At 41.8% G+C, this 71,674-nt stretch overlaps 1 protein-coding gene, 1 non-coding gene and 2 pseudogenes across 3 annotated transcripts; 2 read left to right on the top strand and 2 right to left on the bottom strand.

Moving 5' to 3' along the window:
* Positions 1-13,450: 13,450 nt before the first annotated feature.
* On the bottom strand, positions 13,451-15,474 carry LOC100978991 (nuclear factor NF-kappa-B p100 subunit-like; annotated as a pseudogene).
* On the top strand, positions 14,797-61,825 carry ANKRD62 (ankyrin repeat domain 62). Of its 2 annotated transcripts, XM_034943591.3 has the most exons (18): positions 14,797-16,040; positions 17,134-17,248; positions 17,400-17,573; positions 18,158-18,264; positions 19,606-19,743; positions 21,582-21,649; positions 25,127-25,197; positions 29,262-29,434; positions 37,732-37,765; positions 38,037-38,178; positions 44,941-45,154; positions 46,775-46,958; positions 48,101-49,024; positions 50,390-50,542; positions 52,575-52,645; positions 52,987-53,065; positions 53,883-53,933; positions 54,551-61,825. In XM_034943591.3, exons 1-17 carry the CDS (start codon positions 15,823-15,825, stop codon positions 53,913-53,915), a joined length of 2,898 nt encoding a protein of 965 aa, XP_034799482.1. In that variant the 5' UTR covers positions 14,797-15,822; the 3' UTR covers positions 53,916-53,933; positions 54,551-61,825. The 2 variants fall into 2 exon arrangements, with proteins under 2 accessions (XP_034799482.1, XP_063453362.1); XM_063597292.1 differs by lacking the exons at positions 52,575-52,645; positions 52,987-53,065; positions 53,883-53,933; positions 54,551-61,825 and having other exon boundaries at positions 50,390-52,568.
* LOC112437850 (U6 spliceosomal RNA) lies at positions 20,393-20,498 on the top strand. Its single transcript, XR_003026350.2, has one exon. It is a non-coding gene; the product is annotated as a U6 spliceosomal RNA (small nuclear RNA).
* On the bottom strand, positions 23,959-24,440 carry LOC100976980 (succinate dehydrogenase [ubiquinone] cytochrome b small subunit, mitochondrial-like; annotated as a pseudogene).
* Positions 61,826-71,674: the final 9,849 nt, after the last annotated feature.

Below are 71,674 nucleotides of genomic sequence, written 5' to 3'. Positions count from 1 at the left end.
GTCTGGACTCTGCCATCTTCCACTCTGCATTTCAATTCTGTTGACTGGATACTGGATCTACAAAGGACAGTTTCTGAAAGTGAAGAATCACAGTTCATTATTTCTAACTATTTCATCTAAGATTTGAAAGGAAAAAATCCCTTCTATGAATTACAGTTGGCCCTCCGTATCCATGGGTTCTGCACCCACAAATTCAACTGACCTCAGATCAAAATTATTTGAAAAAGCATATTTGAAAAAAATACAACAATAAAAACACTACAAATGTAAAAAAAGTACAATATAACAACTATTTACATAACATTTATATATATTACTATGTATTATAATTAATCTACGGATGATTTGAAGTATGCAGGGGATGCTAGGTTATATACAAATTCTACACTGTTTTAGATCAGGGATGTGAACACCTGCAGATTTTGGGGTCCACAGGGGTCCTGGAATTAATTCCCTGTGGATACTGAGAGATGACTGGACATCCATTCTCCATGCTATATATTTTCCTTTTAATTATTATTGCTGTTTCGGTTTCCCTGAAAAATACAACATGTTTTAAACTTCTCTATATTATAAATCTCATTTAAAAAGTGTTGAATCAATGAAGTCTGCCAGCTACTTCTTTCCCCTTGTTGGACTGCTTTGGCGAAAGTGAATAATATTACCTTACCATGTAAAGCATGGTTAATGGCTTTAAAAGAATTCCCCGGCAACTGAATAATGGGCTGCCAGAAATATTCGTGGTGCCAAAGGATCTGGACATGTCTGTTCCATTTATTGTGTGTTTCTTGTTTCATCATGACTAAGTGCTCACAAAAGACATAAAAATCCAAACCTCTAGGGTATGTGGAGTTTGAGGGCAGAAACCATATTTTAATATATCTAGTCTCATACCTAGCATATTAAGATGGTTAGGAAAGTATCAATGGCAAAAAATGATGAGCCTGTGGTATGTCAGATACTGAAATCATTAAGTTGATTTCTGGTGAATAGAAAGAAGTCGTTCTGCCACTGCTGTTGTGCCTGGTTGAGTGGCCTAATGTTTATTCTCAGGAGAACTGAGTGTCTTGCATCGAAACCTTTTGACTTGTCCTGCCTGTTTAAATAAGTTTACATTTCACAGAAATAGGAAGGTGGGGCTTATTTTTAAATTAAAACTCCCTGTTAAAAAAGCCTGACAATGTAGTATAGCAAAATCATTTAAATTAAAAAATTTACCAGAATAATAAATTGAACCTATTAAGAAAAATAATTGAACCTATTAAAATAAAAAATAGGAATAATACTGAAAATATCTGAGAAAACAGTGGAAATGCAGAAAAATGTAAAAGGTGCTTTGTTTCTTCCACGAAGCAAGAGAAGTCAAGACGAGCAGCATCTCAACCTCCTCACCGTCCAATCATTCCCTCCGGGGACCCTCCACGCTTGGCCTGTGCTTGGCCATCTGGTTCTCATTTTGGTAGGAGACTCTCATCTCTCCCACCTCGTAGTCTAGGCAGGCAGTTGCCACCGTTCTTGAACACACTGTGGCTTCCACAGATTATGTATTCTTTGCCGGTCTCTTAATTGCTAGGATTTCAGGGGCAGAATAATTGTCTGGGAATTACACATCGTACACATGTATCAAAATATCACACTGTTCCCATAAATATGTGCAATTATTATGTGTCAATTAAAAATAACAATATTTTTAAAAAGAATTCCTGAGAAAGGGATTCTTAATTGTTTTGCATGTGACTCACAGGACAGAAGACATTCACATGGGACCCACTCCCCTGGGCCAGGGGCCAAGAGAAATTCCTGGGCTGGTTAGCTCAAAGTCTGTGTTTTTTTTTTTACTCCTACTCAGCAAAACACATTGGAATTCAGCCGGAGAAGAGTGACTTCATGTGAGAATATAAGCCTGAATCTGCTTTAAATGTGTTTGTGTGTCTAATCCACATCCGAAATTTAGTCCTTTATTATTTATCAAAATTATTTAAAACACTCCATCATGACCAACTAGTATGAACCCAGGTCCCCTGGCAAAACCCCATGATCATGATCTCCTGGGACTAGTTCAGTCCTTAGAGAAGGCCAGAGAGTTGGCCCTGGGGCCTCCTACTCCTCTTGAGGAAGCCTAATGTCTAGGAGACACTGAGTGGCCATCTGAAGATGAAGCCTTTGAGGCAGAGTTCTCAAGAAATAAACCTAAGCACCGTACGAGTTTAATTTGACTTTAGGAAAAGAAGCCAGGTAGCTTTTCAGCTGCCTTTTAGCTGGGTACTCAGTGCTGAACCCACCGTTTCCTATTGACAGAAGTAACTCTATCAGAAAGGCAGTAATTATCAATAACTACCTGCTGTGATTATCAAGAAACTAGTGCACAACACAATTTATGAATTTAGGGCTAGGTGGGTATTTACCTGCAATAGTTACTGAAATCAAAATATGTTTACCATTGACTAAGCATCAGGAAAATGTAAACAAATGCCACGGGTTAGCACAAATCCTTACTTTTGGTAAATGCAGAATTTTTATTAAAAAGGTTTTCCTAAAATTTAGCACTTTTCCTTATATCAGGTACTCAGAAAATTATTATATGCCTGTGACATAGGGAAGAAATATTACATAGAAAAATTGTATAACATCTTTTTTATACCCAGCTGTCCTTCTCTTATGGATTTGGATATACTGTTCTTGATATCAGTTGGAACAGCATTTTTGTGTTCTTCTGATTTAACATGTTTAGCTTAAAAAAAAGGAAATGTGAATTCTGTGGTCAACACTGGTAAGATAAAGGCATGGTGGGTGATGTGTTGGAACTTCAGTGTCACCTGGCTTTCCAGATTGCTCCACAAAATTACAAGTTGAATTTTAGAACGTACAGCTGTTTGATTATGTTTAACAGGAGAGTTCCACCATATTTTTCTGAGCAGGACACACTTAGATTTTTAGAGAATTATTGGCGTGGCCTAATGCTTTACCAGAGGGGTTGGCATGGAGAGTTCTGTCACATGCAGATTTTGTTGTTGTTGTTGTTGTTTTGTTTTGTTTTGTTTTTTCAAGATGGAGTTTTGCTCTTGTCGCCCAGGCTGGAGTGCAATGGCGCGATCTTGACTCACTGCAACCTCTGCCTCCATGTTCAAGTGATTCTCCTGCCTCAGTCTTCTGAGTAGCTGGGATTACAGGTGCCCACCACCATGCCCGGCTAATTTTTGTATTTTTAGTTGAGAAAGGGTTTCGCCATGTTGGCCAGGCTGGTCTCGAACTCCTGACCTCAGGTGATCTGCCTGCCTTGGCCTCCTGGAGTGCTGGGATTACAGACGTTAGCCATTGCGGCTGGCCACATTGCAGGTTATATGCACTTAAATCCCTATGTGGACTCGACTTCTGTATATGCGGACTTTTTATTAAATTTTCTGTACTCTACAAAGGCCATCTGGGACTGGAGGTGGGGAGTAATGCATTTGAAGAAAAACCAGTCATCCTACCTAAACATAAAACCAAATATCTAGCGTGTGTGGAAAAGCTGGACAAAAGTATTTGAGTCCTTGATGTGCACTGATTATGTCTCTCCCTTCCATTACAGGCTCAACATGGGAAAAGACATTCCGGCAGATGGGCTTTGAAAGGTAAGCAAGGGTTAGCATGTCTCCATTTTAGTTACTCTTGTCTTTTAAGTAATTTCTTCTAAGTAATTTATTGATTATAAATCAATAGTCCTGTCACCATCCTTTTGGTAACTGTATGACCTTGATCAAGTCGTCATTTTGCCCCTCCGAGCCTCTGTTTCTTTGTAGAGCATTACTTCATAAAGCCTTGCCTGCACACAGAGTGGAAATAAAGATGGAATGGGGCAATTGATGTGAAAACACCTCTTGAACTGTAAAACAGTACACAAAGTAAGTTACAGAATTAGAGAATCCCAGGAAATGGTTGACTCTCCCCTAGCTTCATCACCTCATATGTCATGATCAATTCTACAGTTTTAGTACAGAAAAGTTTATATTTGTATTGATGTCTTCCCAATTATTAAAATTGTTAGATCTTTTTAGCTTTAAGTGAAAATCTAAGATGATGTTTTTCTTAGCTAAAAGCATCTCCACACCAGCATCTCCCCAAAAGAAACAAAAATAGACTCATTATAACATCAGAAAATGTGCTGGTAGGTCCATGCAGTTTCTTTTCTTTTTTCTCTCTCTTTCCTTTCCTTTCCTTGTCTTTCTTTCTGTTTTCTCCTTCCTTCTTTCTTTTCTTTTCTTTTTTTGAGACAGGGACTTGCTCTGTCACCCAGGCTGGAGTGCACTGGCATGATCTCGGCTCACTGCAACCTCTGCCTCCTGGGTTCAAGTGATTCTCTTGCCTCTGCCTCCCAAGTAGCTGGGATCTCAGGCACCCGTCACCACACCCCGCTAATTTTTGTATTTGTAGTAGAGATGGGGTTTCACTATGTTGGCCAGACTGGTCTTGTACTCCTGACCTCAGGTGATCTGCCCACCTCTGCCTCACAAAGTGTTGGGATTACGGGCGTGAGCCACTGCACCTGGCCGGTCAATGCAGTTTCTAAACCACCTACCCTTGGAATTGAAGGGCAGCATTTTGCACAGCTTTCTACCAGTGACATTTAGCATCTTATCTCAAACTTTCAATGGAAATAAGGCTATTGAAAGAAAAAAAGTTGTTTTAGTTTTATTTTACTCTCACAGTAGGTTTTGACTAGTTCTTTTTATCATAGTGAAAATGTGTTTTTCTCTGTATTGATCAAGCTGACAGAGCACTTAAAGGATATAAAGGAAATAATAAAATACTTGAAAATGCATTATTTCTATTGTAGCAATAGAGAATAGCACATCACCAGACCCACTGTGGTAGCACTTTTTTTGCCATTTGTTACATGATTCAAGGATGATTTATTCCTCTACCTACACTTCCAGTCACATCAGCACCATCGCTGTTTGCTGTCTCAGTAAGTGCTCATCATTCTTAAGGTATTGCGGGAAGTTGATTTGGGATGGTCAAATCCCACAGGCCAACTTAAAGAATGGAAAGTCATGCACAGCTTCAGTTCTGTGTGAAATCTTTTTCTAAAGCATCTTTCCCTTGATCCTTCTTTCATATTATCAAACATCTCAAACATACACAAAAATAGAGATAATAGCAGAAAAAGGTCACTCATCCACTCCCCAGCTCCAATAAATCTTGGCCACACTTACTTTATGTATTTATTTTGGCTGAAACATTTTAAAGAAGATCTCAGATACTATGTCATTTCATCCCTACATAGGTCAGCTTCATCACCTCATATGTCATAATCAATTCTACAGTTTTAGTTCAGCCATTTCTGGGGTTAAACAGATTTCAGCTAAATTTCAACAGAAGATCATCTTAATATTGGCAAAGTAAAATGTCACTATTGGTTAATTGGGGGCCCTATCCGGGGCTGCACTTCCCTCGGCGGGGAGCGGTTTGGGGGCACTATCCCAGATTGTATTGCCAGCAGCAGTGAGGAGGGTTAAGGGTACTATCCAGGGCTGCACTGCCCACGGGGGCAGGTGGGATGTTTCGGGTTGAGGGCGCTATGGGGTGCGGGGAGGGGGACGGTTTGGTGTGTGCTTTAGCTAGGATTTTGCTTCAGCTAGGATTTCCAGTACTATGTTAAGTAACAGTGGTGACAGTGGGCATCCTTATCATGTTCCAGATCTTAGAGGAAAGGCTTTCCATATATCCCCATCCCATGTGATTCTAGCTGTGGGTCTCTCTCGTGTGGTTTTTATTATGGTGAGGTATGTTTCTTCTGTACCCAGATTTTTGATGATTTATAGCATGAAGGGATGCTGAATTTCATCAGATGCTTTTTCAGTTTCAATTGACACGACTGTACTGTTTTTGTCCTTTATTCGGTTGATATGGTGTATCCCTCTGATTTTGTGTTGAATGGCCCTTGCATCTCAGGGATACATCCCACTTGATCATGATGAATTATCTTTTTAATGTATTGTTGAATTTGATTTGCTGGCATTTTGTTGAGGATTTTTGTGTCAATATTAGAGATACTGGCCTGTAGTTTCCTTGTTTGATGTCTTTGTCTGATTTTGGTATTATGGTAATAATGGCCTCATAGAATAAGTTTGGAAGTATTCCCTCCTGTTTTTCAAAATAGTTTTGAGTAGTATTGGTACTAGGTCTGCCCTCCTGTTTTTCAAAATAGCTTTGAGTAGGATCGGTACTAGGTCTGTGAATGTGTGGGGTGAAGCCATCAGCAGTGAAGCCATCGGTTCCTGGGCTTTTCTTTACTGGGAGACTTTTTCTGATGGCTTCAATCTCATTATTTGTCACCGATCTGTTCAGGTCTTGGATGTTTTCATAGTTCAACCTAGGTAGATTGTATGCGTCTAGGAATTTGTCAGTTTCTACTAGGCTTTTTAATTTATTGGCCTATTAAATAGCCAGTTACGATCCTTTGCGTTTCTGAAGCATCAGTTGTAATGTCTCCTTTTTTTTATCTCTTGATTTTATTTATTTGAATCTTCTCTTTTTCTTAGTTAGCCTGACTAAAAGTTTGTCAATTTTGTTTAACTTTCCAGAAAGCCAACTTTTTGTTTAATCTTGTGTTTTTTTATTTCAATTTTACTTCTGCTACAATCTTTATTATTTATGTTGGGTTTAGTTTGTTCTTTACTAGTTGTTTAAGGTGTATTGTTTATTCGAAGTTTTTCTTCTGTTTGAATGGTAGGCACTTATAGCTATACATTTCTTCCTTTCTACTGCTTTTTGTGTGTCATAAGTTTTGGTATATTGTGTTTTCATTACCATTTGTTTCAAGAAATTTTTCAATTGCCATCTTAGTATCTTCATTGACCCACTAGTCATTCATTCACGAATGGATTGTTTAACTTCCATGTGATTGTATGGTTTCCAAAATCACTCTCTTACTTATATCTAGTTTTATTCCTTTGTAGTCAAAGAAGATGGCCATGGAGACAGCAGCGTGGTTGAAGTGGTAGGAGGCGGCCATCAGCAAGAGCTGCTCTGTGCCTGGCAGCTGGAGGCTAGAGCCTGTGGCGCAGCAGCTCGCCTCACTGTGGTTGGTGGTGGCGGCGACAGAGACTGCAGCACTACCAGAGTGGTAGGACAGGGGCTATCTGGGGCTGGACTTCTCACAGTGGGGGGTGCGTTGGGGGCACTCTCAGAGGTGTCACTGCCTGCGTTGGGGGTACCTGTTGGTAGCACTATATGGGGCTGTGCTGCCCATGGCGGGGAGTGGGTTATGGGTGCTCTCTGGGGCTGCAGTGCCCGTGGAGGAGGACAGGTTAGGGGCACTAATCAGGTACTACGCTGCTGGCGGCTTTGTTGGGGGTGGAAGTGGGGGGCGCTATTGAGGCAGGACTAGCCATGGAGGGGGGCTAGTTGGGTGCTGTTGGGGGCTGCACTGCTGGCGGTGGTTGGTAGAGGTGGCAGCGACAGTGGTGGCATCCAAGGAAGGAGCAGTTCTCCTCTCCCTGGACTCCACACTCCAGAGGGCGACCTCTTGTTGCTCATACTGGAGTGTGGCAGGTGCACAGTGTTTCCGTGGGAATCCTAAGCATGGCAGAGCCCACACCTGCCATGGTTACTGGGCCTGTGCATTCTGGGTCTGTGCCACAGAGACTGCCTGGCACCTCTGGGTATGGAGTAGTGGACACCACAGGGAACAGGGCCCTGTGCATGGAGGCGTCCAGAATGGGAATTGGCACCTGGATGCAGAGGGTTGGCTTGATCTCTGAGTTTCTGCTGCTCCTGCTCAACAAGGAGTGCAGCCCCGGTGGGCCCAGCGGCTCCTGTGGAGTGGGGAGCTGGGCTCTGTGGTATCTCCAGCACCCACCTTAGGCCCCAGTTCCTGGCTAGCTTGGGCCAAAAGGAGAGGCTGGACTTTGGAGGCTGGGTGTGAGTGCCTTTGCTGAAACTGGCCTCTGCCACCCAGTGGCTCACATGACAAGGTGAGGCTCTGACGCTACCACCCTTTGCATCTTCCTCTAGGCTCTTCTGGCTTTGTCTGCCCAGCTGCTCCGTGCCAGGAGGAGGAGGAGACACCTGCCATACACTGAAGGTTGCAACACTGCAGCTCGCCTCACTGAAGCGTGCCAGAGAGGTAGGAGGGTGGCAACACTAGGAAGGCAGGTGGCAGCAGCCAGGGTGGGGGCAGGCCTATGGCAGTGGCGGAGCTGCGGCAGTGGCCAGGTGGCAGGAGCCTTGTAGGGAGGGCCGGTGCATTGGCATTCAGCCTGGCCCCGCCCTGTCCTGGACTGCCCTACTGTTACCTGGCTGTCTTGGCCCTGCCCTACCCTGCCCTGGCCCCACCCTGGCCCTGTCTTAGCCCTGTGTTATTGTGTCCCTGCCCTGGCCCTACCCTTGCACTGGCCCTTCCCTGGCTCAGGCCGTGGCCCTGCCTCTGCCCTGGACCTTCCCTGAATCTGTGCTGGCCCGGCCTTGGCTCTGATCTGCTCCTTGTGCTGACCCTGGGCCTGCCATGGCCCTGGCCCTGCCAAAGGTCATGGTCCTGGTCCTGTTCTGGCCCTGACCTGGACTTGGACATGTCCTGGCCCTGATTTGTCCCAGCCCTGCCTTGTCCCGTCCCTGCCCTGGCCCCACCATGTCCCTGCCTGTTCTGCCCTCTGCCGGCAATGACCTCGCCCTGCCATGGCCCAGTTGTGCCATTGCCCTGCCTTACCCTGCCCTGGTTGTCCCCTGGCCCCTCCTGGCACTGGCCGCTCCATGGGCCTGCCCTGACTCTGCCGTGGCTTTTGCCCGGCCCTCACTATGGCCTGGTTCTGGCCCTGTCCTGGCCCTGTCCAGGCCCTGGCCCTGACCCTGGTCCTTCCATATCCCTGGCCCTGACCATTATCCAGGCCCTGTCCCTACTGCTGCCATATCCCTGGCCTGGGACCTGGCCCTGCCAGGGACGTGCCCTGACTCTGCCATGGCTCTGGCCCTACTCTGCCTTAGTCCTGGTCCCGACCTAGACCCTTTCCTGGCTCTGCCCTGGCCATGGTCGAAATTTCCTGGTCCTGAGCTAGCACTGGTCGGTCCCTGGTCTTGGCACCACATGCCCTGCCGTGCTCTGGCTGTGTCATCACCCTGCCCTGGACCTGCCCTTGTCTTACTCTGGTTTGACCCTGCCATGGACCTACCTTGGCCCTCACGCTAGCCTTGGCTAGGCCGTGCTCTGGACCTGGCCCTAGCCCAGACCTGGTTCTGGCCCTGGCCCTTGCCCTGGCCTTTGTCCTGCCATAGCCCTGGCCCTGGCCCTGAACTGGACTTAGAGATGTCCTGGCCCTGAAGTGACCTGGCCCTGCCTTGGCCTGTCCCTGCCCTGCCCCTACCATCACCTTGCCCTGTTCTGCCCTGTCCCGGCAGTGACCCAGCCTTGCCATTGCCCTGCCCTACCCTGACTTGGCTGTTCCCTGGCTTGGCTCTGGACCTGGCTGTGCCCTGGACATCCTCGGACACTGCCTCAGCCCTGGCACTAGCCTGGCCCTGCCTTGGCATCATGGGCCCTGCCCTGTCTATGGACCAGCTCTGGTCCTGTCCTGCACTGGCCATACCATGCCCTTCCCTGCCCTGACTCAGCCCTGGCTTTGGCCTTACCCCTGGTCCTGCCATATTTCTCATCCTGTCCCTACCCTGGCCTTGGCCCTGACCCTTACCCTGCTCTGGCCCTGCCCTTGTTCTGGCCCTACCCTTGCCCTACCCCAGACCCTGCTCCTGTCATGGCCCTGCCCTGGACCTGTCCTGGCCCTGGCCCTTCCCTGCTTGAAACCTTACCCTGGTTCTGCCCTGGCCCTGACCCTGAAATGCCTGGCCCCACCCTGGCCTTGCACTGCTTGGCCCTTCCCCTGATTCTGGCCCTGTCACTGTCCTAGCCCCAGCCCTGTCACTGGTCTTGCCGTGGCCCAGACCCTTCCTTGGCCCTGCCCTGCCCCTGTTCTGGACCCTGGTTGTGCCATGAACCTGCACTGTCCTTGCCCGTGTTTTGCTCCTGCCCCAAACCTGGTCCTGCCCCTGCCATGGTCATGGTCCTGGCTCTGCCCTGGCCATTCCCTGGCCCTGCCCCGGTATTGGCAATGTCCTGGCCCTGCCCTGGCTCCTAACTGCCCTGGCCTTTTCTTGGCCCTGTGCTACCTTGGCTCTGCCATGCCGTGGCCCTGCCTCTGCCTTGGCTCTGCTCTGGGCAAGGCCTTGGCCTTCAGCCTGGCCCTGCCCTGTACCTGCCCTACCATTACCTGGCCTGTCCTGGTCCTGCCCTGCCCTGGCCAGGACCTTCCCTGAACCTACACTGGCCCTGCCTCGGCTCTGGCCCTGTCTCTTGTCGTGACCCTGGTCCTGCCAATGGTCATGGTCCTGGTCCTGTTCTGGCCCTGAGCTGGCCTTGGACATGTCCTCGCCCTGATTTGTCCTGGCCCTGCTTTGGCTCTTTCTTGCCCTGGCCACACCATGGCCCTGCCTGTTCTGTCCTCTCCTGGCGCTGACCTCACCCTGCCATGGCCCATTGGTACTGTTGCCCTGCCTTACCCTGCCCTGGTTGTGCCCTGGCCCTGCCTGGCACTGGCCCCTCCCTGGACCTGCCCTGACCCTGCCTTGGCTTTTGCCCTGCCCTCACTATGGCCTGGTTCTGGCCCTGTCAAGGACCTGCCCTGACTCTGCCATGGCCCTGGCCCTGGCCCTGCTCTGCTGTGGTTCTGGCCCTGACCCAGACCCTTTCTTGTCTCTGTCCTGGCCCTGGCCTTTTCCTGGCCCTGAGTTGGCACTGGTCAGCCCCTGGTTTTGGCATCACCCTGCCCTCCCATGCTCTGGCTGTGTCATCACCCTGCCCTGGCCCTGTCCTTGCCCTACTCTGGCTTTGACCCTGCCCTGGCCCTACCTTAGCCCTCACGCTAGTCTCGTCTTGGGCCTGGACATAGCACAGACCTGGCTGTGGCCCTGGCCCTACCATGGCCCTGTCCCAGACCCTGGCCCTGCCAGGTACCTGTCCTGGCCCTGCCCTTGCCCTTCCCCTTTTCCTGGCACTGGCCTTGGACATGACCATGGTCCTAACCCTGGCCCTGCCCTGGAGCTGCCACTGTCTTGGCCCTGCCCTGGCCCTACATCTACCCTGCTTCTGGCCCTGGCCCTGCCCCAGCCATAGACCTGCCCTGGTTGGCCCTGCCCTGCCTTCGTCCTGTGCTACTCTAGGCCTGCTGTACCCTCCCCTGCCCTGAGTTTGGCCCTGCCCTGACCTTGCCTTGGCCCTCACACTGGCCCTAGCACAGACCTGGCCCTAGCCCTGGCCTTGGCCTGGCATTGACCCCTGCTCCTGACCTTGGTCCTGCCATGGCCCTGGCCCTGGCCCTGTCTTGGCCCTGGCCCTGAACTGGTTCTACCCTAACCCTGACAGATTACATTAGAATATTATTTAAAATTTTTATTTTAGATTTTTAAGATAACTATAGTAGTAATAATACATCATATGCTATTTATAATAGTAATAGTATTTGTAGTAGTTAATAATCGCTAAAATTTTAACCAGTACTTTCTTTGCTCCTGGTACTGTTCTAAGAGTATAGCTGTATAAATTTGTATATATGTGAGGCATTAATTCTCACAATAACTCTATAGGCTGGGTACTTACAGCATCCCCACTTCCAAATGTAAGAAACAGGCATAAAGAGGTTAAATACTTGGCCTGGTGCAGTGGCTCACACCTGTAATCCCAGCACTTTGGGAGGCCAAGGCTGTTGCATCTCTTGAGCTCAGGAGTTCGGGACCAGCCTGGGCAACATTGTGAAACCCTGTCTCTACTAAAAATGCACAAAAATAGGTGATTGATTTGTTTACGTTCCTTATAGGATTCTGGTTATAAAACATTGGTCAGATACACAGTTTGCACACACTTTCTTCCATTCTGTAGCTTGTCTGTTCAGTTGTTTGGTGATGGCTTTTGCTCTGAGTCAGCTCTTCCAGAAGTTTATTAGATCCCACTTGTTAAGCCCTGTTGTTTTGGCGTTGCTGTTGGGAAACTCAGCCGTATCAATTCTTTGCCCAAGCCCATGTCAAGAAGGGTATTTCTCAGGTTTTCTTGTAGGATTTTTATAGCTCAAGGCCTTCCATTGGCATCCTTCATTTGCCTTGAGTTGATTTTTGTATAGGGTGAAGGTAAGGGCCCAGGGATATTCCTTTGCACGTGGCTGTGCACTTTCCCAGCACCATTGATTCGATAGAGAGTCCTTTCTGCATGGCTTATCTTCCTGGATGTTATCAAAGATCAGGTGGTTTTTGGTGTGTGGGTGTACTTGTGAGTCCTCTTTTCTGTTCCACTGGTCTGTGTGGTGGAAACGGGTCCCTAGCTTTTCCCTGACATTGGAAATCGGGGAGTGTGATGCATGCAATGGAGTCTGGACGTCTTAGGATTGCTTTGGAAATTTAGGAAATTTCATGGTCTCACGTGAGTTTTACCATTGCTTATTCATATTTCTTGAATCGCATTTGCCAAATAGTAAATGATTACACTGCGAGGATAGATTGGGACATGTTGGTCCACGCGTACACTGTGGAATGATGACATCATGCTATTGAGTGTCTCCATGACCTCATACCGCTGTGAAAATTTCTTTGTGGAGGCCGGGCACAGTGGCTCATGCCTGTAATCCCAGCACTTTGGGAGGCCAAGGCAGGCAGATCATGAGGTCAGGAGTTTGAGACCAGCCTGACCAACATGGTGAAACCCCATCTCTACTAAAAATACAAAAATTAGCCAGGTGTGGTGGTGCGTGCCTGTAATCCCAGCTACTCAGGAGGCTGAGGCAGCAGAATTACTTGAACCTGGGAGGCGAAGGTTGTAGTGAGCCAAGATTGGCCACTGCACTCCAGCCTGGGTGACTGAGCAAGACTCCGTCTCAAGAAAAAAAAGAAAAAGAAAAAGAAAATTTCTTTCTGATGAGAACATTCTGAATCCTCCTTTTCAAGCTTTTTGGAAAGAGATGCAATGATGCCATGAACTGTCATCACTCTGCTGTGGAGCAGAAGAGCGGAATTCCTCCCTGTCATCTGAGTGTTACTTTGTACCTGTTTCCAGTCCCTGTTCAAGTCTTCTCTTCCACCTCCTATCTCTGGTAACCAGAGCTGGGGCTCTGCTCTCCTGCCCGGTGGAGCTTTGACTGATGGAAAGTCTGTCTAGGGACAGGGAGTGGGGTAGAGAAGGAGGCTCCAGGAGGCCCCTGCCCCTGCGCGCAGGCAGAGCAGGCTGTGTTCCAGGAGCCCGGGCTGATTGAGGAACACAGGTGGATTGGCCAGAGCATGAGGGGTTGGGGAAACGCCTGGCTTTTTTTTCCAAAGTTGGGAAGGAGGGGTCCTTCCCTTCCCATTAGAAACCTTTATTTGTCCCAACTGAGGGGTGGGTGTGGGGTGTTAAATTTAAGATTTGAAATAGGTGGGGATGCTGTACAGGCGGGTCCGGGAAGGGGGCTGGGGCCAGGCAGCAGGTCAGTGCACCTGAAGCTGGGGGTGCCCATGGCAGAGGCCTCCTGGTGGCTCAGGGGGTGGGCCAGCTTCTCTGCCTCCTGCTCCACTGATTGGCTCCCGTACCCCCTGTCTTCCTTCATCTCTGCTGTGCTGGGCAGCTTGTCTCAGGTCTCTGGACCCCTCAGCAGCCTCACTCCCTCCTCTAGGCCAATGCCAGACAGCGCCTCCAGCAGACCTGCCAAGTCCTCGCCAGCCAGCTCATAGCTGTGCAGGAGGCTGTCACTGGGCGAGGCCGTCTGTTGGTACATGTCCACCAGGCTGCGCAGCCCCAGCCGTTCTGCCAGCTCTGCCCAGCTGCCCTGGGCTTCTGGCCCGTCTAGCAGCTGCTCCAGGTTCTGCAGGGCTGTGTCACCAAGTGACAGCCCTGGCCCTGCAGGGCTGGGTGGGGTCAGGGGCAGCTAGCTCCATGGTGTTCAGAGTGGCATTTAGCAGCAAGGTCTTCACCTTGGTGCTGTGGATAAGGTCGAGGCGTGTGGCCCTGGAAGCTGCTTTGGGTGTCCTTCTCAGGCCCCTCTGAGTCCCAGTCGTTATCAGAGGTAGGGGGTGAGGGCAGTGGGCACAGGGGCTCCTCATTCTCAGCATAGATGTCAGCACTAGCCTTCAGAAGGAGGGTGAGGGTTGGGGACTCCAGTCCAGCTGCCAGGTGCAGGGGTGTGTTTCCCACAAAGGTGTGAGCATTCCCATTGGCCCGAAGCTTGGTGACCAGATGGGTGACCAACCCCAGCTCCTCCATCTCTGTGGCTAGATGCAAGGCTGTTTGGCCCCCCTGCTACTCTGTGGCCTCCACTTCAGCCCCACTGTCCACCAGCAGATCCAGGCACTCGGGGCTTTGGGCTTGGGCCGCCAGGTGTACTGCAAAGTCAGGCATGTGCAACAGCCGAGGCACAGCAGGAGCTCCACTCCAAAGCAGTGCATGCAGCAGCTCAGAGGCACCAGGGCCTGCCTGCAGTGCCAGGTGCATGGCTGAGTCTCCATGCCAATCAGCAGTGCTGGGTCTGCACCCACCTGAAGCAGAAAGCTCACCACCCTCATCTGCCTGGTGATCACTGCCAGGTGCAGGGGTGTCTGGTGCAGGTGGTTGGTGAGGTTGACGATGCCAAGGTGCTGGGTGTGGTAGATGACATGGGCTATGTGCTTGATGACCCTGGTTGGCCCATGGATGATGGACAGGTATAGTGGCGTGTCTCTGTTCTCGTCCTGCTCCAGCAGGTGGCATTGTCCCGCCAGCAGTGTGCTGGCGTCCGTGGTGACACCATAGTTGAGTAGGGCCTGGGCGCTGCGCTGTGCCGTGCCACACCAGGCTGAAGAGCGTTGTACTCTCGGGCTCACTGCAGCATCTCCAGGGCCTGCAGTTGGCACTGGGGAGGGGTCCTGGAGGGGGCTAGGGCTATGGCCGTGCAGGGCCAAGGCTAGGGCTAGGGCCAGGTCTGCACTAGGGCCAGTGTGAGGGCCAAAGCAGGATCAGGGCAGAGCCAAAGGCAGGGCAGGGCAGGGTAGAACAGGCCCAGGGTAGCACAGGGCAAAGTTAGGGCAGAACCAACCAAGGCAGATCTATGGCTCTGCGGCTTCCTCCTGAGTCCCTGCCGGGCACTGAAAGCCTGGCTCCTTTTTTTTTTTTTTCAGACGGAGTCTCGCTTTGTCACCCAGGCTGGAGTGCAGTGGCGTGATCTCGGTTCCCTGCAAGCTCCGCCTCCCAGGTTCACGCCATTCTCCTGCCTCAGCCTCCCAAGTAGCTGGGACTACAGGCGCCCGGCACCACGACTGGCTAATTTTTTGTATTTTTAGTAGAGACGAGGTTTCACCGTGTTAGCCAGGATGGTCTCGATCTTTTGACCTCGTGATCCGCCTGCCTCGGCCTCCCAAAGTGCTGGAATCACAGGCGTGAGTCCGCCAGCAGGCGGCGCTCGCGAGAGTGCGCAGCTCCCGCGAAGGGCCTCGCGGGCAGGCTGAGGTGCGCATGTGCCCTGGTGCCTAAGGGTTCTGGCCGGGGAGGCGGGGGGCGGTGGGAGGTGGGGGGAGGGCGGGTGCGCCACCACGTGGCGCCCGCGAATGGAGGGCGCGAGGCTCAGGGCTGTTTCTCCGCGGATGGCCTCGTGGGCCGGCTGAGGTGCACATGCGCGCTGGTGCCTAACGGCTCTGCTGGGCTAGGTGCTCCTCCGAGCAGCTGGAGACTGGAGTGTCCCTGACGGAGGTTGCGGCTGGACCTGGTTACGTGCTGGTGCTGCGCTCCAGAGAGGCAGAAAACGAGTGGGAGCTGAGGTGTCTTAAAGCCATTCCTCAGCCTGGGAGAGGATCTTTGGCTTCAGGATGGAGGTCAGGGGGTCGTTCCTGGCGGCCTGCAGGAGACGCATGGCTACCTGGAGGAAGAATCGTGACAAGGATGGCTTCTCAAATCCCGGATACCGAGTCCAGCAGAAGGATCTGGGCATGATCCACAAAGCTGCCATCGCAGGTGATGTGAACAAGGTGATGGAGAGCATCTTGCTCAGGCTGAATGACTTGAACGACAGGGACAAGAAGAACAGGTAAGGGGAACAGGAAGCCGGGAGGAGGCCTGGGGATATGGGAGAAGCCCCTGTTCCTGGTTTCGGGGTAGGGGAGATACGGTGCGGGGTGAAGGCATGGGTGGGGCGGAAGTCAGGTGAGGGTGGGTGGGGTGGGGGACTGTGGTGGGGAGTGGCTGGGGGGCATTGGATGTGATGGGGGACTGGGGTGGGGGACTGTGGTGGGGAGTGGCTGGGGGGCATTGGATGTGATGGGGGACTGTGGTGGGGGTAGAGTTGGGTGGGGGACTGTGGTAGGAAGTGGAGTTGGGTGGGGGTTGGAAGGGGTGGAGGACTGTGGTGGGGGGTGGGATGGGTTGGGGGACTGGTGGGGAGTGGCTGGGGGGCGTTGGATGTGATGGGGGACTGTGGTGGGGGTAGAGTTGGGTGAGGGACTGTGGTGGGGAGTGGAGTGAGGGTTGGATGGGGTGGAGGACTGGTGGGGGGTGGGATGGGGTGGGGGACTGTGGTGGGGGTAGAGTTGGGTGGGGGACTGTATTAGGAGGTGGAGTTGGGTGGGGTTGGATGGGGTGGAGGACTGGTGGGGGGTGGGATGGGGTGGGGGACTGTGGTGGGGAGTGGCTGGGGGCGTTGGATGTTGGGGGGACTGTGGTGGGGGTAGAGTTGGGTGGGAGACTGGTGGGAAGTGGAGTTGGGTGGGGGTTGGATGGAGTGCAAGACTGGTGTGGGGGTGGGTGGGGTGGGGGACTGTGGTGGGGGGTAGAGTTGGGTGAGGGACTGTGGTGGGGAGTCGAGTGGAGTGAGGGTTGGATGGGGTGGGGGTTGGATGGAGTGAGGGGACTGGTTGGGGGTAGAGTTGGGTAGGATGTGGGTACGATGCAAGGGTGGGGGTGGGGGTGGGGTGAGTGTTGTCACCAAGGGCACTGGGCTTTCTACCCTGGCAGGCTCAGCAGCACCCAGGATGTGGAAACCTTGCCTTTCTTCACAAGAAAAGTAACTATTTGTTCTGAAGGCAGAGGGATAACATACTATTTGATGTTTACAATTACATGCGTCATTGTATGTTTTGGGACTGTGCACTACAATTGCCTAAAACGACCTCTCATTCTCATAGGACTGCTCTACATTTGGCATGTGCCCATGGCCGTCCGGGAGTGGTAGCTGACTTGGTGGCCAGAAAATGCCAGCTTAACCTCACTGACAGTGAAAACAGGACAGCTCTGATCAAGGTATACGGTAGCCAACTCTTTCAGCATGGGATGGATTTAATTTAAATTCACAGAATAAAATTAATTCACCTCATTGAAATGTGACTAGTTGGTGAATCCTGTGGAAGATTTCCTAGAATTTACAGTCTATTTCTTGGTCTAATACTGACAGGCTGTACAATGTCAAGAAGAAGTTTGTGCATCCATCCTGCTGGAACATGGCACCAACCCAAATGTTAGAGATATGTATGGCAACACTGCTCTGCACTATGCCATTGATAATGAGAATATATCAATGGCAAGAAAACTGCTTGCATATGGTGCAGATATTGAAGCAAGAAGCCAGGTATGATCAACCAATGTTCTTTTCAAAGTATTTCAAGTATATTTGTTTTACCATTGACATATGATTTTTTTTAGTAAAACATCTGAAACTAGAAGGAAATATATTACGTGCAAATATTTGCTTTACATACAACTATTTAAAAATACATTCATAACAAATATGAAAACACGAGGTCTGTAGTCTAAATGTGTCCCATAGATTTAGGTTAGTTTACCTCCATAAGCTGTGTCAACATGTAAAATTTAGGAAACTCATACAGTGTCTAGATTTCAGGCTTCTCTTAAAGGATCACATCTGGATTCCCTTGAGCTCATATCACTGTTGAGTATGCTGTGCAGCGGTTATCCCTTTATGTGAGGCATATGTGCTCCAGTCTGCTACTGTGCCTTCCAGACACCCTAAGAGGGGTATCTGAAAGGGAAGGAGCAGCATGTGGGCAAGCACAGTGGAGTGAGAAGGAAGGGATTGCTTTTTATTTACTTTCTGCTTCATGTTTAAGTTCATAGGATGTTAACATAAGGTTTTCAGTTCAGTTGGGAAGTATGTAATTTTGTGAATTATAAATTGTTTTTGCTGTTTTGCAGGATGGACATACATCACTTTTACTCGCTGTAAATAGGAAAAAAGAGCAAATGGTGGCATTTTTGTTGAAGAAAAAACCAGATTTAACTGCAATAGATAATTTTGGAAGGTACAATAGTTCTTTTTTTGTTCATTTTTAAACCTGAGTGGTGTTCTAGAGTGGTAACAGTCACTTGTCAGAAATATTAAATTGATAAGATTAACTTATTATTATTGGGATAGAGGGAAATACCAGCACAAGTGATCAGGTAGAAAAACAATTATTTGGACTGGGCAACATAAAAAATAGTGTATTGCAGGATTTGTCTTCTCTTATTATATTGACTGATGTTTGTTGATGGATGAGGTGATACTTTGAGTCATATGATCTTAACTAAAGGGATGTCATATTGGTTTTACTTGTTTTAAAAGTGTAGACTTCAACTTTTAGTTTACTTTGTGACTCAATATTGAAATTTCTTAACTCTTTTATAGTAGTTTCAACCTCTGCTTCTTACATGCTTTTCCTTTAAAAATACTTTGTTAAAGATAAATTAGAGTTGAAAATCATTTTGTGTTTTGGATGACTCTTTGCTTTAGCTTGCTTTCTCTCAAAAATATTAATGTTAGGTTATTCCTAAGTGACTATTAATTGCTATTGCCAGATACTGTGGGTTCATTGGGTTTTTTCTTCTTTTTACTTCTAGTGTATTTTGATGTTATTTTTAATTAGTATGGGCAGAGGGAAAAAAGATAGCTTCAACTGGGTAAACTTTTAATGACTACAAGCCATGGGTGACAATGAGAAAAAAGAGATAGGCTATAGATTCACACAAGACTGGGTTTAATTCTTAGCTTTTCTGCTTACTAGATGTGTGACCTTGGGAACATTACTTATCACCAAGTGTTTTCCTTTATGAAACAAGAGGATAATAATATATCCTTCAAGGGTGGTTGTGTATAAGTAATATATGTATATATGGCATTTAATCCAGTGCCTCGCATATGATTATCAGCATTCTTAACTGAAACTACTGTGGCTATTATTAGCATTATTATTATTGTTTTAAACCTGCAGATAGCTCTTACTTATTGACCCCAAGCTTATTTTGAATTACAATATATTATATCAGACTAGGGAAGAAATGGATAATTTTTCACTTAAATTTTTAGCTACTTTAGATAAGTGACCTGAGCATAGCATTGTGCCCATCAAAGGACTTTATTTTATCAACTTCTGCTATGTCATATCCCAGTGGGACAAGAGGCTTCCTTGTTGTTCCTTCTGTTTGGCTTTGGTGGCAATTTACAAAGATGAACCCTTGAGCACCCAAGATGTTTGTGTTTATTAGTACATGTAATTGGTTAATTCTACATGGACAGGCATATTAAATTGGTAAAGTTTATAAATTTAGCTTTTAACATAGCTTTGCTAAAGTTCCTAAGCATGAAATTATCTTTCTTATTTTAGAACAGCCCTGATACTTGCTGCTCGTAATGGATCAACAAGTGTAGTCTACCAGCTTCTTCAGCACAATATTGATGTCTTTTGCCAAGATATATCTGGATGGACTGCAGAAGACTACGCTGTTGCTTCTAAGTTTCAAGCGTAAGTGTTAAAAAGGCTAGTGAACACTAAATTGAGGTTTAAAGTCATTGTAACCATTGCATCTTATATATCAAGTGAGATTTCATAGTTTGGTTCAGGTAGTTTTGGAGTGGCAGTGAGTTAGTCCACTTCATCAGCCAGAAATCAAGCATAAGACTAGAAAAGTTAGAAGTAGCAATGAGTGTAGGATTCTTTAACTCAAGTCTCGTAAGACTTCTATGCTTAGTTATTCTGTGAGTCCCTTGTTTGTCTTCTCTCTAGCAAATATTAGTTGGGATAGTTCTAAGCTGTTAGAGATGTTCAGATAGTGTTGCAGGAAGATATCAAAGTTTTTTCTTCTTTGTTACCAGATTTTTTACCCCAAGCCCCTTTATATCTTATGTAGCAGCTTTTCTTAGATAGAGGAAGGTCCCATGTTGTCCGCAGTGGGCTCCAACTTGTGGTTGGCCCCTCGAGTGATCTGTTTTCCATAATAATAAAAATCTCCCAGCCCACTTGCTTCTCCATCTCAAGTTTTTAAAATATCTTCAAATATTACCTCATAGGAAGCCATTAGTCAGAATTATCTGTCTCAAGTAGGTGAGTTGGACTGAACAGAGCCAAGCTTCATCCATGACTGATCAGCATCCATTTATAAAAGTAGAGCTTTGTGCTTGCTTCATGGCACATATGCTAAAGTTGGACCAATACAGAGAAAATTAGCATGGCCCCTGCATAAGCATGTCACACTAATCTGTGAAGCAGTCCATATTTTACACAGTTACAAGAAGGCCATTTGACTAGTTTGCTGACAAGTTCCCGGAAAACAGTGTGAGTCAAAGCAAAACAGGTGCTAGCCAATAATGAAATTACGCATTTTCATTACAAAAACATTGGAGTAAGGTAATCTATGAAATGAGAATGGCGCTGAGTAAACTCGTGGTGTGTTGTGTGCAAATATATTGTTAGTATGTATCTCAGAAATGAAAAAATAACCACTTGCATCTCCTTCATGACACTTCAAAAATATGAGGGTTTTTGTCTTCCATGTCAGTTGGGGATGACCATGGAGAGGAAGCATCATTCTAACAAAGATCTGCCAGTTCAGAGTTAGAGTCTATAGAGGAAAAATAGTAGTAGTCCAAGCCAGGTCTTGACATCTGTTAGCTTTCTGCCTTTGGTGTGATTGATGACATAAGTAACAATGGATAATCATGTTATCTATTTTAATGAGACAATCTATTTATCAATTTAGTTACAAACTGTGAAATAGTTGAGATGTCCTGAATCATAAGCTACAAATAATAGAACAAGTAACAAGCAAAATTAGGACTTAACAACATTTTCAAAAGATCATAACATTTTAATATTAGAACATATGTGAAAATACACATTGGGTTTCATTTGGGATTCCAAAATAATTTCAGCAAAAAAGTTCAAGAACAAATTATTCCATTGCTTTACTATTTCTCTGAGCACATTAAAATGTGGTTTCATTAAACATTTATAATAACCTAGTGAATAAGGTAGTAAAACCTTCATTCTTTAGAAGAAGACATTGAGCCTAAGAGAAGAGACTTGTTCAAGAACAAATACCCATTGGTCCTATTATGAGTCAGATCATTTTCCATTATGTCAACTTCACATGAGTTAATTTACTGAGTTATACTGTCCTCACTTCATACTTTTTTCTCCTTTAATTAGAAGCTTAATAAGAGTTTTGTAGAGCTTACAAACTAAAAGTGTATAATTAAAGTTCTGATATTGTTTGATATACTCTTAAGAATTTAATGTATTTGGTAAAGTTTTTCATATCAGTATTAAAATAGTAATTGTATTTACTGCATTTTGATACATAGCATTCGTGGAATAATTTCTGAATATAAAGCAAACAAGAGACGTGAAAGTCTTCAAAATAGCGATTCAGGTATGACTTCTGATAGTGAATTCCTCTCGATGGTCCTGTCATAGATAAAAAAGTAAGAGGAAGGAAGTTTTGATCACAAAACAGCAGTTTAAAAAAACCACTGTAAGTTGAATGTATATTTTTAAATTACTTTCTTAGTAATCTAGATTTCAGAATTATTTAAAAAGTTACTTGTAGGCAAGTTATAATCTCAAGCAGTATTATCTGAAAAAAACTCATTATCGTAGTTTCTGAAATTCTAGGTGATATTTTTGTGTAAATAAGAAAAAAGATTAAGTTAGTATGTGGTATGTTTTCTTTATAGTCACCTTATGATGAATTGGATTTGTTATAACATTGGATATTTTAATTTATAAAACAAATGCTTTGCATTTAGTAAATACATATTACAGCTTAGCCTTGAGTAGTGTGGGATTTAGGGGTACCAGTCCCCCATTCAGTTTGAAATCTGTATATAACTCTGGACTCCCCCCTAAAACTTAACTACTCATGGCTTATTGTTGACTAGAAACCTTATTGATTATACAGTTAATTAAGACATATTAGTTATATGTATTATATACTGTATTGTTACTACAATAAAGTAAACTAGAGAAAAAGAAACTTACAAAGAAAATCATAATGAAGAAAGAATATATTTTTATTCAGTGGAAAGTGGATCATCATAAAGCTCTTCATCCTCAGAGTCTTCAAGTTGGCTAGGCTGAGGAGGAGTAGGAGGTAGAGGGAGATTGATCTTGCCATCTCAGGTGGCAAAGGCAGAAGAAAGTCTGCAGATGAGTGGACCCTTGCAGTTCAAACCTGTGTTGTTCAGAGATTAACTCTGACATAGTGATTTGTGTCACTCAAAAAGTAACTATCTTTAAAGTAAGAATTTCAATGAGACCTTTCTGGTACCATGAACAAACATCAATAAGAACTGTACCAATACCAATAGGATGTTATTTTTTAAAGATACCTACTGTGTAGAGAAGTCAGAAAATAAATTCCTTATTGAGAAGCACAGGCCGTGTTACATATTCTCATACCAAGAATGTCTCACTAGTATTGACTTAATTCCCCCAAGTGGAAATAAAATGAGATATATTTACTTCGTTAAGGTGAGATTTGTTCTATCTGCTAGTTAATTGTCATGATAATATCAATTTTGTTAGAAGAAGACACTCTGTTACCATTAGCTAAAATATTATTATAATAATATTCGAATAGCCCAACTCTAGGCTCAGCACATTATAGTAAAAGTACAGCAACCATTACCAGAACAGACCAGGGGCTGCCTCTTTGAAGTAGGACACATGCTGTGCCACACAGCCCCACAACTTAAAAATACATGTAGGATAATGGTATAATTAAGTATGATGTGTTGCATTAAAGATATGCCACAGCACTCTCCCATAAGCTTTGACATTTATCCTCTCAGGATCATGATTTGCTATTCTTAACTGAAAAACACTTTTTTTTTTTGCAAGCCATTAGGTTCATTTTGGAATGTGTGTACTTTTCTTTTTTTTAATTATACAACATTTTATTTAAAAACAATTCATAGAATACATTTTCACATTAGAGATTCCAATAGTGGGAAAATAGCAATGTATTACTTATAGTTTCATATTCGTGGACAGATTGTTTCAGAACAAGTAAAACACATTTGAGACTTGAGTCTCAGTTTAGAATTTGTAATATTTTGATATGTCTACAAGGGGAACCTTGCCCTTAAATGGAACTTCTCTATATTCAGAAGCACTCCAAGCTTTTCTTCCTAAGATTTAGAAATTCATAATGTGAGATATCAGCATTTCCTAATTTTAAAATTTCCCCAGTATATGTAACCATCAGTAGGTGGTATCTACTGAATAGAGAGGGAAGTTTTCAAAAACTGAACACTCTCTAATTTTCTGCGATGTTTTTATTCATGAATTAACAGTATTTCCCTTTGTCCGTCATTCCCAGGGCAAAAACAGAAATTTGATCATATATTAATAGTAATAAAGCTGGATTCTCTTTAAGAGATTGATAAAAGGCAAAAGCTCGTATCATGTTTAGTTATACTGTGACTCTTATGAGAAGCTGGGAGGCAACCCCATTAACTCACCGCAATACAAAACTCAGTCTCACAATTTCTTAGTCATAATTCCTCTCAAACCTTTTCCTCAAATATTAAATTTGGAAAACAATCTTGTAATTAAGAGAAGAAGGCTGTCCACCAATGGACTTACCCTGTTATTTCTTCCTTATTGTGAGTTGAATGGCATGACAAAGCAGAGGCAAAGAGGCATACATCAGTTCTTCAAAGTATTAAGTCAGAAAGGTCAGAGCTTCCACAGCGTGGCAACAGCTTTGCAGATGCCCACATCATGGTAGTTGAAATAGCAAAGCCCAGCAAAGGTTAAAGCTGAAAGTGCCAGAAGCTCTGCCTTGGGAGCTTTCTGCAAGGCATCCCCATGAACATAGTCAGTAACAACTTGTCCAAGGCCCCAGTAACTATGAAGAGTGAGGGTTGCAGCAAGGAGTAGAGTCTGTCACAGAGCCAAGGGTTCAAATAAGCAGCGGGAAGCAGGCCCAGGAGCAAAACACTGACGACCCTCTCACTAGTCCAGTGGAGAGACGCAACCTGGGAACCAGAATGGTGGCTTGGTGACAAGCCAATGTACTGCACTCCACACCATTCTGGGGTAGGTCGGTTCTGAAGTAATGCTGAGATAGGAGCAGGTGTGACCACTGGGGTTCGCAGCAACAGAGCTCGGCCTCCTTGGGCACCGCAAAGGGTACTCAGTCTCCAGAGAACCGCCATCTCATTCCTGAAAACTCAAGGTCATCCACCAACCTCCACTTTGTATTTTAGTTATAGTCGGTTAAAACATAAACTCACTTTTGAAACCTTAACTGCATGTTTTATGAAACCTGTATTATATAAAACTGTTTGTCTGGGGAAAGAGCCAGAATCAGAGAAGAGTTTACACAGCTGTTGAAAAATGAAATTTGTCAGAATAGTAGAGGAAGACATTTCAGATATAATGAACGGGGTGTATATGGATGAAGGTATAAGCAGTAACAGTCATATTGGAAGTTACTCATAATGAGAAGCAGGTTTAGTGTGTTATTATAAAGGTAATATTAGGAAGTAAAGAACAATATGTAGTGTTAGTTTATCTGTTAATACTGGATTTTCAAATTTTGTTTTTCTGATGGTTTTGTTCATTTATATTGTTGGGTGGATTCATTTGTGAGCGAATCTTTGAGATGTTGGTCTATGGCTTGAATCTGGTGACATCTGGTGTCTTGCCAAGTAGTTTGTTGAAGTTTTGGAGAACTAGAAGTAATTCTTAAGAAGTAGATATATCGCTAAAGATTAAGCTTCATTAAAATTCTCAATTTATAGAAGAAAAATATGTTATTTTCTATTTTTATAAAGACTAAAGTTTTTATCTAATTGTTCTAAGTAGTTCATTTTAACTAAATATATGGATTTGTGAGCAGAACAAGACTTAGAAATGACATCAGAGGGAGAGCAAGAAAGGCTTGAAGGATGTGAAAGTAGCCAGCCACAGGTATGTAAAAATTTAATTTCAAACTTCTGGTTTTCTTTGGTAATGTAGCATAATCCAAATGAAATTACTTTTGGACTAGCCTTTTAGAATCAATTGAATGTAATTTAATAGTTAATTTTAATAACATTTTAACTGTTTATAAAATTTAAAGTGTTCTAAGAATCTACAGTGATTTTACAGCTAATATTAACCTTGGAACTGAGGCAAAAAGTTCCTGAGTATTGTTTGCTGTTCCATTTTTATGACCTAATATAATAAAGAAGGTAATATCAAATATTGAATTATAATTTTAAGCAATAAAAATTATGAATAATTTAACAATGATGGCTGCTGATTTGGATTCCTGTTAAAGAAGTAATCATTGCCAATGGTCCAAAATTTGCAGTTTTATATTACTGGTGACTAATACCAAGATTAAAAATGTATTCTCCATTGTGATCTCTTACTAATTTCAATGTCTATGTTCAGGGCAGAATGGGGTCATAAAATCAACCCAACTCTACCTATCAAGAGAATCAGACCTTGCAAAATGGCACTTTTGGTGTTTGGGTTCAAGCAAAAATGTTCCCAATTTATTTCAACATAGGAAATCTGCAAATATTGTTAAATTTTTTAAATCAACTGTCATTTGTGGACCTGAAAATTTATTAGAACTTGACTTAAGCCTATAGTTTATATAGCTATATAACACTATCATATTACAGTATATAATTTGAATTAAAATGTAAGAATTTGCTTTTCTTTTGATTGGTGTTGATTTTGACTCCTAATAATTTTAAGTTTGCCTACTCACCGGTTAGTAATCTTTGGAAAAAAACACTCAAATGTGCACTATTGGGTATCAGTATTTCCAGTACAGTGAGATAAAATCTTGTTAAGTGAAGATGCCTTTGTACTACTAAAAATGATCTCTTATTTTCATTTTTGGTAAGTCTATCACACAATGAATTAATGTTACTCCAGACACTGTCAAAGTAAAGTTTGATTGTTTGTGTTTTTCTTATATTTTAGGCTTATGCAAACTATTTTTCACTTTTTGGTTACAAGACAGTAATTTGGGATTAGGTAAACATAGATTAAGAAATTTAACAGTTAAATTTTCATTTTTTCATACTTCATTATTTAAAGACAAAGTTATCCTTAAAACATATACCCTGACAGAAAAGACATCTGACAAACAAAACTCATAATCTTCCACTTTCACATCTGCAAAAAATGTCTCAACAAACAGAAGTGAACAAGTATTGTAATAGCATATATCTGTATATACAAGACTCCCTTATGTGCAAAAGTATGAGGAAAACGTGGATCAAACAAGACAAATGAGGTGGAAAAAAACTTTAAAACTCATCAAAATTGAGTTAAAGCAGAATTTGGGTGAAATTTGTGAAGAATACAAAACGGCTGCCTCGTTTTTAGGAAGAGCCACTCCATGATAACTCTACAGGAATAGCAAACTTAAAGAAAATACCCTCAAATTTGACAAATAATGCACCTGATTGTCAGGAAAAGATGTATCTAGAGTGTTCATCTAATATGTATTCCTAATATTTCCTGTTGAAAAATAGTGCAGCCTCATAAATGTCTTTTGATCTCATTTATACTCTTGGCCTCCAGAATTTGCTTGCCAGTCATCTTCTGATTTTTATTTAAATGAAAATAAAGTATACTGTGAAAATAGTAACAGACCAGACACAGAACATGCTTTTAACATAGACTGGGAGAATTTTATAATGACACAAAAAGTACAAAAGCAAGGAACCCAGAAGTAGTTACAATTGAAATAAAAGAAGACCGAGAGTGTTATAAGTACATGATGAAAAAATCACCAACATAACATTAATTGCAAATTGGACATCAGAAATGTGCCTCAGTTTAGTGATCCAACAAGCCTTTTAGATTTGTGGCTTACCTGCTCCAGAGAAATTAAGTATGTGAGGAAAAAAAAAGCATAGTGTTTCTGTTGTTACAGACACTTAATAAGAATACAAAACCAATTCAAAACTTGTTCCACAAACCATTATATCATAATTACAGTACAAATAACTATAAAAGAATAGAACTTGGATTAGAAAATGTGCATTCTTCTCCACCACACAGTGACAGAGCATTAAAAGTACATCTAGAAGAATAGTTACAGCACAATATACAAAGACTTAAGAATGAGGCACGCATATTACAACTAGAGTTCCAGCCCTTGTGGCTGCTTTCATGGTCTGATGTTGAGTGCCTGCAGCTTTTCCAGGTGCACAGTATGAGCTGTCAGTGGATCTACCTTTTTGGGGTCTGGAAGATGGTCACTCTCTTCTCACAGCTCTTCTTAGAAAGAAAAAAGAAAAGTTCAGAAAGATTTACAGGGCCACTTGCTGCTACTCGTTTTTTTTCTCTTGACCAATTATTTGGTGCATTCTAATTTTTTTTTACTTATGAAAAGCTCTTACGTAAAATCGGGTTATCTATATACATAATTGTGCATAGAAATAGGCTGTTTCTCAATTTAAATGATAGGAGATCAGGAAAACATTCTATAATCTTCATTACTTGATCAACCCAAGTCTGTCTGTCCATTTTACAAGTGGCATAGGGACTGGGAAAAAAATCTATTCATATATCATGGATATAGACACTTGTAAACTAGGGTTAGCCTATAGGAAATTGCTTAAAAATTTAATAAGCTCTAGGGTTTAATTTTTCCCTATTGACTTAAAGATGAATTGCACTTACTTAAAGTGGGAAATCAATGGGAAGGAAGCAATGACTGAGAAGTGCTATAAAAATGTGTCTGTCCTTGAGAGTTGGAACAAATATTCATGGGCAAAGGAATCTGTATGTTGTGCCTTCAGGTGTGCAAGTTGATCCATTTAACTCAATATGTTAAGGCTTACAATTTCATCATGACAACCTTAAGTATGTTTGAAAACAAATGTATATAGATATCTCCATCTATTTTTTAATCACAACTTCCGCATGTTTCTGTCAAAGCAGATCTTAATGTGATTTTGTTTAATAGAGCGTAAGTTTTAGCATGTATAACTTTATTATGTCAGTACCATGGATTCTCAGCCCAAAATTTAGTATTTGACTCCAAAGTAGAAACATGATTTCGGTACATGGAGTTTTAAAGATAGACAAAAATCTGGTGATGTTCATCTTAAAAAGTAAAAGTAGATGAGGCCTCTCAGCCCCTTCTGAGGCATTATGTTACTTTCCCAGAGTTACACTTTTAATTCTTCTGATTAATTTGATGAATTTATCGGTAATTTATCTGATTCAGCCTTATGAAACAGTATTATCAGGTTTTGTGCAATAAAATGCTGGAAAATGCCAGGGGATTTAGATGAATCATTTAATCTTTTTTGATAATGGGGCCAAAGTAGATAATTACTTACACTGTATATCCTCCAGCTATAAAATGTCATGGTTACTGAATGTGAAATTGGGGAAGCATCTCATTTTCCAGAACTCTAAAGTAACATCTCAGCAGTTTCACTCTGCTTCTTTTGTGGTTTCAAATTTTGGTTCTTGTATTTCAGCAAGCACCTTCACATTTTCGGTATCCTAGGATCCAAAGGGAGAAAGTAAAATAAAAGACAGTGGGAAAAGAAAGCTTACCGTAGAAAGGGGAAAGCTTCCTTTCTGTTCTTGAAGCCCCACAATATCACATCCTCTAAATCTGGCCGTTTAGTGTAAACTCCAGGAGGTAAAGATAGAAGAGGACAGATTTGATGGCTTCGTCTTTTTATTTATCTATTTCTGCTCATCACAAGGGCACCAGGGGTGAAAATGTATATTAGACAGCAATGGGAATAAAAGCACAAATTTGGAATGGGCCCATTTTGAAAGTTTTGAAAAATTTATTCACTCAAACAGAAATAAATCAGACTTTATATGAATTTCAATAAAAATTATAATTATATATAATGAAAAAGTAAGCACAAGGTATTTTATCATGTCATGACTAATATGACAGACTGAGTCAAGTGATTAAATGAATGAACACAAAAAAGTTCTTTCTATTGGATAAAATAATGACAATTATTCTCAGTATGAAACTTTCATTGAAGGTTGAAGAAAAAATGAAGAAATGCAGAAATAAGAAAATAGAAGTGTCAAGAAACGTACATGCTGATGACAGTGACAATTATAATGATGATGTTGATGAATTAATTCACAAAATAAAGAACAGAAAACCTGATAATCATCAATCTCCCGGGAAGGAGAATGGCGAGTTTGATAGGTAATCCTGTAGCGATAGTTAACAGCGGATCACTGTTAATTGTACTATAAAATGAATTCTAATTTGGGTTAATATGTACAATTAACAAATTTTATACTTTTATGAGGAATATTCTGCCTTGCCTGGTAATCATAAAATGCAAATTAACAAGCAATGAGATATGGTCTTTCCAATCATATTGATGTTTTATTTAAAAAGTAACTAGACAAATGTGAAGAAAGACATCCTCTTACACACTGTTGCTAAATGAAATTGGTAAATCTTTATTGAAGGGTAGTTCAGTAGCATGCATCACAATTTTAAATATGTCATTTCGTTAACCTGACAGCTTTACTTCTGGGACTAGATTCTACAGGAAAATATGAGTTTACACATACACACAAGCAGTTGACGTCATTAATTGTATATTTATTATACATATGATATAGAAGATATCTTGTATATCATATATATAACATGCAATAGGCCAACATATATATGCATGTGTAGTTATTTCTTTATATGAAATTGTTGCATGCATATATATATATGGTAAGAACTTTCATTATAGCATTGTCATATCAAAATGTTTGAGATTGTGTAAAAGTCTGTTAATTAAAGGAAATAAGTAGTCACACCCATAAAATAATGTACTATGCAACCCTCTTATAAAAATGAAGTTGCATTTATAGTGTAGTGATTATTTCACCAGTAAAGTATCTTTAAAGCATTGGGTTTGATAACACATCTTGCATTAGTCTATTTTCATACTGCTGTAAAGACACTACCTGACACTGGGTAATTTATAAACAAAAGAAGTTTAATTGACTCACAGTTCCTCCTGGCTGGGGAAGCCTTAGGAAATTTACAATCATGACAGAAGGCAAAGGAGAAGCAAGCACCTTCTTCACAAGGCGGTAGGAGAGAGTGAGAGCAAGGAAGTGCCACACTTTAAAAACATTAGCTCTTGTGAGAACTCACTCACTATCACAAGAACAGCATGGGGGAAACAGCCTTCATGATCAAGTCACTTCCCACCAGGTCTCTCTTCTGACAGGTAGGGATTATGATTTGAGATGAGATTTTGGTGGGGACACAGCACCAAACCATATTATTCCACCCCGGCCCCTTTCAAATCTCTTGTCCTTTTCACATTTCAAAACCAATACTGCCTTCCCAACAGTGCCCCCAACGTCTTAACTCAGTCAAGCTTTAACCCAAAAGTCCAAGTTCAATGTCTCATCCGAGACAAGGATGTGAGCCTGTGAAATCAAAAATTAGTTAGTTCTAAGATACAGTGGGGGTACATGCATTGGGTGAATGTTCCCATTCCAAATGGGAGAAATTAGCCAAAGGAAAGGTGCCATGGGCCCCATGCAAGTCTGAAACTCTACTTGGCAGTCATTAAATCTTAAAGCTCCTAAATGATCTCCTTTGACTCCATTTCTCACATCCAGGGCACACTGATGCAAAATGTGGGCTCCCATGGCCTTGGGCAGCTCTGCCCCTGTGACTCTGCAGGATTCAGCCCTTGTGGCTGCTTTCACAGTCTGATGTTGAGTGCCTGCAGCTTTTCCAGGTGCACAGTATGAGCTGTCAGTGGATCTACCTTTTTGGGGTCTGGAAGATGGTCACCATCTTCTCACAGCTCTTTGAAGCAGTGCCCCATTGGCAACTCTTTTTGGGGGCTCCAACTCCACATTTCCCTTCTGCACTGCCCTAGCAGAGGTTCTTCATGAGGGCTCTGCCCCTGCAGCAGACTTTTGCTTGGACATCTAGGCATTTCCATACATCCTCTGAAATCTAGGCAAAGGTTCCCAAACCTCACCTCTTGTGTTCTGTGCACCTGTAGGCCCAACACCACATGGATGCTTCCAAGGCATGGGGTTTTCACTCTCTAAAGCAACAGCCTGAGCTGTGCCTTGGCCCTTTTTATCATGGCTGGAGCTGGACCAGCTGGGATGCAGGGTGCCATGTCCCGGGTCTGCACAGAGCAGTGGGGCCCTGTTCCCAACTCAAGAAACCATTTTTTCCTCTAAGGCCTCTGCGCCTGTGATGGGAGGGACTTCTGGGAAGATTTTTGACATGCCCTGGAGACATTTTCCCCACTGTCTTGGCTATTAACACTTAGCTCCTTGTTACTTATGAAAGTTTCTGCAGGAGGCTTGAATTTCTCCCCCAGAAAACAGGTTTTTCTTTTCTACCCCATAGTCAGGCGTCAAAGTTTCCAAACATTTATGGTTGCTTCCCCTTTAAACATAAGTTCCAATTTCAAACCATCTTTGTGACTACATGAATGCTTTTCAGAATAAGCTAGTTTACATCTTGAATGCTTTTCTGCTTAGAAATCTCTTTTGCCAGATACTTAAATCATCTCTCTCAAGTTTAAAGTTCTACAGATCTCTAGGGCAGGGGCAAAATGCCACCAGTCTCTTTGCTAGAGTATAGCATGAGTGACCTTTACTTTAGTTTCTCAATAACTTCCTCATCTTCATCTGAGACCATGTCAGCCTGGACCTCATTGTCCGTATCACTATCAGCATTTTGGTCAAAACCATTCAGCAAGTCGCTAGGAAATTCCCAAATTTTCCATCTTCCTGTCATCTTCTGAGCCCTCGAAACTGTTGTAACCTCTGTGCGTTACCCAGTTCCAGTTTCTTCCACGTTTTCAGGTTATCTTTATAGCAGTACCCCACTCTGCAAGTACCAACTCTCTTAAGCAAATTTTGTCGGAATACAATACTGTATGATCTTAATACTTGTAGTGTTTACTGAGTTAGAAAAGGAAGCTACATGCTATGTTGGCACTTTGTTACCAACATAATCGTTAGTTATAAAATTGTTGTTTTTCTCAATGCAAAAGTGCTCACATATTGGACCTTTATAATAATCTGAATATTGCCAAGGGATTGTACATGGGGATCCATATTTTATATAAATATTTACAATATTGCTAAACGTTATCGAAGTATATCAAAGGACCTTTGATCTACCAAGCCAGGAGTTGGCCAACTTTTTATGTAAAGAACCAGATAGTAACAATTTTAGGCTTTATGGACCACAGGGTCTGTGTTGTTGTAGTCCAACATCTTTCATAGACAATAAATGAATAGGTGTCACTCTGTCACTCGATAAATGAATTACTGTCATTCAATAAATGAATAGGTTTCACTGTTACCAAAAAAAAAAACAAAAAAAACAGACAGACAGGTAGTAGGCTGAATTTGGCACACACTATTAATTTGCTGACCTGTGTGCTTAAAACCAAGGTGCTGCCAATGCAGTGTATTTCCTGTTTAGAGGCACTCTCAATGCATGTCTTTAGTCTTCCTTTGAAAAGTATGCACCACACCATATTTTTCATTAGTGACTTCATATTGTATAATTTACAAAAATTAAGTTTACGAAATAAGATATTTTTGCATTGTCACTTTTTATTCTTGTTACAGAATTGAGTATTTTAGTATGACTAATTGTTTTGTGTATTTGATGAGTATAAAATGTCTCAGAGTTGGGTGAGTTTTCTCAAGTAAGAAATACTGTCCTTGAAATCATTAGTCTTTCTGTGGTCTTTATAAGCATGAGCAAAATGATAATCACTTTTATATAATCTAGAAATGCTCTATAATTTTATGGCTTTATTCATTTATACCATGGTCTGGCTTATAAAAATGCCATATGTGTATAATTTTTTAAATGCTTAAGGTGTTAAAACATACTAGGTAATTAATCATTATAAAAGTATTGGGAAATACAGCTGAACAAGAAGAAAATTAGGTCATCCACGATAATGCCACTTAGGTATGATGTCCTTGAAATTGAACGGTCTGTACTCATGGACTCAACCTTCCCTTCCATTCACTCTTGAACTCACTGCTGTAATTTTCACTCTCACCGCTCCTCCAAAGTTGTTATTCTCAAGCTTGTCATTTTTTCACTGTAATACATCTAGACATAATTTCTTAGATCTCATTTTATTTAACCTATCAGCAATATTTGACCCCATGGAGAACTTTCTCCACCATATCACTTTGTTCACTTGGCTTTCAGAATGTCAGTCACTCACCTAGATTTTCCTCCTGCCTTTCTAGTTGTTTTAGTTGTGACATTAGGTTGTGAACTTAAGATCTTTCTTTTTGATGTGAGCATTTAGCTTCATCCCTGTGATGCAAGGTTGTTTGAACATGTGCAAATCAATAGGCCAGACACAGTGGCTCACGCCTGTAATCCCAGCACTTTGGGAGGCTGAGGTGGGCGGATCATGAGGTCAGGAGATTGAGACCATCCTGACTAACATGATGAAACCCTGTCTCTACTAAAAATACAAAAAATTAGCCAGACGTGGTGGCACACACCTGTAGTCTCAGCTACTCAGGAGGCTGAGGCAAGAGAATTGCCTGAACCCGGGAGGCAGAGGTTGCAGTGAGCCAAGATTGCACCACTGCACTCCAGCCTTGGTGATAGAGCGAGACTGCCTCTCAAAAAAAAAAAAAGATCAATAAATGTAATTAATCAAATAAACAGAATTATTCTGTTTATTATTGAGATAATCACATCTCAATAGATTCAGAAATGTCTTTTGATGAAATTCAACATTTATGTTAAAAACTCTCAACTAGTTATTGAAGGAACATACCTCAAAATAATAAGAGCCATATATGACAAACCCACAGCAAACGTCATACTGAATGAGCAAAAGCTGGAAGCGGTCCCCTTGAAAAGTGGCACTAGACAAGGATGCCCTCTCTCACCACTTCTTTTCAACGTAGTATTGTAAGTTCTGGCCAGGGTAATCCATCAAGAGAAAGAAATAATGGGCATCCAAGTAGGAAGAGAGGAAGTCAAACTATCTTAGTTTGAAGATGACATGATCCTATACCTAGAAAACCACATAGTGTGAGCCCAAAATCTTCTTAAGCTGATACAACTTGAGGAAAGTCTCAGGATACAAAATCAATGTGCAAAAATTAGTACCATTCCCATAGACCAACGATAGTGAAGAGCCAAACCAAGAACTAATTCTTACTCACAATTGCCACCAAAACAACAACATAAAAACCTAGGAATACAGCTAAGTAGAGAGGGGAAAGATCTCTACAAGGAGAACTACAAAACACTGCTCAAAGATAGAGTTTGAAACCAGCCTGGCCAACATGGTGAAACCCCGCCTCTACTAAAAATACAAAAATTAGCCAGGCATGGTGGCAGGCGCCTGTAATCTCAGTTACTTGGGAGGCTGAGGCAAGAGAGTTGCTGGAACCCAGGAGGCGGAGGTTGCAGTGAGCAGAGATCATGCCATTGTGCTTCAGCCCAGGCCGACAACAGCAAGACTCCAACTCAAAAAAAAAAAAAAAAAAAGTCATACTGCCCAAAGCATTTCGTAGACTCAATGCTGTTCCTATTAAACTACCATTGACATTCTTTACAGAACTACAAGAAACTATTTTAAAATTCATAGGGAACCAGAAAAGTGTGTGAATAGCCAAGGCAGTCCTCAGCAAAAAGAACAAAGCTGGAGGAATCACACTACCTGACTTCAAACTATACTACAGAGTTACAGAAACCAAACAACATGGCACTGGTTCAAAAACAGACACATGGACCAGTTGAACAGAATAGAGAACCCAGAAATATGAACACACACCTGCAACTCTCTGATCTTCAACAAACCTGACAAAAAGCAACAAGGACAGGACCGTATTTAATAAATGGTACTGGGATAACTGGCTAGCCATATGCAGAGGATTGAAACTTCACCCTTTCCTTACACCATAAGCAAAAATTACCTCAAGATGGATTAAAGATTTAACTGTAAAACCAAAAACTATAAAAACCCAGGAAGACAATCTAGGCAATACCATTCTGGACATAGGCACCGGCAAAGATTTCATCATGAAGATGCCAAAGCAATTGCAACAAAAGCAAAAATTGACAAATGGAATCTAATTAAACTAAGGAGCTTCTGCACAGCAAAAGAAACTGTCATCAGACTGAACAGACGACCTCCACAAGGGAAGACGTTTTGCAAACTATGCATCTGGCAAAGGTCTGATATCTAACATCTGTAAGAAACTTAAATACAAGAGAAAACCCCATAAAAAGTGGGCAAAGGACATGAACAGATACTTTTCTTTTTTTCTTTTTCTTTTAGTCTGGCATTGTCTCCCAGGCTGGAGTGCAGTGCTGTGATCTCCGCTCACTGCAACCTCCCCATCCCGGGTTAAGTGATTCTCATGCCTCAGCCTGCTGAGTAACTGGGACTACAGGCATGCCCTACCACACCCTGCTAATTTTTGTATTTTTAGCAGAGATGGGTTTTTGCCATGTTGGTCAGGCTGGTCTCGAACTCCTGACCTCAGGTAATCTGCCCACCTTGGCCTCCCAAAGTGCTGGGATTACAGATGTCAGCCGCTGCTCCAGGCCAAGAACAGATACTTTTCAAAAGAAGACATACACAAGATCAACAAACATGGAAAAAAAGCTCAACTTCACTGATCGTTAGAGAAATGCAAATCATAACCCCTATTAACATGCCATCTAACACCAGTAAGAATGGCTATTATTAAAAAGTCCAGGCTGGGCATGGTGGCTCACGCCTGTAATCCCACCACTTTGGGAGACCGAGGCAGATGAATCACGAGGTCAGGAGTTTGAGACCAGCCTGACCAATATGGTGAAACATCGTCTCTACTAAAAATACAAAAATTAACCTGGCGTGGTGGCACTCGCCTATAATCCCTGCTACACAGGAGGCTAAGGCAGGAGAGTTGCCTGCACCTGGGAGGCGGAGGTTGCAGTGAGCCAAGATCACGCCACTGCACTCCAGCCTGGGTGACAGACTGAGACTCCGTCTCAAAAAAAAAAGTACAAAAATAACAGATGCTTGTGAGGTTGTACAGAAAAAGGAATGCGTATACGCTGTTGGTGGGAGTGTTTACTATTAGTTCAGCCATTGTGGAAAACAGTGTGGCATTTCCTCAAAGACAGAAGTACCATTCAACCTAGCAATCTTATTACTGGGTATATACCCAAAGGAATATAAATTATTCTGTTATAAAGACACATGCATATGTTCATTGCAGTACTATTCACAATAGCAAAGACCTGGAATCAAAGTAAATGCCTATCACTCATAGACTGGATATAGAAAATGTGGTACATATATACCAGGAAATATTAGGTAGCCATAAAAAATGAGATCATGTCATTTGGTGGAACATGGATGGAGCTGATGGCCATTATTCTTAGCAATTTAACACAGTAAAAGAAAACCAAATACCACATGTTCTGTCTCAAAAATGGGAGCCAAATGGTGAGAACACATAGACACATTGATAGGAGCAAAACACACTGGCACCTTCTGGAAGATGGAGAGTGGAGGATGAGTGGAGGGAAAGGATCAGGAAGAATAACTAATGAGTACTAGGCTTAATACGTGTGTGATGAAATAATCTGCAACAAAACCCCGTGACACAAGTTTACATATACAACAAACCTGCAGTTGTACCACTGAACTTAAAAAAAATGCCAAGGTTAAAATCTTATTTTTAAAATATTACAAGATTCAGACATTATTACTTATATTCACAAATGGAAAGATAATATGAATTCATCTGCTATCATATTACTTGAAAATAAATATTACTTTCATAGCATATTGTGAAACGCATGTTTTGGAGCCAGAGTTCTTGGGTTTGAATGCTTAGTCTGCTATTGAACAGTTTTATGTGTTTGGGCAAGTTATGTGGCCTTTCTGTGCCTAGTTTCTTTCTTTATAAAATATCTATTATGTTACCTACTTTACAGAATTGCTGGGAGGATTTAAATGACTTAAATACATGTACAGTGTTTAGAATAGTGCACAGTACTTGCGCAGTATGTCCCGAAAAGGCTAGCTAGCGTTATCATTAAAAAAGGGATTCTGTTACACAAGTAATATTTATCAAATAGGTCTTAGTGCCAGTAAAACTTTGTTTGTGTTGAAAAGGGCAAAACCCCAGGATACATATTTTTTTAATCAAATACTGCAAATAACATGTTTTTTTTCTGTCTTTGATGATCAGAAAGCTTGATTTAAACTTAATTTTTTGATATTAATATATTTCATTTGTCCTGTAGTGCTACCCTTTCCATTTAGTTTTTCCCCTTGTAAAAAAAAATTGTATTTTGCATCACCTGTAAAAACATTACCTGTAAGCATTATAAATAAGAGAGAGAAACTACAAACACAGAGGTTTTATATAAAAAAGTTTTAGATATTCTTTGTATTTTACATATTTACTATTTGCCTGATTGGAGTTTTTTGGTTTTTTTTTTAGGCTTGCAAGGAAAACCTCTAATGAAAAGAGCAAGGTATTATAAAAGTAAATTGTCAAGAATGCTGTTGAACATACCTTAAAAAAGATCACAGTAAAAAACAGAAAATCTTTTGCTGTAAAGACATTGACTTTGATAAAGCAGCAGTAACCATTCATAAAAGCACCCTTTTAACCAAAGTCAGTTATTTTAAGAAGTACCTGTGTTTTTGCTCATGTAAAAAGACGGATAATTCCCACTGGTGTATATTTAGTATGTGCTATAAATATTTCAAGGGCATTTTGAAACAGTGTTATTTCTTTTATAGGTTAAAAGCCAAATATATTTCAGGGATGACCTTAATGACATAACTGGGTCATCTGAAAAAACCTCAGAGGATGATGAGTTGCCTTACTCTGATGATGAGAATTTTATGTTACTCATTGAACAAAGTGGAATGGAGTGTAAAGGTAGGACCAATGCATAAATATAAGGCTCTTTCCCTATCCTATAGTAATGTATGCACATATTGCTTAGCACCGCACCATAGAACACTGATGTGTTATAGGGATGTTCATCTCGGAAATATGCTTCTTGTGAACATAGAATGAGAACTACTCTATCTTGTATACTCTTAGCCAAAGAGCTGTGATCATTCCACTGTACCTTTCTCAGTGTGAATGACACTCCCAATCTATTTGTTGACTCTGCTTCTCCTCTATGCCTTTACCCAGGGTCAGGTTGTCATTACCTTGTACCTGGAATACTGTGATAACCTTACACCTCTTTTCCCTACTGCCCCACCTTCCAAAGCCATGGTCTATTCTGCAATCATAATTATATACATTTTTAAAATTCACATCTGATCATGTTACCTGCTTGCTTAACACCCAACTGCCACTTGTCATTGCTATAAGGTAAAGATGACAATGCTCTAGCTTTATACTGCTTCATTCCATACCCTTGTTTCTCCGTGTGTCACAGCCAGTGCCCCAGGTGTTTGCTCCTACAATCAGTAGCTTCAGTGAGGTATAACTGATACATGTTAAAGTGCACATATGTAAAGTGTATAGTTTGATAAGTTTTGACAGATAGATACACGTGTGAAAGTGTCACCATAATCAAGATAGTTATCCATAACCCACAAAAGTGTCCTATGCTGCTTTATGTTCCCTTTTTAGAAAAAGCTGCCAAATTGTTTTCAAAAAAAGTGTACCATTTCCATCTGATCAGCACAACAGGACAGTTGCGGTTACTGTGTTGTCACACTAAGTATTGCAGTATTTATTTGTAGCCATTCTTATGGGTGTGGTTAATATGCATGATCCTAATGACTAAACAAGTTCACCTCGTATACACAAACTTTGTTTCATGCACAAAATTATTAAAAGTTTTTTTTAATTACCATCTGTCTTTGTGAAATAGTATTTTGTGTTTAGACTTGGGTCCTATCGCCAAGATATCTCATTATGTAGATGCAAATATTCCAAGATCCAAAACCTGAAACACTTCTGGTCCCAAGCATTTTTAATAAGGGATATTCATCCTGTACCAGTGGCCAACTGTTTTGGTTACTGTTGATGTATAATAATTGTTGAAGTTGATTTTTCTATTCTTTGTTGTGTTTTGCTTATGCTAGATTTTGCATTTCCACGTGAACTTTAGAATCAGCTTGTCAATTTAAAAAAATTTAGAATCACCTCGTCATTTAAAAATGTCCAACGAGTGCTGGCTTGTTGGACATTAGGTTAGAATTGTGTTGCATTTATAGATTAATTTATGGAGAATTGACTTCTTAACAATAATGAATCTTCCTACTCTTTAAAAAAATGGATGTCTGCATTTATATGTCATATTTAATTTTCTCAGTAATATTTTGTAGTTTTTAGTGTATACGTCTTTCTATAGTTTATCAGATTTATCTCTGTTTCAGTTTTTGATGTAGTTGTAAATCATATGCTTAAAAATTTAGTCTGATTGTTTATCACGAGTGTATGGAAATACAGTTGATTTTTGTATGTTGGTTTTGCATACTTCAATCTTACTGAACTCACTTATTAGTCCTGGTACTAATAATACTCACTTATTAATTCTTGGTAGATTTGATCAGATTTTCTACATAGACCAAAGATTTTCAAACCTTTTCTTTCTCAAAGTACCCTCTTATTAAAGACTTGTGGCAAAAGGGGTCTCTGTTGTAGCTGATAGACTCTGCCATTGTAATATGAGAGCGGCCCTAGACAACCTGTACAATTAATGAACACAGCTGTGCTCATTGACGAAGACAAAAAGCTGGCCCACAGGTTAGAGTTTACGTAAACCTATTGTGTGGTCATGGTTGTGTACAAAGACAGTTTTATTTATTTTTTCAACTGGGATGACTTTTATTTCTTTTTCTTACCTGACTGCACTAACTAGACTCTTCAGAACAATGCTGCATAAAAGCAGTGAAAGCAGACATTCCTGTGTTGTTCTTCATCTTCTGGAGAACATATTCAGTTTTTCACCATGATACATGTTAGCTGTAGGTTCATCATAGATGTTCTTTATCATGCTGAAGAAGGTCCCTGGATTCTTATTTTGCTGAGACTTTTTCATTTTTACAAAATCAGCAATGAGTGTTGAATTGTATCAAATGCCTGTATCTGTCGAGATGATTCTGTGGATCTACTGTTTTCCGTTGTTAATCTGGCAAATAACAACGATGTTTGAATGTTAAGCCAACCCTGCAGTCCTGGGAAAAAACCCCATTTGTTTATGATGTATTGTCCTTTTATTATACTGTTGGATTCAATTTGCTAAAGAAGTTATGATAAAGTCTTTATTGGTTTATTATAAAGACTTTATTTATCAGACCAGTTTTATGTTCACAGCAAAATTGAGAGGAAGGTACAGAGATTTTTCAAATACCCTCTACCTGCACACATATGTAGCCTCCCTCCTTATCAGTAACCCTCCCCTTAGTGGTACAGTTGCTGTAATGGATGAGCCTACATTGGCACATCAGAATCACCTGCAGCCCGTAGTGTGCATTGTACACTGGTGCTATACATCGTATGGGTTTGGTCTTAAGGTACACTGACATATATGCGTGTCATATACATTATTTTCACCTCCCTAAAAATCCTCAGTACTCTGCCTGTGTATCCTTTCCTGGTGTCCCTCATCCTCTGGCAGCCACTGATGTTTTTACCATATCCATAGTTTTACATTTTCCAGAAAGTCATAGAGTTGGAATCATACAGAAAGTAGCCTTTTTAGGCCGGGCACGGTGGCTCACGCCTGTAATCCCAGCACTTTTGGGAGGCCAAGATGGGTGGATCACCTGAGGTCAGGAGTTCAAGATCAGCCTGGCCAACATGGCGAAACCCTGTCTCTACTAAAAATACAAAAAGTAGCCGGGTGTGGTGGCGGGCGCCTGTAATCCCAGCTACTCAGGAGGCTGAAGCAGGAGAATCGCTTGAAGCTGGGAGGCAGAGGTTGCAGTGAGCCAAGTTTGTGTCATCGCACTCCAGTCTCGGAGACAGAGTAAGGCTGTGTCTTAAAAAAAAAAAAAAAAAGAAAGTAGCCTTTTTAGGTTGACTTGTTTGACTTGGTAATATGCATGTATGGTTCCTTCATGTATTTTCATGGTTTGATTTGTCATATCTTTTTAGCATGGAGTAATATTCCATTGTTTGGCTGTTTAACCACAGTTTATTCATTCACGTATTGGAGGATGTCTTGGTTGTTTCACAAATTGGTTGAATTTTTACATTCACGCTTATGAGGGAGTTTTTTTTATTGGTAATATCATTGTCTGGTTTTGGTTCAGGGTAATGCTAACATTAAAGAGTGAGTTGGGGTGTACTCTTTTTTGTTTCTTTTTGGAGAGTTAGTGTTGAATTGTATTATTTCTTCTGAAAATGTTTAGTGGAGTTCACTGCCATAGCTAGCTGAGTTTGAATTTCTTTTTCTAGGACGGTCCTCAGCTATGACTGAAGTTTATTTTTTATATTTAGGGCAATTCAGGTTATTTATTGCTTCTTGGTTAAGATTTAGTAATTTTCCCTTTTAAGGAATTTGTTAATTTTATCTATTTTGTCATGTTTACACATAAAAATTATAATGTCACCTTGGTTTTTTTTTGTATCTGTACAGTCTGTAATCATGTGACATTACTCATTTCTGAAATTAGTAATTTGTATTTTCTCTTCTTCCTGATCAGCCAGGGTAAATAGAGATTTCTCACATTTATCAATCTCCCAAAGTGTTTGGTGTTGCTGATCTCCTTTTTTTTTTTTTTTCTGAAACCAATAGTATAACAAAATACCATAGACTGGGTAGCTTATAAACAGTAGAAAATGATTTCTTACAGTTCTGGAGTCTGCAGAGTCCAAGGTCAAGGTGCTGTCAAATTTGCTGTGTGGTAAGGAACCTTCCTGGATCATAGATGTGTTCTTTTTCTCTGTGTCCTCACGTGGCAGAAGGGGCGGAGGAGCTCTCTGGGGTGTGTTGTGTAAGAACACTAATCCCATTCAGGAGGGCTTGGCTCTCATGATATGACTACCTCTAAAAATCCGCCCTTGTGATTGGGTTTCAGCGTATAAACTTTTGAGAACACATTCAGACCACAGCAGGTGGTTTTGTTTTTTATCCCTCTGCTTGCTTTGGGTTTAATTCTCTTATTTTATTATTTATTTATTTATTTATTTATTTTCATTTTCTTAAGGTAGAAGTCAGGGTTATTGATTTGAGACTCTTCTAATATTGACATTCAGTGCTAAAAATTTTGTATTTAAGTGCAGTTGTTGCTGCATTCTACCAACCCCGATATGTTATTTTTTCATTTTTATTCAGTTCAAAATATTTTCTTTTTTCATCATCTCTTTGAACCAGGGTTATTTAGATGTGTGTTTCTTAGTTTTCATGTATTTGAGTATTTCTTAGCATTATTTTTGTTATTGGTTTCTAATATCATTGATTTGTGGTCAGGATATGTACTTTGTATGACTTACATTCTTTTTACTTAATCTTTTTAATGAGATTTATTGTATGGCCTAAAATATTGTCTATTTTGGCAAGTGTTCCATAGGTACTTGAAAGGCATGGTGTTGTTTAAGTCTGCTCTATTCTTGCTAATTTTCTGCCTCCTTGTTCTATCACTTCCTGAGTAAAGGGTATTGAAACCTCAGATTACCTAGAAATTGTCTATTTCTTTTTATAGTTCTATCTACTTTGGCCTCATGTGCTTTGAATTTCTTATGTTATTAGGGGCATAAACATTTAGGACTATTATATCTTCTTGATTAACTGAAACTTTTATCATTGTGACGTGACCTTATTTATTGCTGGAAATTGTTCTGCTATGAAATCTACTTTGATATTAATTGAACCATTTCTTCTCAGTAGTCTTCTGTCAAGTGTTAGCACGTATCTTTTTCTATTCTTGCAGCCGATTTGTGTCTTTACATTTAACGTACATTTCTTATAGACAGCATGTAATTGGGTATTGCTTTCTTATAGAATCTGTCAGTCTGCATTTTAATTGAGGCTTGTAGACCAGTTTCATTTATAATGTGATATTCAATATAGTTAAGTTTGTCTGTCATTGTGCTGTTTGATTGCTGTTAGTCTCGCTATTATTTGTTCCCCTTCTTTTTCTGCTTTCCTTTAGATTAATCAGCTATTTTCTATGATTTGATTTCATATTTCTTTTTTGGTTTTTTATATATAACTCTTTGCTATCTCAATGGTTTATTTAGGATTTATAGTATATAATTTTAACCTATCACAGTCTACCTTCAAGTAATGTTATACCACATCATAGATGGTATAAGAAAATGACAATGGTACACTTTTATTTATTTTTTTTGTCCCAGACAGTTCCTTCCTGGATCTGTGGGAATATGGGTTTTGCCAAGTTTAGAATTTTTGGGCCAATTATTTTTCAATTTTCTTTCCTGTCTTTGTTCCTTTCTATTTGGGGATTTATATATTAGTTGCTTGAAGGTTTCTCATAGTTCATCATGACAAATTTACGATTGTGATCTGTGTTTATTTTCCTCCACTGTAGTTTTTACCTCTGACATTGTAATTTACATTTCTGCAAGTGTGGTTTGATTTTTAAAGAAATACCTTTCATGCCTTCACTTATTGTCTCGAGCTTTGTTTGGGGTACAGTGATTTACTTATAAACAGAATTCTTTTTGTTCTTGCTTTTAGATTTTGAGTAATTTGCCACTCCTGAGGCAAGAGTTTTCGGATTATTTGTTGTCCTGTGAAGTATGAGTGTTTTGGGCCTGGCTCTTGGGATTGGACCCTCTTCTGGGCACTTTGTGAACAGCAGGCTTGGTTTCTCCTCATCTTTTTCTATCGTGTCCCCTCCACCGCTCGCCATCCCTTGATCTTAGGAAGTTTCCTAGCACACATCCATTTTTTTAATTATTCCACTAAATACTTTAGAGGGGACCTCTGCGGATCTCCAGGGTTTGTTTCCTCTGCTGCTTTCTCCTCTCCAGTGTTCTGTCCTGTGATTTCTCTCTGCTTTTGTTTTACCGGATTCTTAGCGTCACCGCCCCAGCTCAGGGAATCTATGTCAGATTTTCTCGCTTTGTCATGGCCTGGAAGCTCTGTCAACAAAAGAAGCTCTGTCAACAAAAAGGCCTACATTTGTTTCCTGTCTTTTAGTGACGACCATCTTCATTATCTGAAGTCCACTGTGTTGAAAATCATTGTTGAATATATTTTGTCTGTGTTGTTTTTGGTTGTTTCAGGTAAGGAGGAAAATTAGCACCCGTTGCTCCCTCTTGGCTGGAAGCAGATTGCCGCAGAGCTCCAGCACGTGCCGCAGACTAGCCAGAGCGCTTTGCTTCCTCCTTTGCTCAACTGCTTCCTTCTCATTTTTTATTTCTCAGTGTCTCCTTCTCTTCCTCAGGGAAATCTTCCCTGAGCCAAGTATAGGTCAGATTCTCTTACGTGACTAAAACAGCTATGCATTGTTATAGCATCTATCCGAATTTGTAATTGTCACATTTTTGTCTGTGTTCTTTACTACACTTGAAGCTAAACAAGATCAGATGTGTTGTCTGTTTTATCTGAAGAGCTTTCTAAAATATTTTCCACATTGCAAGCACTTAATATGTACATATTCATTCAGTGTATGAATGAGTGCCATGTTGAAATGCATAGTCCTTTATATTTAAAAACCTACTCATGTATTTTATCTCTATTTTGTCTTCTCCCGGTAACAGATTTTGTTAGCCTATCGAAAAGCAAGAATGCAACAGCTGCATGTGGAAGATCAATAGAGGATCAAAAATGTTACTGTGAACAACTTAAAGTAAAATTTCAAAAAATGAAAAATAATATTAGCGTACTACAAAAGGTACTATCTGAAACAGACAAAACCAAATCACAGTCAGAGCATCAGAATCTTCAAGGGAAAAAAAAGCTCTGTAATTTGAGGTATCACATTCTAATTTTAAAGAAATATTTCAACTATTTATACTAAGGATATGTAGGATAATTTTTGTAATATCTGACTTACCTTCTAGGGTTTAATAGAGAAGAAAACCTCTTAAAATTGTGGAATGTGAAATTTTTGGATAAAAAATCACAAGTTAATTGTGAATACTTCTCTAATAATTAATTGCATGTTCCTTTAAATCATTATTTTAATGGCTATATAGAATTCCACCCTATGGAAATTTCATTATTTAATAAATTGAAATTGGGGGTTTTAATTTTTTGTATTAATGCTGTAAGAAACATCTTACAGATCCATAGTTTTCTACATTTCTATTTCTTTACTTTGGATAAATTTTTCAAAATAGAGCTATCTGGTTAGAGTATAGGAGCTTTTTAAAAGAGATCGTTGATTAATATTACTAAGTTGTTCTTAAGAAAGTTTATAATTTATAATTTGAGTATGAAATGTATACTTTTCTCCACCCAGAGTAATTATTTTTAAAATTAACCAGTTTTTTTTTTCTTTGTTTGTTTTTTTGTCCTTTTGAGACAGAGTCTTGCGCTGTCACCCAGGTTGGAGTGCAGCGGCGAAATCTCGGCTCACTGCAGCCTCTGCTTCCGGGTTCAAGCAATTCTTGTGCCTCAGCCTCCCAAGTAGCTGGGATTACAGGCACACGTCACCATGCCTTTCTAATTTCTTTTTTTTTTTTTTTAAGTAGAGATGAGGTTTTGCCATTTTGGCCAGACTGGTCTCAAACTCCTGACGGCAAGTTATCTGCTGGCTTTGGGCTCCCAAAGTTCTGGGATTACAGTGTGAGCAACCACACCTGGCCCAGTTTTACTCTTAATATGCAGCGAATGAAAAGTAAAATGGAAAGTGATTACTGATTAGCTTAGTGAACATCTGTCTCTGCTACAGAGTTTAAATTAATTCAAACTTCTATGCGGAAGGCAGATATTGTTCTTTATTGTTTAAATATTAGATCTTGTCGTGTTTGAGAATGGATTTTAAAATTGTTTGTAAAATACATACTAATCAACAGAATAAGTCAAAAGTGTTACCAGAAAAAGAAACATAAAACGTATGGGATAACATCTTAGATTCTTTAGCTTAGTCTTGGATTATTGTCATCTGGAGATACATGTTGCAAGAAGGCATCTGGAGGTGCTATCTTACAATGTAAATCATGTTTAGGGATACCTGCCGTATTTCATGAAGATGAAAATTTATTTCTAGTGAAGGTATCAACTTGTTTATAAAAAATAACTTTTTTAAAAATTAGCTAACTCTAAATGATTCATCCTGACTGAGGAGTAATTATTACTGTGTGAAGAAAAGGTAATTTTTAACTTGTAACTTTAGCTAATAATTTTCAACATCCTTTTCCATAATATTTACGAGAATTACTAGTAACAGAAGCTAATCAATTAGCAGGATGTTCATTCCTTACTACCTTTCAATTTATATGTCTTCTTTGGAAGACATCGAAGTGAAAAATTAACATGAAAACTAGAAAGAAAAAATATTCAAGAGCATGGGCACTTTATTAGGATAATAAACCAGCATATGAGTGTTTTGTTTTTAAAGGATTTTAAGATAAGTATATTTAACTACAGATTTATCTTACAACAACAAGAAGAAGAAAGAATAAAGGCTGAAGAGTTGTATGAAAAAGATATAGAAGAGTTAAAAATAATGGAAGAGCAATATAGGACACAAACTGAAGTGAAAAAACAATCTAAACTGACTCTCAAATCATTGGAAGTGGAATTGAAGACTGTAAGAAGTAACTCAAATCAGGTAAATTAATGTTTGGTAAAATTTTACATTTCTAATTTTATTTTATTAATATTACTTAGAATATCCCTTTGACTTAGTTCTAAAACAAACCACAAATTTTATTTCATCTTAAAAATAAATGATACTTATAGCTACAATTATTTATTATAAATCTTGGCTTCAAAGTTATATTTTATTTCAGGTCAAAGACCTTTGGAAAACAATGATATCCCATAATATATATACTTAGTGATATTTTGTTGGTAAGTAATTTGTTCCTAGTGACATAGTTCAGTGTAGTTTTCCCTATTTTGCATTAATTATGGTTTCAAACATTGTGAAAAGGAAATAAAAGTTATCGTAATAGTACATAATCTCAGGATTTCCTGAGAAGAGCTTTATAAATTTTATCTTCTTTGGTGTTTTGAAAGAAAAGGTTTCTATTGTATTTGTATATCTACCCCATGGAAGTAACTGTGATCTGGTGGAGGAGCACTAGAAGCAGAGTCAGAGGACCTAGGAAAAATCCAGCAGCTTGCTTCTATTTTTAACCTTTCCCTGCAGAATTGTGATAACTAAATGAATTTATTGATTTATGCATACAAAAGTGCTTAGTACAATGCCTAGATCTGTCATTTATCAATACATGTCATTGTTAAAACTGACTCTAAAAATGTAAGAAAAGTAGAATTATCTATAAAATATTCACAGGAAAAAGAAACTTAAGGAATTTGGAAAATTTTATCTGTCCAGATATCTGCAGAGCTAAGGCTCTTACTATAGGGAAAGTAAAGGTTAGATGTTAGTGTGTAAACCCAGTTTCTAAATGTAATCATAGTTATTAATCATTTATGTTTTTCGGTTTGTTGAAATTCAGTAAAAGCCTTCTTTTAAAAAAAAAATTAGATTCTTAAAGAATTTCTAGTGGTTTCTTTTTTTTTGCTTTCATAGATTCACTGTCTTCAAATACGTTTTTGAACTTTTGAGAATTTACTCTCTAAAAGGTTTGAAGTTTTGATTCAACTTTTTTTTTCCAGTTGGATATCCAGATGGCAACTCTTTCATTGTATAAACGTACAGGTTATTACTTATTTAGTTTCAGAAGAAATCATAATATGTCATTTTATTGGGTGCTAGTTGAGAGTTTTCTTTGTTTTATTTAGAATTCTCATACTCATGAAAGAGAAAGAGACCTGTGGCAGGAAAATCACTTGATGCGGGATGAAATTGCCAGACTTAGGCTGGAAATAGACACAATAAAACATCAGAACCAGGAAACTGAAAATAAATATTTCAAAGATATTGAAATTATAAAGGAAAACAATGAAGACCTTGAAAAGACTCTCAAGCGGAATGAGGAAACATTAACAAAAACAATAACCCGGTATAGTAAAGAGCTTAATGTTCTGATGGATGAGAATACAATGCTCAATTCTGAGCTACAGAAGGAAAAACAAAGCATGTCAAGACTGGAAACAGAAATGGAATCATACCATTGTAGACTGGCTGCTGCCCTATGTGATCATGATCAACGTCAGTCATCAAAAAGAGACCTACAGCTTGCTTTCCAGAGCACAGTGAATGAATGGTGTCATTTACAAGAAGACACTAATTCTCACATTCAGATTCTTTCTCAGCAACTTTCTAAAGCTGAGAGTACATCCAGTGGCCTGGAAACTGAGCTCCATTATGAAAGAGAGGCTCTCAAAGAAAAGACGTTGCATATAGAACACATGCAAGGAGTCCTAAGCCGAACACAGCGTCGATTGGAGGACATTGAACACATGTACCAAAATGACCAACCTATTTTGGAAAAATACGTGAGAAAGCAGCAATCTGTAGAGGATGGACTATTTCAACTACAAAGCCAAAATCTGTTGTATCAACAGCAATGTAATGATGCTCGCAAGAAAGCTGACAATCAGGAAAAAACAATAATTAATATCCAAGTCAAATGTGAAGATACTGTAGAAAAACTTCAAGCTGAGTGTAGAAAGCTAGAAGAGAACAATAAGGGGTTGATGAAGGAATGCACTCTTTTAAAAGAAAGACAATGCCAATATGAAAAAGAGAAAGAAGAAAGAGAAGTAAGTATCAAGAAAGATAAGTATTTTTCAAACTTCCTGAAGTAAAATTTAAAGTATATTTGGTTATGGCTAAACACTGAATCTAGTTGAATATCAAAATATATACATGATAAACGGTTCTGCTATATCACCTTAGAAACGGAATTTTTTTCCAGCAAATAAAAGTTAGACCTAGGAGATGCTTTCCTTTGAGTAAAGACAATGTGACACTTAGGAAATTTTAAACATTTCAGTTACAAAATGTTAATATAGACTAACATTTATAATGTAGTCTTACACTGCTGAAATAATTTTGATGTCTGTATGTTGCCACATTTTAGGATTACGATAAAGCAGATATAAAGAAATATTCATACCTAAAGTGTTATTTTGAAATAGATTCAATTAATTAGATTACTTTGACAGTTAATTCCAGATTTCCCAGATGAACTAAAGTGTATTTCCTATTTTATAATTATTCTTCCTCAATAGCTTTTAATGTATCTTAGTTGGTATAATTTTATTTTTATTCATGTCAATTTGACTTAAATCTGAAAATAATTCGGTCTCAAATTATATATTGATACAAACATTCCATTCTTTAAAGACATCTTTCTTACATTATAATATGGGGAAAATGTGGTAAATGTTAGCCAAACCATATTTGATTTAATCTTCCCACTGGCATTTATAACTTACTTTCAATTTTTCAGTCAAAAATGTGCTCATAATTTTTATTTCAAGGCTCAATGACTCTCATTTGGATATAAGGTTGTCCGGTACAAAGATCAGCTTAGCTGTCTGTGATTTATTAGTTTCACATTGGATCCTCATTTTTAGACTAATGAGGGGTGGTAGGAACGGTGGGAGTAGGGAAGAGAAACATAGCAGCTGGGGTCAGGGAGAGAAGCGGAAGCCAGGTTACCTAGAGCCTCTAAGGCCATTGGAATGTTAGTTTTCTTCTGAGGTGGAAATCTATTGGAAGGATTTGAGCTGGTGACTGAATATGTGAAGAACTCTGAGGTTGATTTGAGCTTCTTCTTATAAAAAAGAGGGAAAACACTGCGGTGTAAAATTCACTGCCACCAGTCCCACCCACATACCTGTTTCTTTTTGAGACCTCAGAAGGTTTTTAAGCATTGCACATTCATCAGTGCGCTGAATCTGTTGTATGAGTAACACGGCACCAGTTTGGCACAAAGATAAACACCTTCTTTATCCTTAACTGGATTCAGTAATAAACAGGAATGTGTACACATGAGGAGGAGAAGAAGAATCAGTGTATGGTGGTATTTTTCGAAGTGTATATATTAGAGTTAAATATTATTAACAAAATTTAATAATAAGTGATATGTAAAATCAGTAACAAAAATAACATCTTACCAGGTAGTCAGGAGACAGCTTCAACGAGAAGTGGATGATGCCCTGAACAAACAATTGCTGTTAGAAGCTATGCTAGAGATTTCATCAGAACGTCGCATTAATTTAGAAGATGAGGCACGAAGTTTAAAGAAGAAATTAGGCCAGATGAGAAGTCAAGTATGTATGAAACTTAGCATGTCAACAGTTACTCTGTAGCTGGTTAAATAATATCAAGTGTTTCAGGACACTAGTTTCAGTGGAGAGCTTTCTTTTGTATTTTCATTATAATTAATTTTATTAAAATTTGATTATCTTTATAATACATCCATTTCTCAATCTCTGCCATGTTTTATAATTATAAATATTTTTCTTACACTATTTCCCCTTAATGAAAGTTGAGAATTACACATCATTTCTCACAGAAGATTAGAGAATTCTTTTTTCTTTTTACAGTATATTTTTAGTGATTTCTTTCATTGCCACGTGGAGACAAGCCAGATTAATTCAGAGGATAATGTCTAATGGAATGTTTCAGAAAATTTTCTTTTTTTAATCTCTACTTTTCTGTGTGAATAAAGACTTGTGCTTACTTATTTCATGGGTTTCTGGTTAACTGGTACAGAAAGTCCATTCTGCAGAATAAATTAGTATTTTGATGAAAATCCTTGCTCTGACTTTATATTGATCTATAGTCAGAGTCATATGACTATGGACAGTTAGCATTTGCCAACATGTATGTGTCTACTTTCTCTTGCTTAAAACAAAAACAAAAAACTTTACAAATGGGGTTATAGAATGTCAGCAAAGGGTAGGTTTGAGATGTTTGGGTGGGTCAAGTGGGCATTTTGACAACGTGGCTTCTCCTTTGGCATGTCAATGGACATCCCTGCATTTTAAGATGACACTTTTAAATAAATTATCTCCTAATGATGACATGAGCCCTGCCACTCGATAGGAGAATCTATCTATTTTAATTATTTTTCTGTTTGTTTTAAAATTTTCTTCTGGTTTCCCTGGAAAGGAAAGATGATGCTTAGTTTTAAATGTTAAAAATGGGTCGGGCGCGGTGGCTCACGCCTGTAATCCAAGCACTTTGGGAGGCTGAAGCGGGTGGATCACCTGAGGTCAGGAGTTTGAGACCATCCTGGCCAACATGGTGAAACCCCATCTCTACTAAAAAAGATACAGAAATTAGCTGGGCATGGTGGTGGCGCACGCCTGTAGTCCCAGCTCCTCGGGACGCTGAGGCAGGAGAATCGCTTGAACCTGGGGGGGTGGAGGTTGCAGTGAGCCAAGATGGTGCCACTGCACTCCAGCCTGGGTGGCTGAGCAAGACTCCGTCTTAAAAAAAAAAGTGCAAGGTTTCTTGCTACAGCAAAAATTAAATGCATACAGACAAAAAAGAAATGAAATTATAGTTGATATAGTGGTGTTTGGAATTGAAAAATATAAATGCTTACTATAATTTCCTATGTTTCCCCATTTTACCAATTTTGTAAATTTGAGTATCTGATAAAATAGAAATTAGAAAAGAAAAATACTGTGTTTTAATCATAGAGCATAGGCAGTAAACTTTTCTGTAAAGGGCCAAGTAGTATTATTTGAGACTTTGTGAGCCATAAGATCCCTGTTGCAACAACTCAACGCTACAGTTACAGCACAAAAGTAGCCGTAAACAATATGCAGACTGAAGGGGTGTGGCTGCATTCCAGTAAAATTTAGTTAAAAAACAGGTAATAGGAGCCGGGCACGGTGGCTCACGCCTGTAATCCCAACACTTTGGGAGGCCGAGATGGGCGGATCACGAGGTCAGGAGATCAAGGCCATCCTGGCTAACACGGTGAAACCCCGTCTCTACTAAAAAACACAAAAAATTAGCCAGGCGTGGTGGCAGGCACCTGTAGTCCCAGCTACTCGGGAGGCTGAGGCAGGAGAATGGTGTGAACCCGGGAGGCGGAGCTTGCGGTGAGCCCAGACGGTGCCACCGCACTCCAGCCTGGGCGACAGAGCGAGACTCTGTCTCAAAAAAAAAAAAAAAAAAAAAAGTAATAGGTCGATTTGTCCTAGATTATCATTTTTTATTAAAATAGATTGTGATAGTCTAAAAACAGTATTTTATATATAACCATATTTTGTTCATTCATTCACCTATTGATGGGCATTTGGGTTATTTCCACACCTAAAGGTTGTTTTTAATTCTTTGTTTTAGTTGCAAGAAATGCAGAATCAACGCACAGAGATTCTAAGACGTGCTGAGGAGTTGCCAGACCACATGCAAAAGTACAGTTTAAAGCAACATACAAAATATCTTGAGTATTTATAAAGCAAATGAGTAGTGTGGTAGGAGAATTGTATCAGTTAAGATAATAAGTATGTCTATGTGAAGTCAAGGAAAAATTTCAGCTTTAGGCTATTTTGAAATGCATAAATTTTCTACATTATTTTTAATTTTACACATCACCCACAAAACAAAGGTAAAAAAATAACAACAGTTTCTCAATTTTCTACTTTTCAAATGTCTCAGAATTTATATAATTATTCCTTCAGATGTTTGTTCAGAATTTATATGATTTAAAAAAAAATTATGCCTGAGAATAATTATTTTAAAATATATATTTTAGGCTTAAAATAGAAAATGCCGTGTTAAAAATTAGAACGAAAAAGCGAGCAGACAAAATTGAGCAGCTTCAGAAAATGTTGGTAAGTTCAAGTTCAATAAGTCAATCTCTTATTTTCTGTCACACTGAAAAGGAATTTTATTTTTCTAGAATATCCCTTGTCCAAAATGTTTGGGAGGACCAAAAGTGGATTTTTTCAGATTTTGGAATATTTGTATACACCTAATGAAATACCTTAGGGATGGTACCCAAGAGTAAACGTGAAATACATTTATGTTTCATATATACCTTATGCATATAGCCTGAAGATAATTCTACACAATGTTTTATTATTTTTTTTTTTTGCCTGGGGTTGGGGGATGCAGTGGGGCACAGAGTCTTGATCTGTCGCCCAGACTGGAGTGAAGTGATGTGATCTCAGCTCACTGCAACCTCTGCCTCCCAGGTTCAGGCAATCCCCTGCCCCAGCCTCCCAAGTAGCTGGGACTACAGGTGCATGCAGCCACACCAGGCTAATTTTTGTATTTTTAGTAGAGATGGTTTCACCATGTTGGCCAGGCTGGTCTTGAACTCCTGACCTCAGGTGATCCACTTGCCTTAGCCTCCCGAAGTGCTGGGGTTACAGGCATGAGTCATCACATCTGGCCTGTACAATGTTTTACAAAAATGTTTTGCATGTAACAAAGTTTTAACTGTGTTTCCACCACAGCCTGTCACATGAGGTCAGGTGTGGACCTTTCCCGTTGTGGTATCATGCGGGTGCTCAAAAAGTTTCAAATTGTACAGCATTTTGGATTTCAGATTTTCAAGTTAGTGTTGATCAACCCTCCTTGACATATAATAGGGCTACATGATAATGTCTCTTGTTTAACTTAAACATTATTAATAAGATTTCACAGTTTCAGATGCAGCAGGTGTACAAGGAAACATAACTGCAGAAGTAGATGAAGGTATGTTGCCAAAAATTATGAATTAAATTTAAATCATGGATTTCTGAAATAAATATAAATAGTGAATGGGTTGCTTGGTTAACAAATACCACATTAAATACTTTTTCTTATACACATTACTGAAAGATGTGAAAACAAACATAATGAAAAGTATACTTATGCCTCATTAGTTTATCATCTTCAATGGCTTTAAAAAAGGTCTTAAGAAGTCTGTGTGTATCCCTTTTTTTTCTGGCTCTACACTTGTTCCATCTCTATGGAACTGTCAGCTTGCACACTGAAACTGTTCTCAGAAAACAAAGGCATCATCAGCTTCTCGAGGTTATGGTAGTTATTTAAGGCCAAGAGATGCTAGATTCATGTATCAAGCAATTACAGTTCATAAGCAGTCACTTGACCAGTCATATTTTAAGAGAGAGAGAGAGAGAGTGTGTGTATGTGTGAGTGTGTGTGTGTGTGTATGTGTTTTATGTAGACTTGGTTTCTGGACTCTGTTCTGTTCTATTGATCTCTTTATCTTTATGCCAAAATCACACTGTTGTGATTTTTGTAGCTTTGTAATAATTCTTCAAACTGGGTTGTATTTTTCCTCTAAATTTATTCTTTTGTTTTTTCAGAGTTACTGCGCATTTCTGTGTCGTCTACATGCCATGAGAGTCTTAAAATCAATTGTCAATTTCTACAAAATACCTGCTTGGATTTGGACTGTGATTGCATTATGTCATGGTAAAGAATCTTAATAATGATGACTCTCTCAACTCGTGAATAAGGTATTTTCTTAGATCTTCTTTGATTTTTCTCAACAATACTTTTTAGTTATCATTGTACAGATATTTTGCATAGTGTCAGATATATTCCCAAGAATTTTATATTTTAATGCTATTATAAATAGTATTATTTTTAAAATTTCAATTCCTAGCAGTTTATTTCTAACATATAGAATTACAATTGATTTTTATATATTGGTCATGTATCCTGCAATGTGGCAAAACTCATTGGTGCCAGTAACGTTGTAATTGGTTTCACTGGGTTTTCCACATAGATGATTATGTCTGTGAATAAGGATAGTTTTACCTATTTCTTTTCAGTCTAGATGCCTTTTGTTTTCCTCCATTTCTTCCTTCCTCCCTTCTTTCTTCCTTTTTTTTCTTCCTTCCTTCCTTTCTTCCTTCTCCCAACTCCCTTTTAAAAAGTGATTACAGTGGCTCGAATTTGCAGTACAGTGTTGAATAGAAGTGGTAAGAGCTGACAAGCCTTCTCGATCTTCGGGGAAAGCATTCAGCCTTTCATCATTACATAGAATGTTAGCATTAGGTATTTTAAAGATGCCCTTTGACATGTCGAGGAAATTCTCTTGTATCTCCAGTTTGCTGAGGTTATTTTTTTAATGAAAAATGTTCAATTTTCTCAAATGCTTTTTCTGCATCTAATACATAATCATATGGTTTTTATGTTGTTAATATAATTATAAGATTAATTGATTTGGGGGAGAAGGTTAAGTTGATATTTAATTTAAAATAATTTTTAAATGTAGTTTTTTCTTGAATTTTTTAGTTCAAATCTTGTATTCTGTTTAAAATGCTCTAAACTTTGTCAATTCTTTTTGAAAGTTCTGGTGAAATATACATAACATAAAATTTAGCATTTTAACAATTTTTAACTCCATAGTTCAGTGGCATTAAGTACATTCACAATGTCATACAACAATCACTGCTATCCATTTCTAGAATTTTTCATCATCCCTAATAGAAACTCTGTACCCATTAAATATCTTCCCATAATCCTTCTCTTCATCCCTAGTAACCTGTATTCTACTTTCTGTCTCTATGAATTTACCTATGCTGGGTATATTATATAAGTGAAACCATAAAACATTGGCTTTTTGTGTCTGGGTTATTTCACTTAGCATAATGTTTTCAAGGCTCATCTATATCATACAGCATGTATCAGTAGTTTATTTCCTCTTATTTGCAATTAATTTTCTATTGCAGAGAAATACCACATTTTATTTAACAGTTGATGGACATTTCGATTGTTTCCAGGTTTTAACTATTATGAATAACGTACTGTGGACACATATGTGGACTTATGTTCCTCTTGGGTAAATACTCAAGTGGGAATCGAGGTCAAATAGTAACTGTGTTTAATCTCAAGGAACTGTCAGGCTGTTATTCAACACAGCTGTACAATTTTACATTTCCACCAGCAGTGTATGAGGGTTCCAATTTCTTCACATCTTTTCCAGTATTTATTTTTCATCTTTTTTATTATAGGCATTCTAGTGGTGTGAAGTGGTACCTCATTGTGGTTTTGATTTGCCTTTCCCTTTGATGTTGACCATCCTTTCATGTGGTTACTGGCCATTGTCTATGTTCTTAGATGAAAAACCTGGTCGTTATCCTTTGACCATGTTTTAATTGATTGCCTTTTTGTTGTTGATTTGTAAGAGTTCTTTATATATTCTGAACAAGAATGTATTTTTTTAGACTTTTTTCATAAACTTTGTTCTAAATCTTGTATTCTTTATTGTTTCTGTTTTAAAATTTTATCAGCCTCTTTTCTCAAGAATTTACTATATATATTAGTATCATATTTCTGTATTCCAATCTTGTTTTCATGATTTGCTTCCTTGCCCCAAAGAAAAAAATATATTCTCATTACCCAAATAATTTCCCACTTTACTCACACCCACTATTTTTCTATAATCCACATTCTCTCCTAGGGCAAAAGATTGGGAAGATTTACCTTACTGAGGAAACTTCCTTTATATTGTTCAGGAATAGCTTTAATGAATTTTACATACTTGGAGACATCAGGAGAAAGCATGTATGTCACTGCTTTCCTCAGGAGCACTGGCTCATATGCCTTGAAAGGATTTAGTAGACCTTTAATAAATGGCATAAGATACCAACAGCTGCCATGGCATTAAGCATCACATTTACTTATCAAGAAGAAAATAATTTAGAATTTACCTGTCAAAATCTACTACAAAGATGGCACATATTTGACTAAAACTGCAGTGTTTGTCCCTATTGACATAACCATACTCCCTGCCTTTCTCATCTGTTTTCCCTTTTTTTTTATTATTATACTTTAAGTTTTAGGGTACATGTGCACAACGTGCAGGTTTGTTACATATGTATACATGCGCCATGTTGGCGTGCTACACCCATTAACTCGTCATTTACATTAGGTATATCTCCTAATGCTATCCCTCCCACCTACTCCCACCCCACAACAGGCCCCAGTGTGTGATGTTCCCCTTCCTGTGTCCAGGTGTTCTCATTGTTCGGTTCCCACCTATGAGTGAGAACATGCGGTGTTTGGTTTTTTGTCCTTGCGATAGTTTGCTGAGAATGATGGTTTCCAGCTTCATCCATGTCCCTACAAAGGACAGGAACTCATCCTTTTTTATGGCTGCATAGTATTCCATGGTGTATATGTGCCACATTTTCTTAATCCAGTCTATCATTGATGGACATTTTGGTTTGTTCCAAGTCTTTGCTATTGTGAATAGTGCCGCAATAAACATACGTGTACATATGTCTTTATAACAACATAATTTATAATCCTTTGGGTATATACCCAGTAATAGGATGGCTGGGTCAAATGGTATTTCTAGTTCCAGATCCCTGAGGAATCGCCACACTGACTTCCACAACAGTTGAACTAATTTACAGTCCCACCAACAGTGTAAAAGTGTTCCTATTTCTCCACATCCTCTCCAGCACCTGTTGTTTCCTGACTTTTTTTTTCTTATACTTTAAGTTTTAGGGTACATGTGCACAACGCGCAGGTTTGTTACATATGTATACATGTGCCATGTTGGTGTGCTGCACCCATTAACTCCTCATTTAACATTAGGCATATCTCCTAATGCTATCCCTCCCCTCTCCCCCCACCCCACAACAGGCCCCAGTGTGTGATGTTCCCCTTCCTGTGTCCATGTGTTCTCATTGTTCAATTCCCACCTATGAGTGAGAACATGCGGTGTTTGGTTTTTTGTCCTTGCGATAGTTTGCTGAGAATGACGGTTTCCAGCTTCATCCATGTCCCTACATAGGATATGAACTCATCATTTTTTATGGCTGCATAGTATTCCATGGTGTATATGTGCCACATTTTCTTAATCCAGTCTATCGTTGTTGGACACTTGGGTTTGTTCCAAGTCTTTGCTATTGTGAATAGTGCTGCAATAAACATACGTGTGTGTGTGTCTTTATAGCAGCATGATTTATAGTCCTTTGGGTATATACCCAGTAATGGGATGGCTGGGCCAAATGGTATTTCTAGTTCTAGATCCCTGAGGAATTGCCACACTGACTTCCACAATGGTTGAACTAGTTTACAGTCCCACCAACAGTGTAAAAGTGTTCCTATTTCTCCACATCCTCTCCAGCACCTGTTGTTTCCTGACTTTTTAATGATGTCCATTCTAACTGTTGTGAGATGGTATCTCATTGTGGTTTTGATTTGCATTTCTCTGATGGCCAGTGATGATGAGCATTTTTTCATGTGTTTTTTGGCTGCATAAATGTCTTCTTTTGAGAAGTGTCTGTTCATATCCTTTGCCCACTTTTTGATGGGGTTGTTTGTTTTTTTCTTGTAATTTTGTTTGAGTTCTTTGTAGATTCTGGATATTAGCCCTTTGTCAGATCAGTAGATTGCAAATATTTTCTCCCATTCTGTAGGTTGCCTGTTCACTCTGATGGTGGTTTCTTTTGCTATGCGGAAGCTCTTTAGTTTAATTAGATCCCATTTGTCAATTTAGGCTTTTGTTGCCATTGCTTTTGGTGTTTTAGTCATGAAGTCCTTGCCCATGCCTATGTCTTGAATGGTATTGCCCAGGTTTTCTTCTAGGGTTTTTATGGTTTTAGGTCTAACATTTAAGTCTTTAATCCATCTTGAATTAATTTTTGTATAAGGTGTAAGGAAGGGATCCAGTTTCAGCTTTCTACATATGGCTAGCCAGTTTTCCCAGCACCATTTATTAAATAGGGAATCCTTTCCCCATTGCTTGTTTTTGTCAGGTTTGTCAAAGATCAGATAGTTGTAGATATGTGGCATTATTTCTGAGGGCTCTGTTCTGTTCCATTGATCTATATCTCTGTTTTGGTACCAGTACCATGCTGTTTTGGTTACTGTAGCCTTGTAGTATAGTTTGAAGTCAGGTGGCCTGATGCCTCCAGCTTTGTTCTTTAGGCTTAGGATTGACTTGGCAATGCGGGCTTTTTTTCGGTTCCATATGAACTTTAAAGTAGTTTTTTCCAATTCTCTGAAGAAAGTCATTGGTAGCTTGATGGGGATGGCATTGAATCTATAAATTACCTTGGGCAGTATGGCCATTTTCACGATATTGATTCTTCGTACCCATCAGCATGGAATGTTCTTCCATTTGTTTGTATCCTCTTTTATTTCGTTGAGCAGTGGTTTGTAGTTTGTTCTCCTTGAAGAGGTCCTTCACATCCCTTGTAAGTTGTATTCCTAGGTATTTTATTCTCTTTGAAGCAATTGTGAATGGGAGTTCACTCATGATTTGGTTCTCTGTTTGTCTGTTATTGGTGTATAAGAATGCCTGTGATTTTTGTACATTGATTTTGTATCCTGAGACTTTGCTGAAGTTGCTTATCAGCTTAAGGAGATTTTGGGCTGAGACGATGGGGTTTTCTAGATATACAATCATATCATCTGCAAACAGGGACAATTTGACTCCCTCTTTCCTAATTGAATGCCCTTTATTTCCTTCTCCTGCCTGATTGCCCTGGCCAGAACTTCCAACACTATGTTGAATAGGAGTGCTGAGAGAGGGCATCCCTGTCTTGTGCCAGTTTTCAAAGGGAATGCTTCCAGTTTTTGCCCATTCAGTATGATATTGGTTGTGGGTTTGTCATACATAGCTCTTATTATTTTGAGATATGTCCCATCGATATGTAATTTATTGAGAATTTTTAGCATGAAGGGTTGTTGAACTTTGTCAAAGGCCTTTTCTGCATCTATTGAGATAATCATGTGGTTTTTGTCTTTGGTTCTGTTTATATGCTGGATTATGTTTATTGATTTTCATATGTTGAACCAGCCTTGCATCCCAGAGATGAAGCCCACTTGATCATAGTGGATAAGCTTTTTGATGTGTTGCTGGATTCGGTTTGCCACTATTTTATTGAAGATTTTTGCATCAATGTTCATCAAGGATATTGGTCTAAAATTCTCTTTTTTTGTTGTGTCTCTGCCAGGCTTTGGTATCAGGATGATGCTGGCCTCATAAAATGAGTTAGGGAGGATTCCCTCTTTTTCTATTGATTGGAATAGTTTCAGAAGGAATGATACCAGCTCCTCCTTGTACCTCTGGTAGAATTCGGCTGTGAATCCATCTGGTCCTGTACTTTTTTTGGTTGGTAAGCTATTAATTATTGCCTCAATTTCAGAGCCTGCTATTGGTCTATTCAGAGATTCAACTTCCTGGTTTAGTCTTGGGAGAGTGTATGTGTCGAGGAATTTATCCATTTCTTCTTGATTTTCTAGTTTATTTGCAGCGAGGTGTTTATAGTATTCTCTGATGGTAGTTTGTATTTCTGTGGGATCGGTGGTGATATCCCCTTTGTCATTTTTTATTGCATCTATTTGATTCTTCTCTCTTTTCTTCTTTATGAGTCTTGCTAGTGGTCTATCAATTTTGTTGATCTTTTCAAAAAACCAGCTCCTGGATTCATTGATTTTTTGAAGGGTTTTTTGTGTCTCTATCTCCTTCAGTTCTGCTCTGATCTTAGTTATTTCTTGCCTTCTGCTAGCTTTTGAATGTGTTTGCTCTTGCTTCTCTAGTTCTTTTAATTGTGATGTTAGGGTTTCAATTTTAGATCTTTCCTGCTTTCTCTTGTGGACATTTAGTGCTATAAATTTCCCTCTACACACTGCTTTAAATGTGTCCCAGAGATTCTGGTATGTTGTGTCTTTGTTCTCGTTGGTTTCAAAGAACATCTTCATTTCTGTCTTCATTTCGTTATGTACCCAGTAGTCATTCAGGAGCAGGTTGTTCAGTTTCCATGTAGTTGAGCGGTTTTGAGTGAGTTTCTCAATTCTGAGTTCTAGTTTGATTGCACTGTGGTCTGAGAGACAGTTTGTTATAATTTCTGTTCTTTTACATTTGCTGAGGAGTGTTTTACTTCCAACGATGTGGTCAATTTTGGAATAGGTGTGGTGTGGTGCTGAAAAGAATGTATATTCTGTTGATTTGGGGTGGAGAGTTCTGTAGATGTCTATTAGGTCCACTTGGTGCAGAGCTGAGTTCAATTCCTGGATATCCTTGTTAACTTTCTGTCTCGTTGATCTGTCTAATGTTGACAGTGGGGTGTTAAAGTCTCCCATTATTATTGTGTGGGAGTATAAGTCTCTTTGTAGGTCACTAAGGACTTGCTTTATGAATCTGGGTGCTCCTGTATTGGGTGCATACATATTTAGGATAGTTAGTTCTTGTTGTATTGATCCCTTTACCATTATGTAATGGCCTTCTTTGTCTCTTTTGATCTTTGCTGGTTTAAAGTCTGTTTTATCAGAGAGTAGGATTGCAACCCCTCCCTTTTTTGTTTTCCATTTGCTTTGTAGATCTTCCTCCATCTCTTTATTTTGAGCCTATGTGTGTCTCTGCACGTGAGATGGGTTTCCTGAATACAGCACACTGATGGGTCTTGACTCTTTATCCAATTTGCCAGTCTGTGCCTTTTAATTGGAGCATTTAGCCCATTTACATTTAAAGTTAGTATTGTTATGTGTGAATTTGATCCTGTCATTATGATGTTAGCTGGTTATTTTGCTTGTTAGTTGATGCAGTTTCTTCATAGCCTTGATGGTCTTTACAATTTGGCATGTTTTTGCAGTGGCTGTTACTGGTTGTTCCTTTGCATGTTTAGTGCTTCCTTCAGGAGCTCTTTTAGGGCAGGCCTGGTGGTGACAAAATCTCTCAGCATTTGCTTGTCTGTAAAGGATTTTATTTCTCCTTCACTTATGAAACTTAGTTTGGCTGGATATGAAATTCTGGGTTGAAAATTCTTTTCTTTAAGAATGTTGAAGCTGGGCACGGTGGCTCATGCCTGTAATCCCAGCACTTTGGGAGGCTGAGGAGGGCGGATCACGAGGTCAGGAGATCGAGACCATCCTGGCTAACATGGTGAAACCCCGTCTCTACTAAAAATACTAAAAAAATGAGCCGGACGTGGTGGCAGGCACCTGTAGTCCCAGCTACTTGGGAGGCTGAGCTAGGAGAATGGTGTGAACCCGGGAGGCAGCGCTTGCAGTGAGCCGAGACCACGCCACTGCACTCCAGCCTGGGCAACAGAGCAAGACTCCGTATCAAAAAAAAAAAAGAATGTTGAGTATTGGCCCCCACTCTCTTCTGGCTTGTAGAGTTTCTGCTGAGAGATCAGCTGTTAGTCTGATGGGCTTCCCTTTGTGGGTAACCCGACCTTTCTCTCTGGCTGACCTTAACATTTTTTCCTTCATTTCAACTTTGGTGAATCTGACAATTATGCGTCTTGGAGTTGCTCTTCTCAAGGAGTATCTTTGTGGTGTTCTCTGTATTTCCTGAATTTGAATGTTGGCCTGCCTTGCTAGATTGGGGAAGTTCTCCGGGATAATATCCTGCAGAGTGTTTTCCAACTTGGTTCCATTCTCCCTGTCACTTTCAGGTACACCAATCATATGTAGATTTGGTCTTTTCACATAGTCCCATATTTCTTGAAGGCTTTGTTTGTTTCTTTTTATTCTTTTTTCTCTAAACTTTTCTTCACGCTTCATTTCATTCATTTCGTCTTCCATCACTGATACCCTTTCTTCCAGTTGGTCGCATCGGTTACTGAGGCTTGTGCATTCATCACGTAGTTCTCGTGCCTTGGTTTTCAGCTCCATCAGATCCTTTAAAGACTTCTCTGCATTGGTTATTCTAGTTATCCATTCATCTAATTTTTTTTCAAAGTTTTTAACTTCTTTGCCATTGGTTCGAACTTCCTCCTTTAGCTCGGAGTAGTTTGATCTTCTGAAGCCTTCCTCTCTCAACTTGTCAAAGTCATTCTGTGGCCAGCTTTGTTCCATTGCTGGTGAGGAGCTGTGTTCCTTTGGAGGAGAAGAGGCTCTCTGATTTTTAAAGTTTCCGGTTTTTCTGCTCTGTCTTTTCCCCATCTTTGTGGTTTTATCTACCTTTGGTCTCTGATGATGGTGACGTACAGATAGGTTTTTGGTGTGGATGTCCTTTCTGTTTGTTAGTTTTCCTTCTAACAGTCAGGACCCTCAGCTGCAGGTCTGTTGGAGTTTACTGGAGGTCCACTCCAGACCCTGTTTGCCTGGGTATCAGCAGCGGTGGCTGCACAACAGCAGATATTGGTGAATCGCAAATGCTGCTGCCTGATCGTTCCTCTGGAAGTTTTGTCTCAGAGGAGTACCCGGCTGTGTGAGGTGTCAGTCCGCCCCTACTGGGGGGTGCCTCCCATTTAGGCTACTAGAGTGTCAGGGACCCACTTGAGGAGGCAGTCTGCCCATTCTCAGATCTCAAATCTCAAGCTGCGTGCTGGGAGAACCACTTCTCTCTTCAAAGCTGTCAGACAGGGACATTTAAGACTGCAGAGGTTATTGCTGTCTTTTTTTTGTCTGTGCCCTGCCCCCAGAGGTGGAGCCTACAGAGGCAGGCAGGCCTCCTTGAGTTGTGGTGGGCTCCACCCAGTTCGAGCTTCCCAGCTGCTTTGTTTACCTACTCAAGACTGAGCAATGGCGGGCGCCCCTCCCCCAGCCTCGCTGCCGCCTTGCAGTTTGATCTCAGACTGCTGTGCTAGCAATGAGTGAGGCTCCGTGGGCGTAGGACTCTCCGAGCCAGGTGTGGGATATAATCTCCTGGTGTGCCGTTTGTTAAGCCCGTTGGACAAGCGCAGTATTAGGGTGCGAGTGACCTGATTTTCAAGGTGCTGTCTGTCACCCCTTTCTTTGACTAGGAAAGGGAATTCCCTGACCCCTTGCACTTCCCGGGTGAGGCGATGCCTTGCCCTGCTTCAGCTCACACACGGTGCACTGCACCCACTGTCTGGCACTACCCCATGAGATGAACCCGGTACCTCAGTTGGAAATGCAGAAATCACCCGTCTTCTGTGTCGCTCACACTGGGAACTGTAGACTTTGTGAAATTCTTGTATTGTGTTACTCAACTCCGTCAGGCCTCTTAGGGTTTTTTTTCTTTTTTTTTTTTTCTTTTCTCTACTGGCTATTTCATCCTTCATCTCCTGTATTACTGTATTGTGATTCTCGGTTTCCTTTCATTAGGTTTTGCCATCTTCCTGAATCTCAACGGTCCTCATTCCTGCCCATAGTCTGAATTCTATTTCTATCATGTCAGCCAGCTCTGTCTGGTTAAGAACTCTTCTTGGAGAACTGTTGTGGTCCTTAGGAGGACGTATGGCACTCTGGCCATTTGAGTTACCAGAGTTCTTGCGTTGGTTCTTTCTCATCTCTGCATGTGGGTGTTCCTTTAACTTCAGTGCAGACTGAGTACAGTCAATAGACTTCTTTTCTGGATGTTTTCACAGAACTGACACTTTATTCGGGTCTTGATTTGAAGCTGACTTCTTGTCTTTGGTTTCAGATGGGAGTATGTTAGCAAGGTACTTTTGGTGTTGAGGTTCTAGGGTGTGATCCAGTAGGTGGCGCTTAGGAATATTGGTCAGTTGGTAAACTCTTGCTCGCTTGTGTGCTCCTCTATGTTGAACCACACTTGCAGCCCTGTTCCTTCCCAGTACTCTGAAAGTATGGGTTCCTCTCCCCCTTGAGTGCTGGCTGTAGATTGTGGCTTGGCACTCCTGGGCTGCCCACTGCAGCTCGGGGGCGATCTCAGTGTTTATGTTCCTTCCCCAACTTGGAGGCACAGAGAAAGGGACCTTAGTAGTGGCTGTGGCCAAGGGTCTTTCGCATGTCTCCTGGGGGCTCCACCCATAGAGATGCAGGTCAGCATTCACTCAGTGCAATCAGCCCAGGTTGGAGTGTCTGTGCTGTGGGCCCAAGCCGGGAGTTCCCTGTCTGGTAGTGAGCAGAGGGGAGCATGTGGGGCCCATGGGAGATGGACTGGCCTCCTCTCCTTGGGTCAACTGCAGCTCGTTGGAGGTGTGGATCAAGGACATAGGGTCTTTGCTCCTTCACTAGTCCAAGGGTAGCAAGGGCAGTTCCACTGCAGAGGCAGTGGCAGAGAGGCTTTCAGTTGCCCCTGGAGGCTGTGTCAATGGAGTTGCTGAGCTGCCACTGGCTCCATAGGTCTGGCGAGGGGTGGCTAGAGGACCTGCCAGGTGAGGAGTTTCGGGAATGGGCACCCATGTAACAGTGTGGCCACTTTCTGTAGGGCTGCTGCAGTATGCTGAGGGCCTGCTCCAGTCCCTAGTCACCTTGGATTTTTCAGCACCTGGAGGTATGAAGGTTGCAAAACAGCAAAGATGGTGGCCTGCCCCTCCCACTGGAAGCCCTGTCCCAGGGAGGTATGGAGCTGTTGACGGCCTGAATGCATCTGTAGGAGGTAGCTGGAGAGACCTCGGTTGACAGGTACCGCTGAGTGAGGAGAAGCCTCACTCAGAAAAGTATTGGGGCCACTTTTCTTTTTTCCTTTTTTTTTTGAGAGAGTCTCACTCTGCTACCCAGTCTGGAGTGTAGTGGCACAATCTGGGCTCACTGCAGCCTCTGCCTGCTAGGTTCAAGCAATTCTCCTGCCTCAGCCTCCCAAGAAGCTGGGACTACAGGTGCACGCCACCACGCCTGGCTAACTTTTTGTACTTTTAGTCAAGAGGCCGTGTCACCATGCTGGCCAGGCTGATCTCCAACTGCTGACCTCATGATCTGCCCACCTCAGCCTCCCAAAGTGCTGGGATTACCGGCGTAAGCGATTGTGCCTGTTTTTAGAAAACAGCACTACGTTTTTTTCGAAAACCAGTCTGTGCATCGTTCTGTTGAGCAGCTGTGTTGTGCTGTGCTGTGCTGTGCTGTGCTGTGCTGTGCTGTGCTGTGCTGTGCTGTGCTGGGGGTCTGCTTCCGTCCCCGATCTCCTTGTTCACTTCTGAGCCCGAAGGCTGGAAGGGCTAAGTTGCCCAAATAGAAGAGATGGTGGCCTACCGCACTCCCTGGGAGCTCCATCTCAAGGAGATTTGGGACGTCTGTCAGCCAGAGAACACTGGCAAGGGTGGCTGGACACCCCAGTTGAAAGCTCCCACCCAGTGAAGAGGAACGGGATCAGGGACCCACTTGAAAAAGCAGTCTGGCCACGTTTTTGTAGAGCAGCCCCCAGTTGGCCCTTTTAAGCGGGTCCCTGATCCCGGTGTTTTCCACCTGACAGAGATCTGAAACCTCCCAGGATGAACCTCCAAGAAGGAGAGGCAGGCCGCCATCTTTGCTGTTGGGGCAATTTAGCCATTGCATCCTGCAGGCTTTAGAGGGTTCAAGCCGATCGGGGGTGGCAGTGCCAGCCTAGCCCAGCCACACGCCATCCTCACTGAGCGGGACCTCCCAACTGGAGTCTCCAGGCACTCTTGCCAGTGCTCTCCAGCTGACAGAGGTTTGAGGCCTCCCTGCGACAGAGCTCCTAAGGGGAGGGGCAACCTGCCATCTTTGCAGTTTTGGTGGCTTGGTGGATCCAGCTTTCTGGCTTGGAAGTGAACCCCGTGACCAGGAATGGGAGCGTATCCCCAGCACAGCACAGCTGCTCGATTAAAATATGGCCAGACTGCCTACTTTTTTTTTAAGCATTGAGAGATGGACTGGCCTCCTCTTTTTGGGTCAACTGCAGCCTGCTGGAGGTGTGGATAAGGCAGGTAGGGTCTTTGCTGCTTCATTAGTCCAAAGGTAGCAAGGGTAGTTCCACTGTAGAGGCAGTGGCAGAGAGGCTTTCAGTTGCTCCTGGAGGCTCTGTTCAGGGCATTGCAGGGCTGCTACTGGCTTGGCATCTCTGGTGGGAGACTGCTGGAAGCCCAGGCCCAGAGGACCAGCCCCCTGAAAAGATACGGTAATGGGCATCCACGTGACACTCTGGAGACTTTCCTGTAGGGCTGCTGCAGTAAGCTGGGGGCCCAATCCTGTCCCTAGCCAGCTCGGATCTTCCAGTATCTAGAGGTAACACGAGTGAAGGCTGTGCAACAGCAAAGATGGCGACCTGCCCCTCCCTCCAAGAGGTCTGTCCCTGAGAGGTATGGACCTGTTGGTGGCCCAAACGCACCTGTAGGAGGTGGCTGGAGACCACAGTTGGGAGGCCCTGCCCAGTGAGGAGGAACAAGATCGGGGCCCCCTTTAAAAAGCAGTCTGGCCTCATTTTTGTAGACCAGCTGCGCTGTGCTAAGGGTCCGCGCTTCAGCCCCCAGTCACCTAGAACACTCCAAAGCCCACAAGCTGGAATGGCTAAGCCACCCAAATGGCAAAGGTAGCGGCCTGTCCCTGCCTCTGGGAGCTTCATCCCAGGGAGGCTGGAAACCTCTGTTGGCTGGCAGACACTGGCAGGGGTAGTTGAAGATCCCTGCCAGGAGGTCTCACACATTAAGGAGGAACAGGATCGGCAGCCCACTTTAAAAAAGCAGTCTGGGCTGGGCACGGTGGCTCACCCCTGTAATCCCACCACTTTGGGAGGCCGAGGCGGGCGGATCGCTTGAGATCAGGAGTTCGAGGCCAGCTGGGCAACATGGTGAGAACCCGTCTCTACTAAAACTCCAAAAATTAGCTGGGCATGCTGGCCTATGCCTGTAGTCCCAGCTGCTCGGAAGGCTGAGGCTGGAGAATTGCTTGAACCCAGGAGGCGGAGGTTGTGGTGAGCCGAGATTGCACCAAGTTTTTGTAGAACAGCTGTGTCGTGCTGTGCTGTGCTGTGCTGTGCTGGGGGACCACTTCTGCCCCAGGTTGGCCTGCACTCTCTGAAGGCCAAAGGCTGGAATGGCTAAGTCGCCCAAGTGGCAAAGATGTTGGCCTGCCTCTCCTTCTGGGAGGTCCCACTGCTCTGCTACCGCCCCCCACCACATGGGCTTGGAATCTCCAAAGCTCGAAAAAATGCAATGGCTAAGCTGCCCAAACAACAAAGATGTCAGCCCATTTCTCCTTCTGGTATGTTCAGAAAGGTTTCAGATCTCTGTTGGCCAGAGAATACCACGACTGGGGACCCACTAAAAATAGTCAACGAGGGGCTGTTTTGCAAATACATGGCCAGGCTGCTTTTTTTAAGCCCATAGAGAGGTGGATGTGGATGGGGTCCCCCAGCACATCACAGCTGCCCTGTCAAATGAGGCCAGACTGCTTTTGTAAGCAGGTCCCTGTTTCTGTGTCTCTTCACTGGGAGGGAGCTCTCAACTGGGGTCTTCAGCTACTCTTGCCAGTGGTCTCCAGCTAACACAGATTTGACTCCTCCCTAGGATGGGGCTCCCAGAGGGAGAGGCGGGCCATCTTTGCCACTTGGGTGGCTTAGCCATTCCAGCCTTTGGCCTTCAGAGTGTGCAGACCAACCTGCGGCAGAAGTGTTCCTCTAGTACAGCACAGCAGAGCTGTTCTACAAAAACTTGGCCAGGCTGCTTTCTTAAGCATGTCCTGGATCCCGTTTCTCATCACAGGGCCAGGCTGCTTTCTTAAGTGTGTCCTGGATCCCGTTTCTCTTCACTTTGTAGGACCTCCCAAATGGGGTCTCCAGCCACCCGCACCAGTGTTCCTTGGCCGACAGACATCTTAAACCTTGCTCTGTGGGACCTCTCAGAAGGAGGGGCAGGCCACATCTTTGCCATTTGGGCGACTTAGCCATTCCAGCCTTCGGCCTTCAGAGACTGCAGGCCAACCTGCGGTAGAAGTGGTAGCACAGCACAGCACAGCACAGCGCAGCACAGCTGTTCTATGAAAACATGGCCAGGCTTCTTTCTTAAGAGTGTCCTGGATCCTGTTTCTCCTGACTTTGTGGGACCTCCCAACCAGGGTCTCCAGCCACTTCCACTGGTATTCCTTGGCCGGCAGACATCTTAAACCTCACTCTGTGGGACTTTCCAGGAGGAGGATCAGGCCGCCATCTTTGCTGTTGGGATGACTTAGCCATTTTGGCCTTCAGTCTTTGGAGAGTCAGAGGCATCTGGAGGCTGGAAGAGACCCCCAGCACAGCACACTTGCTTTATGAAAATGGGGCCAGACTTTTTTTGGGGGGTGTGTGTGTGTTTTGAGATAGAATCTCCTTCTGTTTCCCAGGCTGGAGTGCAGTGGCACAATCTTGGCTCACCGCAACCTCCACCTCCTGGGTTCAAGCAATTCTCCAGCCTCAGCCTTCCGAGCAGCTGGGACTACAGGCATAGGCCAGCATGCCCAGCTAATTTTTGGAGTTTTAGTAGAGACGGGTTCTCACCATGTTGCCCAGCTGGCCTCGAACTCCTGATCTCAAGCGATCCGCCCGCCTCGGCCTCCCAAAGTGGTGGGATTACAGGGGTGAGCCACCGTGCCCAGCCCAGACTGCTTTTTTAAAGTGGGCTGCCGATCCTGTTCCTCCTTAATGTGTGAGACCTCCTGGCAGGGATCTTCAACTACCCCTGCCAGTGTCTGCCAGCCAACAGAGGTTTCCAGCCTCCCTGGGATGAAGCTCCCAGAGGCAGGGACAGGCCGCTACCTTTGCCATTTGGGTGGCTTAGCCATTCCAGCTTGTGGGCTTTGGAGTGTTCTAGGTGACTGGGGGCTGAAGCGCGGACCCTTAGCACAGCGCAGCTGGTCTACAAAAATGAGGCCAGACTGCTTTTTAAAGGGGGCCCCGATCTTGTTCCTCCTCACTGGGCAGGGCCTCCCAACTGTGGTCTCCAGCCACCTCCTACAGGTGCGTTTGGGCCACCAACAGGTCCATACCTCTCAGGGACAGACCTCTTAGAGGGAGGGGCAGGTCGCCATCTTTGCTGTTGCACAGCCTTCACTCGTGTTACCTCTAGATACTGGAAGATCCGAGCTGGCTAGGGACAGGATTGGGCCCCCAGCATACTGCAGCAGCCCTACAGGAAAGTCTCCAGAGTGTCACGTGGATGCCCATTACCGTATCTTTTCAGGGGGCTGGTCCTCTGGGCCTGGGCTTCCAGCAGTCTCCCACCAGAGATGCCAAGCCAGTAGCAGCCCTGCAATGCCCTGAACAGAGCCTCCAGGAGCAACTGAAAGCCTCTCTGCCACTGCCTCTACAGTGGAACTACCCTTGCTACCTTTGGACTAATGAAGCAGCAAAGACCCTACCTGCCTTATCCACACCTCCAGCAGGCTGCAGTTGACCCAAAAAGAGGAGGCCAGTCCATCTCTCAATGCTTAAAAAAAAAGTAGGCAGTCTGGCCATATTTTAATCGAGCAGCTGTGCTGTGCTGGGGATACGCTCCCATTCCTGGTCACGGGGTTCACTTCCAAGCCAGAAAGCTGGATCCACCAAGCCACCAAAACTGCAAAGATGGCAGGTTGCCCCTCCCCTTAGGAGCTCTGTCGCAGGGAGGCCTCAAACCTCTGTCAGCTGGAGAGCACTGGCAAGAGTGCCTGGAGACTCCAGTTGGGAGGTCCCGCTCAGTGAGGATGGCGTGTGGCTGGGCTAGGCTGGCACTGCCACCCCCGATCGGCTTGAACCCTCTAAAGCCTGCAGGATGCAATGGCTAAGTTGCCCCAACAGCAAAGATGGCGGCCTGCCTCTCCTTCTTGGAGGTTCATCCTGGGGAGGTTTCAGATCTCTGTCAAGTGGAAAACACCGGGATCAGGGACCCGCTTAAAAGGGCCAACTGGGGGCTGCTCTACAAAAACGTGGCCAGACTGCTTTTTCAAGTGGGTCCCTGATCCCGTTCCTCTTCACTGGGTGGGAGCTTTCAACTGGGGTGTCCAGCCACCCTTGCCAGTGTTCTCTGGCTGACAGACGTCCCAAATCTCCTTGAGATGGAGCTCCCAGGGAGTGCGGTAGGCCACCATCTCTTCTATTTGGGCAACTTAGCCCTTCCAGCCTTCGGGCTCAGAAGTGAACAAGGAGATCGGGGATGGAAGCAGACCCCCAGCACAGCACAGCACAGCACAGCACAACACAGCTGCTCAACAGAATGATGCACAGACTGGTTTTTGAAAAAAACAGGCACAATCGCTTACGCCGGTAATCCCAGCACTTTGGGAGACTGAGGTGGGCAGATCATGAGGTCAGCAGTTGGAGATCAGCCTGGCCAGCATGGTGACACGGCCTCTTGACTAAAAGTACAAAAAGTTAGCCAGGTGTGGTGGCGTGCACCTGTAGTCCCAGCTACTTGGGAGTCTGAGGCAGGAGAATTGCTTGAACCTAGCAGGCAGAGGTTGCAGTGAGCCCAGATTGTGCCACTACACTCCAGCCTGGGTAGCAGAGTGAGACTCTCTCAAAAAAAAAGGAAAAAAGAAAAGTGGCCCCAATACTTTTCTGAGTGAGGCTTCTCCTCACTCAGCGGGACCTGTCAACCGAGGTCTCTCCAGCTACCTCCTACAGATGCATTCAGGCCGTCAACAGCTCCATACCTCCCTGGGACAGGGCTTCCAGTGGGAGGGGCAGGCCACCATCTTTGCTGTTTTGCAACCTTCATACCTCCAGGTGCTGAAAAATCCAAGGTGACTAGGGACTGGAGCAGGCCCTCAGCATACTGCAGCAGCCCTACAGAAAGTGGCCACACTGTTACATGGGTGCCCATTCCCGAAACTCCTCACCTGGCAGATCCTCTAGCCACCCCTCGCCAGACCTATGGAGCCAGTGGCAGCTCGGCAACTCC

Source organism: Pan paniscus, chromosome 17, assembly GCF_029289425.2.
Source record: "Pan paniscus chromosome 17, NHGRI_mPanPan1-v2.0_pri, whole genome shotgun sequence".
Classification (NCBI taxonomy): Eukaryota; Metazoa; Chordata; class Mammalia; order Primates; family Hominidae; genus Pan; species Pan paniscus.
Note: the sequence above shows the minus strand (reverse complement) of the source record. Positions and strands in the feature narration are given on the sequence as shown.

Bases quoted from the DNA above. Each gene is read 5' to 3' on its own strand.
- ANKRD62 (XM_034943591.3), top strand. From the start codon at position 15,823: ATGGAGGTCAGGGGGTCGTTCCTGGCGGCCTGCAGGAGACGCATGGCT. The intron at 19,744-21,581 runs GTAAGTGTTAAA...TTTGATACATAG, and splicing joins GTTGCTTCTAAGTTTCAAGC to CATTCGTGGAATAATTTCTG. The intron at 46,959-48,100 runs GTAAATTAATGT...TGTTTTATTTAG, and splicing joins TAAGAAGTAACTCAAATCAG to AATTCTCATACTCATGAAAG.